This window comes from Coturnix japonica, unplaced genomic scaffold (genome assembly GCF_054131305.1).
Source record: "Coturnix japonica strain WE unplaced genomic scaffold, WE-NBRP24 Scf040, whole genome shotgun sequence".
Lineage (NCBI taxonomy): Eukaryota > Metazoa > Chordata > Aves > Galliformes > Phasianidae > Coturnix > Coturnix japonica.
This window is the reverse complement of record NW_028188943.1, coordinates 1,434,016-1,503,977: the sequence shown is the minus strand read 5'-3', so window position 1 is coordinate 1,503,977 and position 69,962 is coordinate 1,434,016. Positions and strand designations below refer to the sequence as shown.

General features: G+C 43.7%; 5 protein-coding genes across 5 annotated transcripts in view; all 5 read left to right on the top strand.

The window, feature by feature from the left end:
• The first annotated feature begins 16,226 nt into the window (after positions 1–16,226).
• Positions 16,227–25,416, top strand: LOC146752927 (obscurin-like protein 1). The gene is made up of 6 exons (XM_085531036.1): positions 16,227–16,302; positions 17,106–17,132; positions 18,083–18,349; positions 22,020–22,722; positions 23,439–23,593; positions 25,304–25,416. Exons 1-4 carry the CDS (start codon positions 16,227–16,229, stop codon positions 22,445–22,447), a joined length of 798 nt encoding a protein of 265 aa, XP_085387162.1. The 3' UTR covers positions 22,448–22,722; positions 23,439–23,593; positions 25,304–25,416.
• A 3,642-nt stretch (positions 25,417–29,058) lies between these two features.
• On the top strand, positions 29,059–43,173 carry LOC146752926 (uncharacterized). Its single transcript, XM_085531035.1, has 5 exons — positions 29,059–29,323; positions 29,968–30,105; positions 30,875–31,185; positions 39,326–39,521; positions 41,969–43,173. Exons 1-5 carry the CDS (start codon positions 29,125–29,127, stop codon positions 42,985–42,987), a joined length of 1,863 nt encoding a protein of 620 aa, XP_085387161.1. The 5' UTR covers positions 29,059–29,124; the 3' UTR covers positions 42,988–43,173.
• Positions 43,174–43,617: 444 nt separating this feature from the next.
• LOC146752925 (uncharacterized) lies at positions 43,618–45,566 on the top strand. Its single transcript, XM_085531127.1, has 4 exons — positions 43,618–43,750; positions 44,172–44,294; positions 44,695–44,755; positions 45,386–45,566. The coding sequence occupies exons 2-4, from the start codon at positions 44,181–44,183 to the stop codon at positions 45,532–45,534; spliced, it is 324 nt and encodes a 107-aa protein (XP_085387253.1). The 5' UTR covers positions 43,618–43,750; positions 44,172–44,180; the 3' UTR covers positions 45,535–45,566.
• Positions 45,567–46,726: 1,160 nt separating this feature from the next.
• LOC146752924 (kinesin-like protein KIF20B) lies at positions 46,727–51,476 on the top strand. Its single transcript, XM_085531128.1, has 4 exons — positions 46,727–46,877; positions 47,806–47,982; positions 49,732–49,851; positions 51,360–51,476. The coding sequence occupies exons 1-3, from the start codon at positions 46,824–46,826 to the stop codon at positions 49,813–49,815; spliced, it is 315 nt and encodes a 104-aa protein (XP_085387254.1). The 5' UTR covers positions 46,727–46,823; the 3' UTR covers positions 49,816–49,851; positions 51,360–51,476.
• Positions 51,477–68,115: 16,639 nt separating this feature from the next.
• The window catches only part of LOC146752923 (uncharacterized), a 2,934-nt gene continuing 1,087 nt past the window's right edge, over positions 68,116–69,962 (top strand). The window contains exons 1-3 of the mRNA XM_085531101.1: positions 68,116–68,241; positions 68,333–68,434; positions 69,144–69,287. Of these exons, the coding sequence (XP_085387227.1) occupies positions 68,416–68,434; positions 69,144–69,287 (163 nt within the window). The 5' untranslated portion in view covers positions 68,116–68,241; positions 68,333–68,415. The remainder of the gene's footprint in view (positions 68,242–68,332; positions 68,435–69,143; positions 69,288–69,962) is intronic.

Here is a 69,962-nt window from a genome sequence, read left to right as displayed (position 1 = left end):
GTGGGCACAAATTGGGGGGGGTCTTTAACTGGAGGGCAGCGGCTGCACAAAGAGCCCGCGGGGGTCGGAGAGCAGCACTTTGGCTGGGGGGGGGGGTCCACGGGGTCCGGGGGTAATGCTGCCCCACCCCCTCCCCCACCCCCCACTGCCGACCCCCCCCCGCGTTGCCCCCCCGCCCCAACGTCAGCTCCTGCGGCAGCTCCTCGTCGCTCTCCTCCTCCTCTTCCTCGTCTGGGGGGTCAATATGTGTGGGGGGGGGGTCCCATCGGGCAGCGGCAGCTCCGCCGGCTCCGATTGGCTGAGCCGCAGTGCGCGGGAGCGGCTGTTGTGTGCCGGTCGGTGGAGGGGCGGCTCTTCATGGAGCTGCCCCGCAGCCAACAACAGCCTGAATGAGATCCTGGAGTCCCAGACGCTGGAGGATGAGCTGGGAAAGAGCAGAGGCTCCCCACAGAAGGGCAAATCACGTCTGATAACGTGAGTGTGGAGCACAGCCAGCCCCTTCCTCACATGTGTGGGGCTTCCATGTTCCTCTGTGCCCATTGCAGTGTGCCACCCCAATCCTGCTGCCCAGCCAGGAGTGGATGGGATGAGCAGGTTGGGATGCACAGAGCAGTGCTCAGACATTGCTGGGACATTTGTGCACTGCTGTTGAGCTTCCCTTTGTGCAGCAGGGGAGAGGATGGAGGTTTACAGGTGGATGGTTGTTATTTCTATGGCATTGCACAGGTGGTAGAACCATGTCCATTCCCAAACTTATTCCAGGGCATGCGGGAATTTGTGCAGTTGTAGTTCCTGAATTGTGCTATTTAAAACCCTCCTGTAAATGGGGATGTTTTGTAATGCCTACTGGGGCTGCAGGCAGCATTGCCTTCCTCCTTAGGGGGCAGGTTTAATCACAAACCTCCCTATTTCCTATCACAAACGTCCTACAAACCATGTCTGGGCAGTGCTGTCTCGGCCTGGATCTCAGCTCCTGAGACTGTCAGATGTGAAGCAGCAGCAGCTGGGACAGGGCTGGCTCTGTGTGCCCTCTGTGGGTCTGTGGGCACAGAGTGGGGCAGAGGGATGACTGTGAGAGGGAGGAATTGCCCAGCCACTAGAAAGAGGAAATCAGCTGAAAAGGGGAGATTTGAGAAGCACTGAGGCTGTGGCTGCTTTGACAGTAAGAAGAAACCAAGCTGTCACTGTGCAGATGGGAACTCCAGTAGGAGAGCTGTGGTGGCTTTACAGATGGCAGACAGCAGCTGGAGTGTAGAGCCAAGGGTAGGGGGGGGATCTTCCTCTTAGCAATGCCATGCAAAGAATGATGCAGACTCCTGCAGGGTCGGCTTTGCTGTGTGACCCTGGGTGGAAGCAGCTGGAAGGTCTCAGCCCTTCTGCGTTATCCCAGGAGCTGGGGCAGTGCTCGGTCTCATCCCACCTCTGCTAATAGCAAATGCAGAATCCCTTATCTGAGTGCCCTTTTCTCTCATGTAGAGTCACCAACCCTGGGAAGTTCACAAAAAGTTTGGGTGTTGTGTTGAGGGATGTGATTTAACTGGGAAGTATTGGTGATGGTTGGACTGGATGATCATAAGATCATCCAGATCATAAGATCTGAGATCATAAGATCATAAGATCATCCAGGTCTTTTCCAACCTTGAAAATTCTATGGAGTTGTAGCAGATTGTGGGGGTGTAGGTGTGGTATATATATGTACACAGATGGGAATATCCGTATGGAAAAGATAGATCCATGTGTGTTCTGGGCTGCACTGAAAAAGGGGTGGCCAGCAGGAGAGGGAGGTGATTGTCCCCTCCTGCTCAGCTCTTGTGAGGCCATATTTGCAGCACTGTGTCCAGGCCTGGGAAGGATGTGGAGCTGTTGGGGTGGGTCCAGAGGAGGGCCACTGTGATGATCAGAGGGCTGGAGCAGCTCTCCTATGAGGAAAGGTGGAGGGATCTGGGCTTGTTTAGCCTGGAGAATGGAAGGCTGTGGGGAGACCTCATTGTGGCCTTTGAGTACTTGAAGGGAGCGTATAAACAGGAGGGGGAATGGCTGTTTATGAGGGTGGATAATGATAGGACAAGGGGGAATGGTTTAAAACTGAGACTGGGGAGGTATAGGTTGGATCTTAGGTAGATGTTTTTTGCTCAGAGGGCCGTGACGCACTGGAACAGGTTGCCCAAGGAGGCTGTGGATGCCCCATTCAAGGCCTGCAGGCATTCAAGGCCAGGTTGGATGGGCTCTGTCCATGAGCATTGACTGCAGACACTTGGAACTGATCATCACCCTCTGCAGACAGATTTACAGCCTCTGCACAGCTCTATATAAGTCTTATAGAACTACCTCTAGTAGAAGCAATCTCCACACAGAGATCCTTTCCCAGCACCCCTTTGTGACGTCATAATGCCCCTTTGTGACATCATAACACCCCTTTGTGACATCATAAAGCACCTTTCTGACGTCATAATGCCCCTTTCTGACGTCATAATGACCCATTGTGACGTCATAATGCCCTTTGTGATGTCATAATGCCATTTGAGACGTCATAAGGCTCCTTTGTGATGTCATAATGCCCCTTTGTGACATGATAATGCCTCTTTGTGACGTCATAATGCCCTTTGTGACGTCTTAATGCCCCTTTGTGATGTCTTAATGCTCTTTTGTGATGTCACAATACCCCTTTGTGATGTCATAACACCCCTTTGTGATGTCATAATGCCCCTTTCAGATGTCATAATGACCCTTTTTGACGTCATAATTCCCCTTTGTGATGTCATAATGCTTCTTTGTGATGTCATAATGCTTCTTTGTGATGTCATAATGCTACTTTGTGACGTCATAACGCCCTTTGTGACGTCATAATGCCCTTTGAGACGTCATAATGCTCCTTTGTGATGTCATAATGCTCCTTTGTGATTCATAATGCCCTTTGTGATGTCATAATGCCCTTTCTGACGTCATAATGCCCCTTTGTGATGTCATAATGCTTCTTTGTGAGGTATCTGTGGTGCCATTGATAATGAAGTGTGATGAACTGGAAGGCTTTCAGTAGAATTGCAGCCCTAACATAAACAATGACTTGAACTCTGGAATTCTGTGTAAAATCATTAGCTAGCTTGTGGTCCGGGTCTTCAAACCAAAGGCTGTGAGGTGCTGCTCTTGTTGACACAGGCTGTGAAAGATGACTTGAGCTCTAAGAGTAATTTCCCTTCTGCTCTTTATATGAACGTCAAATCCACAATTAGAATATTAAGAAGATAATATAAAAGTTTGTGCTGCTGGACTGAGGACTTCCATTAGCTGTTAGCCATAGTTTGGAACTTGCAAAGCAATCATATTGGAGCCTTGCTGGGCAACCTGCTCCAGTGTCTCACCACACCCACAGTAAAGCATTTCTTCCTAATATCCAATCCTAATCTACCTTCTTCCCATGTAAAGCCATTTCCCCTCATTCTGTTGCTACCTGCCCTTATGAAAAGTCCCTCCCCAGCCTTCCCTGTAGGCCCTCTTCAGATACTGGAAGGCCACTCTAAGGTCTCCTTGGAGTCTTCTCCAGGCTGAAGAGCCCCATCTCTCTCAGCCTGTGCACATAGTAGAGGTGCTTTCAGCCCTCTCTGATCACCTTCATGGCCCTCCTCTGGACCTGCCTGAACATCTCCAAGTCCTTCTTGTGTTGAGGGCTCCAGAACTGCGTGCAGTGCTCCAGATGGGGTTTCAGTGAGAGGAGTGTGGAGGGGCAGCACCACCTCTCTCGACCTGCTGGTCATGCTTCTGTGCTTTAAGCTTATGCTTTAAGGTCCTATATGCTTTAAGGTTTAGATAGTGCAGTCGCCTCACCTCTTCAGGTTTATCTGTGAAGGTCCCTTCCAAGTGAACCGTGCTGATCCAGACAGTTCGGACTGCTCATTAAAATGTTTTAGTAAGTTGGGCTGGTCCTACGAAGCAGTATGACTGCAGTAAGCAGTGTACATGGTGCGCTGTGAGTACTGCACACATTCCTCTTGGCAGCTTGTGGAACAGAAACTGTGCATTGTTTGGATTGTGTAAGTATTCCTGTTGGTCTCTTGTGATGCTTACCTTCCTAGAGCACCTTTCCTCGTTTGGCTCTACATATTTTGGTACCTTACTTGTTCTGTTTGGCTTAGCAGGGAAGGTCTTCTTCTGAAGCATCCTCAGTCTTGGTCTGGGCAGCATACTTAGAAATGACATGGACGTTACATGAGTGGGTGGTCAAAGGGGGGAAGAACTCACCTTTCTGATCTGTTTCCTTTTAGAACATAGTCCTGGAGAGGATTTGCTTTCCTTGTTTCCTAGAGACTTGGATTCTTAGATGGTTTTGACTGCAGCTATTTCTGATGTTAATTCCTTTTTCTCTACTTTAGTAGCCAAGTGCACGTGGAGTGCTTTGGGAATTGTCTGAAGTTGCCAGGTTGCGTGTGATCACATATGTAACGTGGAGTTATGTGTGGTGCCAGTGATAATTAAGTGTGATGAACTTGAAGGCTTTCAGTACAATTTCAGCCCTAATGTAAACAGTGACTTGAACTCTGGAATTCTGTGTAAAATCATTAGCTAGCTTGTGGTCCGGGTCTTGAAACCAAAGGCTGTGAGGTGCTGCTCTTGTTGACGCAGGCTGTGAAAGATGACTTGAGCTCTAAGAGTAATTTCCCTTCTGCTCTTGATATGAACGTCATATCAACAATTAGAATATTAAGAACATAATATAAAAGTTTGTGCTGCTGGCCTGTGGACTTCCATTAGCTGTTAGCCATAGTTTGGAACTTGCAAAGCAATCTTATTTAGACTTTAGTGGTGAAATCTTCTGATGAAATCTTCCTTCTAATTCTGCAAAAGAATCTTGATGGAACATTTCTGTCTGAAAAGGCTCTGGCATATGAAGATGTGCCAGACTGCAGCCATGTGCCAGATGCGTTTGGATCCATGGAATTTTCTGATGTAGCTTCAGTGTTTGAAGAATCTCCACTCGATCTAAATACTCAGAAAACAAAGCAGGTGTGTGAAGATGTACAGCTAGTTTCTTACAGAAAAAATACAGCTCTTAATCTAGAAATCTGCTTCTCATTGTATCTAGTGCTTACTCCATATTTAAGTATCTAGTGGACCTTGACCAAAGGAAGATAGAGCAAAGAAGTATGTTAAGCATAAATTTTGTTGCCTTCTACCTGTAGGCCATGGTTGGTTTGACGTGATCCCTAACTCCAGTGTTTGGTTTGCACAGAAACAGCAAGCAAGGGAACAAGTAAAGGAGTCAGTGAGGATTTTAAAACACAATGGGAAGAGATAAGGCACAGTTAATAAGATTCTGGAGTTAGGCTGGAGGTAGGCAGAGGTTGAAAGGTACCAAAAGAAATTCAATCTTACTGTGTTGGACAAAAAAATCCACTGTGATATTATTCAAATTTTTAACTAAACCAAGTGATAATTCATATTTATGTTTAGATAAGCTGGTGAGGGTTAATCCTCAATGGAGAATTGAGATGAACAAATCAAAAAATGGCGTTTGACAGTCTATAAGAAACGAACTTATTCTAGGAGAGAATCAGAGTTTTCAACTGTTTTGTTCAATAGCCAAATAATGTATGATATTTTTATAAGCATTGTGTCTGACCTTCTCAGCTGTTAGAATTTCTTTGACAGTAACTTCTCCGGCTGTGATCAGAAAACCTTTTGTTCCGTCTCTGGCAGCATTCGAGGCATGATACTCAACTGGGTGATATGGAATTCACACTGTCAACTCCAGTGACAAGAAAAGTGGCATCTAAGAAGCGTGCAAACACAGAGAATGTTGATGCAGAGTCAGCGTTAAGAAATGAGCTGCCCTTTGCATTTCCTGCTCCAAAGGCCTTCTTTTCGAAGAGCCAGACAGAGAAGCAAGTAGAAGGCATATCCTTTCAGGCGCCTACTTCCAAAGGTATGTTGTATCTAACAAATGGAAACCTAGAACATGTGTAGCTTCGGAATTTTTTACTTTAAATATGAATGCAATACTTGTAGGTCCTAAAATTCTGAAAGGTTTCAGTGTGGGGTTTATTTGGTCACAGCACATACAGCTGCCATCCTGTACATCTGACAGTGCACTGCAAGCGGTTTAACCATATATCAGGGCACGGTACACGTCTGTTAATGATAGAAGTTCTCACAGTTTCACAAGGAGCATGCCTTGAGATGCATTCAGATAATGAGATAAGTGCTGTGTTCCTAAAACTAGCATGTGTCTCCACTCTCCATCGAGATCTAGTAGATAATTTCTTTAACAATTATGATGAGGGTTTTGTTTTGTTTTTATTTTTTTCTGGGCTATTATTTTGAGTGAAAGAAAAGGGTATGCTTTTATTTAAGCGAGCTTTTGATTGCATCATGCTTCTAAATTAAATGTAACCTACTGGATTCCTCATGATAGCATACGAGTACTTGCGTGTATCTGTTCTCCCTAATAGAGGGAGAAGAGACTCAGTGAACCTGGACAGTGTTACCCAGGGTTGTGAGAACAGCTAAATGATTGTTGAGAACTGGTCAACTCGTGAGCCTGAGACCTGGCATCCTCCATCCTAGGGTGGAACTTTACTGGAGCACGTGGGTGCCACAGCAACAAAAGGGCTGTGTATAATAGACTGAGAGTTTGCTGAGTTTCTTGGTTGACAGAAAGCACAACTAACTCAGCAGCAAGTGACGTATTTGGGATAGGAGATGACAGCTGGACTTTGAACCTTAAGGACTGCCAAGAAAGAAGCCATCTGCTCTACCCCTGAGCTGCAAACTGCCAAGGAACTCCATACGTTGCCAGGAATGACAGGAGGGTGCCGACCATGGATACACAGCTACGGACTGATGGTAAACTTGAAACAGCTTGAAGTGAGTAAGGGATATCCAGGGTGCACTGGTGCTCAATATTCAAGAAGCCCATCAATCTACACTGGGCCAAAGGATACCAGTTTTAATATCTCATGCAGTGTTTACTGTATTGGAGGCAAAAGGGGGACATTGGCTTTCACCTCAAAGATTCCCGAAATACCAGGCCATCCTGGTAGAGCAGGGTGATATAGAAATAATTGTAACTACTATTGCCAACCCAGTATCTTTCCTTAGCGGAACTCCCCTGGTGGAGAACCAGGATGACATCACAGCTTTGAAACAACTGATGCTGCACATTACATCCAGTCGGTTGGAGCTGAAGGACGAACCCTTAGAAGATGCAGAAGACACCTGGTTTACCAGCAGCTGCAGTTTTGTGAGACAAGGAGGCTGTAAGGCAGGACATGCAGTAACTGCTACTGAGCAGGGAATGGAAGCACAACCATCAGCCGTGGGGACTACCCCTCAGAAGGCTGAAATAACTGCCTTGACGAGAGCCTTAATGATATGGACAGATGCTAACTATGTGTTTGGGGTGTCACACGCTCATACTACCATCTGAAAAGAGCAAGGATTGCTCACACACAAGGAAAAGAGCATGATGTAAATGTACCAAGGGCTATTCTATGTTGTAGGGCACAGTTCTCTATCCAGGCCCAAGTCTGTGTGGGTGTCTCCTCTATCCACAAAGCTGCTCACACTGCAGGACGCACAGGCTGCGAGGAGAGGCCAGAGCAGCTCTCCCACTGTGACATGGAGCAGCAGGATACAAGTAAAGGAAGGCCCCGCAGCTGTACTGGGAAGATTCCGCACAGTCATCAATTTTTCATCTGAAAGGTAAAGAGGAATTCCCTTTTCTGCCCCTATCATCATTGGTCGGGTGAGTAGCAATGATGCCCGGTGTGCTTCCATCAATGGAGCAGAATAGGCGGAAGGCTGGGGTGCAGGCTTTCCTCTGCTGAGGTGAGTGGGGGCTCAGGGTGTTGCTCAGTGGTAGATTTGTTCACACTGAGCTCTAACAGGAAACTTGCTCAACATCGAAGGCCTTGCAAAAGTCTGGCTGAGTGATGTCAGTTGCTTTTCCTTTCCCTACTGATGCTGTCACTCCACTGTAGAAGGCCACCAAAGCGACCAGGCTGCATGTCTCCGTTTCTGCTGTTTCTCCATTTCCTTCTTGTTGCTCCCTGTAACCAGCAGGTTCAGCCATGCTGCTTTCCTGCCTCCTCTGCTGTGTTTCGTGTGGTTGGGATGAAGCTCAGAGCTCCAGCTCTGAGAAAGGTTTTCTGAGAAAGTTACCATCTCTTTTCCATTCCTTTACCCCTAAAAACAGTTTTCCAGTGTCTCTCATGCAAGAATTCTTTGAACAGCCTGCAGCTGACTCTCCTGAAGCTCAGGGTCCTGACTTTGCTTTTTGCCAGGCCTGCATTCCTTGAGATGAGGAACTCTAGGAGGGCATGGTCACTACAGCCCTGACCACCTCCAGTCTTAACCCCTGCTGTGCACCATGTCCAGTAATGCTTCCCTTCTGCTTGGTGTGCTTAATGCTTGGCCCACAAAGTTATTGTCAGTGCACTCCAGCAGGCTCTCAGACAGCTTGCAGCAACTGGGATTGGTGCTGGGTGGTTGCTGGGAGGTGTCTCAGCAGAAAAGCTGGGCTGGGGTGGGCGTGCTGTGTCAGTCCTCATCGCAGCTGGCAGAGAGAGTTAGAGGAGGGTGATAGGTGCTGCCTGCTCTCAATGCTGCTGCACTGAATTTGGGGCACAGCAGCACACTGGTGAGTGAGCTGGGAGGGAGATGGACTGCTGCTGTGCATGGCTAGGCCAGAGCTGGAGGATTGTCAAACACGTGAGTCATGCTGGTGCAGCCATTGCAGCTGCAGCAGGAGTAGAAGACAAAGAGGTTTTGTAGAGGACAGAGGGTGGTGATTCATGGTTTGATGTCCAGGTGGAGGCCGATAACAAGTGGTGTCATCCAGGAGTCTGTCTTGGGACCAGTGCTTTTTTACATGGTTATCAGAGACACCAATGATGCAATGGAGTGCACCCTCTGCTGTTTGCTGAGTGGTGCGGCTGACGCAGTGGAAGGAAGGGATGCCATTCAGAGGGAGCTCAACCGAGAGGTTGGCCTACGTGAATCTAATGAGGTTGAACACAGCAAAGTGCAAGGTTTTGCACTTGGGCTGGAGGAATCCCAGGCATTTCTACAGACTGGGAGGAGCAGTCCTGAAGAGAAGCCCCGCAGAGAAGGACCTGGGGGTCCTGGTGGATGAAAAACAGAACGTGAGCCATCAGCGTGCTCTTGCAGCTCAGAGAGCAAATGGTCCCCTGGGCTCCATCAGAAGAGGGGATGGCCAGCAGGGACAGGGAGGCGATTGATCTTCATGATCCTTGAGGTCCCTTCCAACCTGGGCCATTCTATGATTCTGTGATTACAGTCGCTGTCAGAAATAACGGCAGCTGTACAGAAGCTGGATATATTTTGGGACAGTTCTTGTAACCAGCTGATTTTAAGACCTTGCCCGAGTCAAGAGTCTAAATTGAGTGTCAGAAGAAAGCTGGTAAAGTGGCTATTGCTCATTCTTTTTCATTTGCTGATTCTTTCATTCGGGTTCCTTTTCCAAAGGAGATTCTGGTGATGGAAGCAGTTGAAGAAAGAACAAAAGCAGCTCTTGCCAAGAGTGCTTGAAGTCCCTGTGGAGAGAAGCAAAGAACTTGGGCTTCCTCTGGGATGCTCCCCACCATGTCTCAGGAAGGAGACAACTGCTGTTCCACTTTCTGCTCTGTGTGTGGAAAGGTACATCTGGGTTTCTTCTGCTTGTTTATTCTTTCTTTTTCGGGCTTTGAAGGAGAAGGGGTGGAGCAACGGGAGACTCACTGGTCATTTGTTACCTCAAGAACAGGATGGATTCTGCACTGACTGTGAAAAACCTGGGCTAGTAGCATGGGCATGTTTCAGGCTGGACTTTTCTTTTCCTTCTTGGTTTCCTTTTGGCTACAGGGAGAAAGCTGTCTAAAGGTGTGTTTTCATACCCACTCTCCAAAACCATGTTTCATTGTTGCAGGTGGTTCAGTGTGCTCTTGCAGTGCAGATGCTGTAGTTTGCTGTAGAATCTGAATGGTTTCTGTTCCTAGGGAAGGACTGGGAGGAGGTAGTGAGAAGAGAATTCAATGCCTTAGGTGTATCTTAGTGAGAAATGTTGGCATGAGGTGCTGAAAGTCTTGAGCTGTCAAAGGCCAGTGAGGCTCAGACTCCTTAACCTGCTGGAGCAGGGTGGAAGCAAGGAGTGGGCACTGCCGTCACACAAGCTGCACTTGGTTCTGGTCTGCCAGGTCTGTGCTGGCCTGGATTTCTTCTGAGAAGTTTGTTGGAGCTGCTTGGAGTAGTGAAGGGTGGGGAAGAAGTGCTGCTCAAGAGCTAAGGCTCTGCATGATCATCTTGGATGGTTTTAACCATGATATCTGAAGACATAGTTTCCATCAGAATGATCCCAACATTGTGCGAGTGTCTTAGATGTATGAGAGCACCCGCCTCCTCCAGCTGAGCCATAGGAAAGCTAACTGTGCCCAGTAATTACAGCTTCTGCAGATTGAATATGCTTCCAAGTGTTTTTCTTAGTGATCAATAATGTCCCAGCACTCTGAGATTCCATTTCTGGCACAGTCTGGAGCATCTCTGCAATCCTTGGGTACTGGAGGGCACGTGGTGAGTGCGTGGACAGGGTGGCACAAACGCGTGTGTGTGCTGAGGAGTTGGGTTGCACACAGGTGCACACAAAGGGGTGTTTGTGGAAGGTGTAGGCACGTACGTGTTCCCAGGGGTGGTTGGCACATGTCTGTGAATGCAAAGGAGGGCACACGATGCAGTGCGTGCATGGGGGTGTGCAAAGCAGGCAGGGTGGTGAATGGGTGTGCGTTTTCACGTGGATAGGGGAAGGCTGGGGTTACAGGTTGACCTGTGCTGAGGTGAGTGGGGGCTCACGGTGTTGCTCAGTGGTAGATTTGTTCACACTGAGTGCTAACAGGAAACTCGCACACCCTTTTTGTTTCAGCTGTGCCAGCGCTGTGATCCCTTTCTGCTGGGATGGGGTGTTGGAAGGATGGTCTGCGTGCCAAGCTCCCATCTCTTGCAGGAATCAAGTGTAGAGCAAAAGGGATGTTTGGGCCAGGTGACTGTAAGAAGGCTGGCTGCTTTGGATGGTGGTAGCTGATGGAAACAGGTGCTCTGGGGACCGTTCAGCTTTTAACAGAAGACAGGGGTCCTGCAGCAAGAACGACTAGGTTCTCAAATGGCTTCAGAAGTGCACACCAAGTACATCCCCGCAGACATTTACCGGTAGTCGGCTCTTGCAGAAGAAGATTCAAGCAGCAGAACCTTTTGCTCAGCTACAGCACACAAATGCTACAAAAGCAGGAACAACCTGCAAGCTCTGGGTCTGTTTGTCTTGCACAGGCATGCACTAACTGCGTTTGATGGTACCCCCCATCCTTGATTTCCTTCCCTGCTTCTTGTCTGATGACGCTGCTGAGCCAGGAACAAGCTGCCCAGTGTGGGAGAGCATGGTGCAGAGCTGTGCTGGGACCTCCTCCCCTTCATCTGCTGCAGATCAGTGCCCCACACGTGCCATTGGGATGCTCTGGCACGGGATGTGCCTCCAACCCAAAGCTCCTTCCCACCTCCCAAGGAAAAACAAAGCAACACAAGCATCTCCAGCAAAGCTGCCCAGCAGACAGCAGGGAATGCAAACAGCTTCTGGCTGCTCCCCTGCACTCCTGTCCTAAGTAAGAGACCCTACAAGGACTGGCTGGGAAATCAGTGCATGACACACGTGAGTGTGCACAGGATTGTGCAAAGCAGTGGGGTTCCATGAGTTTGTGTGTGTGTGTATCTCTGCTGTTATGAAAGCATGGGAAAACTGCCTTAATGATTCCAAGAGAATTACTTATCCTCAAATGATTTTTCCTGGCCAAATTTAGAGCCTCTCACAGGTAATCGAGACAAACAGGCTGTTGTTGCACAATCAACAGGCACAATCTAGATGATCAGCTGAGGAAAATAAAGCATCATGGCAAGGGTACTAGATAAGTGAGCAGCTTGAGATCTGCACATTTATGTGATACTCATGGTCTTAGACAATATTTGCTTAGTGAGGTCACATAGAATGAAAGTAAAATAGAAGAAGTGCAATTGGTCTCAGTTCACACAGCTGGCTGGTTTGTCTCAGGCTAATCCTGAACTGCCTCAAGCGACTGCTTTGGTGCTCTACAGAACAGCAAATTCAGAGATCTCTTTCCATTACTAAGTGTTTGAAAGAGCAATTTGCTCTGTTAATTATCCATCATTTCTGTGCAGTCTGTTTTGTCAGACTTGTCTTTAGCTTCCAAGTTGTATGTGAAGAATTGTTTCCGTTGTAATGCACAATGTACTAAAAATTGAGAGATGTAAATGCAAAGAGTTTTTCCAGCTTTGATTTTATGTCTGGAATTTTGGAACCCACTACTTGCAGTTGTTAATCTGTCCAAACTGGTCTGGTTTGGAATGCCCTCATCCTTCTTGAATCGCTGTTAAAGGCGGAGCAATTCCTACAAGTGCCATGGCCCCACTGTTGTTCTAATTCTTGTTTCTTTGTTTTCCACACACTGCTTTTCAAGCCTCCTTTTTCTTTACAGTCAAAGTGAGAACTGCACTGTGAGGTGTCTGAACCTTGTTGTGCCTATACATAAAGAGAACAGCAGCAAAGCCTGACAGGTGACTGTGCTGACAGCTCTCGTAGCCAGTAACACGTAATGTGTTAAATCCCTTGTGACAGCTTTGATTTCATTTTTGCCAGTGAAATCCTTGTAAAAGGAACTGCAGCAGTGTGATGAGCTAAGGTGAAGATGCTGGTTTTAGTAGCGCTCTAAGCTGAGTGGAAGGGCAATTGAATTAGGGTTATATGCTTTCTCTGGGATGATAAGGTTTTTTTTCCTGAGGGAAAGAGCCAGCTTTTCATGGGCTATATGTGGGCTTTGGCAAGGGCAGACAATCCAGTCTGTCAGGAAGCCATTTGAGGTGCTTCAGGTTTGTAAGCTTCTCTTTTTGTTTTTCAGGCGGATATTTGGAGCATGGGTGTACTGCTGTATGCTCTGCTGTGTGGGTTTTCCCTTTGGATGATGACAATATGATGGCACTCTACAGGAGGATACCAGTGGGTATCAGTGGTGCTAGAATACACTGAGAAGGGAAATAGCTGAGCTTGACTAGAGGCCTTGCTTTTCGGATGGCAGAACATGCTGAGCTGTGGGTAGAAAGGCCTGTCTGCTGAATATTGTCCCTGTTTTTGCTGCTTTGTCTACCAGTATTTTGTGGATTTGGTTCTACGCTTGGTTGGCCTATGTGGCATTGTAGCCTGATTCTATACCATGATAACATACAGAATTTAAGGAGAAGTATTTTCTTGCCAATGGGCTAGATATTTTTGTATCTGGTTCTTCAACTGGCTGCTCCCTATACTATCTGTAGTAAAAATATAGACACATCATTTGATTTCCCAGAAAGGAATGTTCCTAAATGCCAGCTCTTCTCATGTCTACAAAGATCAAAGTTCTGCATTTGCTATTAGAATTTCCTCTTCCAGAATCAGGAGGTAATGTAGGACCCCACAGATTGCCTTCAGAATCCAACAGTTAGTTCTGTTTCCTTTCTGAGTGCATAACAACCTGAGCACATGAATTGAATGACGTGGCTTGTTAGTCTGGTACAAACTCTGCTGTACACTGAAACTTGGTCCATTTGTAAGCAGGACTTTGTCCATCTCTGCAGGACAGCAGAAAACCCTTTGTGCTAATCATGATGCCAAGAAGCAGAATGCGGCAAATGGCAAATGATCCAACTGCTTCAGGTGTTCATTTCCTTAAAACTGAGAATAGTTTTGGACTGAGTTTGTAAGCAGAACGGAGCTCTTAAAGCTGTCAGAGATTATTCCTGCACTGTTCAATTCTATCTGCCTAACATACACAGGATCTTAGAACTGCGTTGCTTGAACTGGTGGAACTTGTTGAAGTGAACTGGGATGAGCAAGTTTTAGAACTTAGTCAGAATGCAGTAAAAAATGGATAATCTCATGGGTATTAAGGTACAGGCTTGCTATTTCTGCACTGAATTTGTTTTTATTTTACATGGCTGTGATCTAAACGTTGCTTGAAATGCCGTCACCTAGGCACTGTTGTGTAACTGAATTTCACACATTATAGATCCTGAAATATTCTGTAATCTAAAACTCTGACTTGTTTTAAGTCTGCTGCTTGAGTCTAATCAGGGTCATAGTGTCTGTGTGCAGTGGAGTGTGTGGGGAGATTGTTGCAGCAGATCCTGGGAAGTTGCTGTGTATTTGCAGACAATGGCTGCTGTTGGTCACTGGGTGCCACTGTTGCCCTGAAGAACAGCTGTGCTGTGCATGCAGCACAGCATGCTGTGCACGCCATGGAACTAGGAATCAAGAAGAGATAGAAGCGTCACTTCTGCTCTAGTAAAAGGTCTCATCTGCTGACAGGCTTTTGTACTTGAATTCAGAACTCAGGACCTGTTGCCACAGAGGGACTAGTTGCTGAAGTTGGATGACTCTTTCTGTTTACTCCGTGTAATATGTGGCCATAACACTATTTAAAAAAGAATCTGAAATCATGGCTAATTATTGACTGCTGCACAGCAGAACACTACCACGGTGAGACTGGGCTGTGAGATGACTTGAAAGCTGTTTCCTCACTATAGGTCTTATTCTTGCAGCTGGGACACCTTGATGAAGACTGTGTAACAGCTTTCTGTGTTTCACAACAAGAGAAGAGAGAGTAGATCAGCATTAACGTCAGAGGTAATAAACGTATGGCAGTAATTCTCTGTATTTAAGCCCACTCCTACAGTAAATAACCTTACTGTATTAACAGACTCTAACACTCACTTATTCTCAAACATGAAATATTTCACACCTTTCAGAGGTAAGTTACCACTGCAGAACTTCATAGTCTACCTAATAACTGCATTTCTGAAGTTCACATTTATTCCTTTTTTCTCCTTTAATTGTGTTTTCTCAGCCTTTTTGTTATTTTTTTACCATGCTGAAATCCTTATGAATCTCTGGAAGTCCAGGCAGACTCAAAACAGAAACTGATGGATGAACAGCAGATGTCACATGCTGGCTTAACTCCCTGCTTTGAAATGATTCACTGATAGGTGGAAAATATCAACACATCAGGTAGGACAACCAAGCAAATTTGGGGAATTACAGTTCACAAATACTTCAGGAAATAAATTAATTCCAGTAACTTTAGAAAATAAATGAGAAAAGCTGAACTGCGTGCTTCTAGAGATGCTGTATAAATGTCAATAATGACATTCCAAGCTGTAGAAGAGATTTAAAACATGATGGGTACTCTGGCTTTAACCTGAATCTGAAAGTTGTCTCTTGAAATTGAGTTGTCTTTCTGTTAAATAGAAAGTGGTAGAATTTGAAGGATTGTTAAGATTTCCATATAACCTTAGTAAGACTAGATGCAAAATGTAAGTTTTATCTAGGCAAGATCAATTGTGGAGTCACTGTTACTTCTTTTTTAGGTACAGGGAATAAAGAGAACGATCGACCTACAAGGGGAAAAAGTTCTTCAGTTCAAGTCTGTGATATTATCACAGTCTTAATTCAAAGGACTTCTAATGCCTGATAAGTAATTCAAGCTTATTATACTACACTGAGTCTGTCAAGCATTGTACCCACGGTTCTCATAGTAGTCAAAAAGCTGCTGAAAGTCCAGCTGAATGTCGATGCTCCTTGGAGCTGGGCTGAAACTTGCCCCCAGAAATGGGAGTCCAGCTGAAATGCTGTGCAAACTGAATTAGTAGGAGCTTTGCCATTCACTTCAGTAGAGAGATTCTGGCACCAGCTTTAGATTTCACTTCCAGCAATTGTACAATACACTAACTTTCAAGCAAAAACGAGAATAGTCTGCTTCTTTATCTCAGACATATTGTGTGAATCAGCTGAGGCCTGAAACTACCCTAATGTGATCAGACGTGAAGGTTGCACATCAAGGGGAAAATATGGCAGACATGCAGAAATTTTCTTTGTACTGACAATGTTTCTGAAGAGATCTACATCCTCTTGTTTTCCAGCAGAATTACGACCAGTTGTGGCAACCTATCTCTTGCTTCAGTCTAAGAAGGCTCGTGGCAAGCACATTCCCTTGAGAATTCCATCCCAAACAGGACGTGCCAGTACCACACAGTCAGGAAGCCTGGGGGTAAGTTTTAGAGTTCAGCACAAGGTTCAGGTCAAAATGCCTCTGTGTGCTGAAGCTCTGCCCGGGTAAACAGTCTGGTGGCCTAAACATCGGTGAGGGAGCATGTGTGCAACCAGTCGTGGTCATCAAATCTTGTTCTATGATAAGGCCACCGACTCAGTGTATGAAGGAAAAGGATGTAATCTTTCTAGATTTCAGGGAGGCCTTTGATCCTGTCCCTTTGGCTGCATGTTCCCAACCTTCCATCAGGAAGCCAGGAGTACTGTTCTGGGTCATGAAAAGGCAGCCAGTGGTTTGACTATCACATGTTTATGTGTTTTGATGTTTCACAGTGGGTCTTAAGTAAAAGGAACTAAGGTTTTGGTTGCCTGCAGGACAGATGTTCTTTTGGGTTCAATATGTTTGCATAGTGACTTGCAACCATGGGACTGGTGTTCAAGGACCCTCTTGGTTCCTTCAGTTCCTAGGTTCTTTCTTGCCTAGATTTGACACTTTGTTTCAACAGAAGAGCTGATATTCGCTTTGGGAGCACTAAGCAGCTGTTTATGTGGCTTAGAGGAAGACTGTCTGTCTTCTACCCTGTGGGCATGGAACAGCCACAATTCCCCCTGGAACAACATCAATGACCCACACCACTAATTGGATTCTCCTTTTTAATGTAGTGGTAGTGAGGTGAAAATGTGGCTGTGGAATATTTTTGACTAAGGAACTTCTATATAGATTTTGTTCATCTTTGCATGCCTCATCACCTGATCTGTGTCAGTGAGCAGAAGCTGAAAGCAGGCATGGGATGTTCTGAAGAGCAGAGAAAGAGATAGGGAGGAAGGTGATTAAGACAATCCCCTCTGCTGCTGTGTGTCCCAGAACTGCCCAGTTCTGTGGCAAAGTGTTGTACAAGATGAAGAGGCCAAGAGATTGGGAGTAGAATGAATAGAAAATATGCCTTACTTAGGCCATACTCAGCGTATTAATACTTCTCAGTTAGTTTTAGAATTCTAGAAGTGAAAGGTAAGGAGGTAGAAGCCTGCAAGTTGTGTCCTTTTTTACAGCTGCTCTTTTCTTATGGGAGGATGAAGTGAAGAAGATTGGTCTATTCTACAAGCTGTTCCAACCTTTACTCTTGATTTGCTGTTGCAGCTGCTGTAGCATCCCCAGCATAGACCAGAAAAGACCTTCTTGCCTCCAGAGATCCAAGTTTGTCCTCTGCTGGCCACTTGAGAGCTCAGGGACTATGATGGGTTCTTTTCTGGTGTTTGCTCTTCACTGTCATCACCCAGTTTCTATCTCTTCCTAAAGCAGTTGGTAGGTTGTGTTCAGAGCCTCAGCTCTTCCTGACTCTGCTAAGCATGTCAGAGCTGATGAGGAGGATGTAGAATGGGGTTTGTGTCCCTTGAGACACCCACACTGGAGGAATCTGCAGCTGGCATGCACCCCACCAGCTCCCTTTGGCTGTTACTGCATGGGAGTGGTTGCTAGCAGGTCATGTCAACAGGTTGAATGTGTCACATTTCCAGATCTCTGATTCCATTGGCTGTGTCTCCAGTGACATGAAATACAACTGTGGCTGCTGGGGTTCTTCCATCTGTACAGATTTTTAATGGTAGTCAGGCAAATTAGACTCTGATGCTAAAAAACAGAACAATAAAAGCAGCAACAAGAGACAATCCCAACCAACCGACAATAGCAGCAAAAAACCACCACACATCTCATTAGGTAGAAGATTAGAGACATCGGAAGGTAGTCTTTCAGTCTCTTTAAGGCGCTGTTCTTACATTGCAGAAATAGAATGATAATATAATTCCATGCTGATAATATCTCCAGATTTCTATCTTTTGGATTTCTTTCAGCCTGCCATGATCCCCGAGTGTGTCTGTTCATGGGGTTTTTCATTTGGTTTTGTAGAACACGTTTGTTAACTTGTGCATTCTCATAGTTCTTTTCTTTCCTCTGCATCTTAGAAATCCCAGTGAAGTTCACCAAGAAGCTCGAAGCTGTTAATGCTGAGATTGGAGGCAGTGTCACTTTAAGCTGTGAAGTGAGCCATGCCAAAGGGAAGGTGGTGTGGCGCAGGAATGCAGTTGAGATCAAACCCAGCAAACGTTTCCAGATTGATGAGGAAGGGGTCAGAAGAACCCTGACAATAAGAGGGATCCGGGCTGAGGATGAGGGAGAGTACTTGTGTGAGTCCAGAGATGACAAGAGCAGCATTACCATCACCCCCAAAGGTATGTCTCTGGAAATGAAGGCTGACAGTGTGGAAGGATCCTTGGCTTCCCTCATCATCCATTACAACACTGCAAAGCTGAGTTCATTTGTGTGTTTATGCTGTTCTTTGTGTTAACAACCAAGTACAAAACTTGTCTTTCTCTCTAAATAACTGTGGAACAACTGCTTCTGAAGAGCACAGCTGTTAAGTGGGCAAATCAGCCTTCAAGGCTGGAATTAAGCATCCCAAATGTAAGATGGGATTTATTTTACCCCTTCTTTGCCTCTTTTCTTCTTGCATCTTTGTAGATGCAAGGAGGATCTCCTCTACAGGCAGGAGATGTGAGTGTGAGTTATGATGATCACTTCCTGCGAGTCATAAAATCTGATGCTTCCAATGAAATCATTGACTCTGTTGGTTCTTTGAAGGTGCTCATATATAATATGATAGCAGGCTTTGAGTATATAAAAGGCTCTTAGAAAGTGGAAGCAAACAATCTGTTCTCTGTGCAGAAATAAGGGACTTCAATTGCAATGACAAAGATGCAAGTTCTACAACAGAAAAGCTTTTTAATGGTTGGATGACTGGATAAGTCATTTGGAGGGGCTTTGAAGCCTTCACGGTGGGTTTCAGAAAAGGTTAGTGAAATATCTGGGGCACAAAGAGCTGAGCATGTCCTGGAGCAATGGAGAAGGGCTGGATGATTTTTGCGGGTATTTTCAGCCATAGAATTTTGTGTTCTGGTGGTGTCAGTACATTCCTTCGTACAACATGGATGGGTTGGTTTGTTGCATTGGTTCAGACTTTTGTACTGGGAGCTCAGCAGTGGTTAAAGCTCACACTTCTGTAAAGTAAACAAGCTCCTGCAATTCGTCTCTACTCTGTTTTAGCTGTGGATTAGCTTGACAGTTCCCTTCCATAAGCTTTATGGTTCCCTTCTGTAAGTCTACTTACACAGAATGAGTTGCTTAACTTTAAGTCTTGCTCCAGGATTTTAAGCATATTATTAGCAAAAAATATCACAAATAATTTCACCAACAATTCTCCCCACCCATCTGTAGCTTTCTTTTTTTTCACTGGAAGGTTTTATACTGGCAGATAGGGTGGGCATGTAGAAACAACCCCATTAATTCTGACGAAGCTCTGATTTCTCTGACTGGCCTTTGTTTTGTGATTCTGCATGCATGCCCTGTAGCTAAAGCCCGGATGTCTTCCCCAACACCTTCAGTCTCCCATCCTTACTTAAGTTACTCCATTGTAAATCTCTCTGCTAGTCCAAGAGAGTTTTTATTTTACCCCTTCTGTGAGGCAGCAGCTGGATGGGAAGGATGAGATTAGGACTAGGTTGTTTGGGTGGCTTTTTTTTTTTTGCCTAAGAGCCAACTGGGAATCAAAGATACCAAAAATTAAAGACAAACTGTGTCATACCGAGCAGGGTTTGTCAAATCACTGACATGCACTGTTAGGACAACTTCATCATCAACATATTCCGGGCTGACTGTTGTCACAAAATTCTGCTTCTGTGTCCCAAAATGTGCACTTATCACTTCTATTGGCAGTTGCTCATCTTTTCTCCAAACTGAATGGTTGTAGGAAATAAAACAGACAAGCAAACAAACCAAACAACCCACAGATATTAACTTGCAGCTGATTGTCAGTGCTGATCGTTGGGCCATGTGCAGCACTTCACATCCTTCTGCGTCCAACAGAGATTGGAAAATACATAGACCTTCAGAGACTACTTTAATTTCTAGATGCAGTGAATTACCCTCTAGAGTGTCTTTCTGAATATAGAAGGAACCATGGGTGACTATGATCCTGATTTATATCTAGGTTCAGGCATACTGTTTCAGTTAGGTTAGATGAATAATAGTTCCAGAGAAGATAGGGAAATACAGCAGTTCATTGATACCACGTGTCGGAAGAATGCAGCTCAGTGCTGGGCAGTTTGCTGCTTCATTCCCTCTTACAAGTTGCACCCAAGGCTGGAAAAGACCACTGAGATAGCTGAGCCCAACCCCTGCCCACCCTCACTGGACTTACTAACCACGTCCCCAGTGCCACATACCTGTGGCTCTTGAGCACCTCCAGTGACTGTGGTATATCAGCGTGGTTGCTTCAGTTGTGTGAGTTTTCAGCCACTGGCTGTTGTTCTAGCGAGACAAAAAACCCAAACTGATGGAACAGTGTCTATACAGGAAGCAACTGGCTGTCCTGATGGCTGCCAACAGTTTTGCACAAGGTGTGTCATGCAAGCTTGCATGAGTCTGGTTTAAAAACTTGCTGTTCTGATGGAAGGAGAGGATGTTGGTACAGGATAACTGCGAGATTTGTGCTCTCCCGACATCCAGTTGCAATCACAGCTTATTGTTACTATAGAAAACAGCTTATCTGTAGACAAATTGAGTTAGTTCCATTACGTGGCTGAAGCCCTAAGTGATCCAAGGTGAAGCATGATCCAAACTGGAATTTAGCTAATTGTAGTAGGGAATCCAAGCCTTAATGAGATGAGTTATTTAAAATATGAGTCCTCCATCTAAAACAGCATTGAACTCTTACCCTGGTTTATGATAGAAGTGAGAGTTTAACAGCAGAAATCTGAAGTTATGCTCCATAATTCTCATCACTCAAGAGAATATTTGAATATATGAATTCCTTTGGCTATGTTAGAGCTCATAAAGAGGTCAGCTGATGTTCTTTAAATGCTCGGAGTCTAGCAATGTGGGCAAGTGGACTGCTATTTGCTGTTGAGCTTTAGGCTAAGAAGCCTGATTTTAGAGGACCATGGACTTCCCCTTTCCCTTCCCCTCTCCTCCCCTTCTCCCTGGACTGATTGTGCATGGTTTGAGAATGATTTCAGAGCAAGGTAAATGAGGAATAGCCATGTGAAAACCTGTTGTTTTAGTGCACTATAAAAGACACTTAGTCAAAAGACAAGTGTGTGTTCCAAGCTTAAGATTGCAGGAGATCCTAGAAACAACTCAGCTGCTCAAACCTGTAGTCTGGCTGAATATTTTATTGTCAGTTTTGGTCAGGAGGAGATGCTTGAGTAAGACAAATAAAAGGTCATGGGTAAGTTGGTCCTTCTTGTGATATACTTCTAGGCTTTCATCAGGGAAAAGCTTAATTAGTCCAAATAATTATAGCAGAAACACCACACCAAGAACATGTGAGTGATATTTCAAATTTCTTGACGTGAAGGTAAACTTTACCTGGTTCTTCCATTCCCCAAATGTTTGTTTCATTATGACAAGAAGAACTTTGCAAAAGTAAATTTTTATTTTTTTTTTCAGTCTTCTGTGCAACACAAAAAGGGGTAAAATCTAGGAGGCCACCTGAAATGTTTTTTCCATCTGGAAGGATCCATTTAAGAGCACCCATGGACCTGGTTATGAACAAGTTTTCTTCTTTGCAAAGGCTGTTGCTTAATTAGCAGATACTGTACCTGGGAGAGGAAGAGGGAAGTAACTTGTTTAGGAAGTCCTGATGCTATTCAAGCATTCAAGGCCAGGCTGGATGGGGCTTTGTGCAATCTGGTGTAGAGGGAAGCATCCCTGCCTAGAGCAGGAGGTTTGGAACTGGGTGATCTCAAAGGTCCCTTCCAACCTAAACCTTTCTCTGATTCCTTTGATGATTCTATTTCTCAGCTGCTGGTGTGAGATCTCCAACCTCTCCCCGTTGTCTTTCAGTGTGGCAGATGAAGCTGGTGAAAGGTCTGCAGCCCCTGGAATTCCCTGAGAAGGGAACTGTCACCTTTTCGGTGGAGGTGTCCCATGAGGATGTGGAAGGGACTTGGCAGAAGGACGGCGTGCGGCTGAAGCCTGCACCAAATATCACGATGGGTGTCCAGGGGAAGAAACATTCCTTGACACTTTCTTCTGTGACCCTTGAAGATGCAGGACTCATTTCCTTTAAAGCAGAAGGCATCAATTCATTGGGGAGGCTCACTGTGACATGTATTGGTTGGTGCAAGGTGTCATTATCTGCTCCTGTCCCAGATTACTTGAACAGCAGAACCAGCTTTCCTTCCAGCTGCAAAGAATGTTTTGCACTGGGCCATTGCCACCAGAGTATCCCTCAGATATCAAGAGGATTATTGGAACGTTATTGTCCCTAGCACAAGTAATGATAATGTGCTCAAAACAATAGGTTTTTTTGTTGTTAATTACAAGTTCTAGTAAGCATGGAGAGTAGGCACTGCCTTTCATTATTCCTTATGCCAGATGCTCCTAGAGACCTCATTCCCAACTAAATCCACATCCTTCTTTCTCCTTCTCAGAATTGCCTGTGAAAATCAGCAAACCATTGGCAGACATTAGCGTCACTCAGAAGGACAAGGTCACATTTGAGTGTGAGCTGTCCAGGCCCAAGGTGGACGTCAAGTGGTTCAAGGTATGGCATGTAATGGTATTTTCCTTTCTGACTTCTCTGGAAATGAATGAGAGCCTTTAATTTCACTTCCAAGGGATGCGAGTCTGAGCTTTTGCTTGATAGCTTTTGCATTGCTCTCTTTTCTTTGTGCTCTTTAACTTGCCCAGATCAGCACTCTTTGTTATTATGTCCTGAGTTCATTTATCAAGTTTAAATGGAAGTTTGTTTTGGGTTTCTTGTGAACTCCTGAGGTCATGCTGCACAAAATGTTGTTGGTTGGAGTACAGTCTTGAGCTTCAACTCTAACACAGAAATTCTCAGCCAGGATTTTGTAGCCTTGTTGTGAACTGGGTTTTAGGGTGAAATCTGAGTTTTCTTTGCACCTGACAGTGTGAGAATTTGCTCTGGCCCTTTGTGTACCTCCCCGGTGCTCAGCTGTTCCTTCCCTTACTTGAGGATAACGTCATTTATTCAAGGTGATGTCCAAACGAGCTTGTTAACAGTCCTCTGCAGTGCTTTAAGCTGTCATAGGTCAGCCAGAATTTATGCAAGTTCTATAGCCATTCCTACATGTTGAAAACACTGCACTGTGCTTAAGCTTCAGCATATGTTCCAGTAAGCACAGTTCCATTAATTCTAGGGGAGTGGGTGAATTAAGCATAGATCTGAAGGCTCCCTTTGCTCAGTGCAGAGATGGAAGGACTCATGGAGATCTGACTTGATATTTTCCTTTCTAGGATGGGAAGGAGCTCCGTCAAAGTAAAAGAAGTGGGCATTACTTCCCAGGGAAATAAGGGAAGTCTTATTATTCACTAGTGTGAATATGAAAATCAGGGAACATGCACATGCCAAGCAGCTGAAGACAAGACATCAGCTACCCTAAAGGTTCATGGTATGTTTAAATGAAAGAGCAAATAAATCCTATTGTGGTATTTTGCACCACAGGAAGAAATGCTTCATGGGCAGTTTGGGCACTTCTTGGTTAGTCCTTTTGGATACCTTTCTCTTTCTTCTTTATGCTCAAGACAGATTTTCCCTCCATGTGTTGCATTGGTTAAGCCCCAGTTTGTAGCTCATCATTGGGCTCTGAAGCATCAGACTGGTTACTGAACACACAGGTCTGCTGTGCCCTGGTAGATTCCACCTTCCCAAGGGACGTCTGAAAGGATGCTTTTTTTCTGATTTCCTACTAGATGCTGTCCTCGTGTGGCCACTTGGGTTCAGTGTTAGCATGAACATGAACATCTGTCCTGTCCCATGAATTTGGTGAACTATCATTTTCTCTCTCAGTCTGCAACCAGGTTGGGTTGCTGTTTCAGTACTGGCTGTTTTATGCAGGAACTCTGCTCCTGAGGTTAATCTAAGTTGTATCCAGGCCTTTCAGAAGGAAAGGGAAATAGCAGCACAGAAATATGGTCTGATTCTGACATAAATAAGTGCAGACCTGGACAGTTAAAAAAGATTGTGTGATGTTCAAGGGACTTTGAAGCAAAGATGTCCCCTAGGTAAGATTTGTGGCTGACATTCCCCATACATTGTAGGCACACAAGCTAAGGAGAGACTAGTGATGAGCATGCAGAGAAGCCAATGATTCAGACAGGTTTGTAGTGACACGACATTGTAGAGTTCTGTCTAGTTCTCCTTGGCATAGTTTGGAAAATGAAGATGAGGAGATTGGTGGTAACCAATATGGCTTCCTCAAATTCAAGCCATGCCTGACAAACTTGGTGGCCTTTCATGATGGAGTAACAGCATCAGTGGATAATGGGAGAGCAACTGACATCATCTACATGGACCTGTGCAGAGCATTTGATCCCATCCTGCATGACATCCTGGTCACCAAACTGGAGAAAAATGGTTTTGATGGATGGACCAGTTGCAGGATAGGGAACTGTCTGGATGGTCACACTCAGAGAGCTGCAGTCAATAGCTCAGTGTCCAGGTGGAGGGTGGTGTTGGGACCAGTGTTATTTAACATTTTTGTAGGCAACACGGACAGTGGAATCAAATGAACCCTCAGCAAGTTTGCAGATGACCCCAAGCTGAGCGGTGCTGTTGATGTGCTAGAGGGAAGGGATGCTACCCAGAGGGACCTGGACAGGCTGGAGAGGTGGGCCCTTGGCAGCCTCATGAACTTGAGTGTGGCCAAGTACAAGGCCCTGCACCTGGGTCAGGGCAATCCCAAGCACAGGCACAGGCTTAGAGGAGAATGATTTGAGAGAAGCCTTGACCCTGAGGAGAAGAGTTGGTGTGGAGGGAGGTGTCCCTGCCTATAGCAGGGGGACTGGAACTAAGTGACCTTAAAGATTCAGTCAGTTCTATTGTTTTTCTACCCTTAATTTTGCTTGAAAGGTTTTAGAATAAATGAGATTCTGGTTTCCATGAAAACTGTTTGCAGGGAGCTCCATTGTAGCTAGTAAGTCTATCTTTAAGTTCAAGGGCAATAATGCATTGACTGTGTTGAAGAGAGAAATGACTCAGAAATGGATGATGGTTTAGAATAAAACATAATCCTACTTATTTTCTATGCAAATATGTGTAAGGAAAAGATGCTGCACTCAGTTCTGGAAATATCCTGACAAATATATCTACTGTTTCACAGCTGGAAGTGAATGAATATGGGAGTGCATCTTTTGTCTGAGATTTCACACGATGAGGTTCAGACCCAGTGGTACAAAGATGACAACAAGCTGAAGGCTGATGACAGCATCAGGATGCGGCAAGATGGTAGGGTGTAAGAGGGGGATCTTTCTCCTGAGTGGGGGGTGGGTTGGAGATCAAGCATATAAGACATCTGAAATGAAGTGAAGAGGGTTCAGAAGGGAGTTCCCGTTTTGTTTTGGGACTGAGGTTAGGGTGGAACAAGTGACATGGTGGGATGCTTAGTGTGGGAAGTGTGATGCTATCGCACCATCCCACAGTGCCGGGAGCAGGTAGGAAATGAGTGCAGTTCTTTCCAAAGTGGGGGTGAACAGGGCAGTCAGTTCACCTCTCCAATGAGGTTTTGTCTGACAGTGAGTGTGATCCTTCTGTATCAGGTTCTTTGAAGGTGACGACGGCCACATTTGGTCAGTCCTTGTAGAAGCCATGTTTAGATTACACTTTGGTGGGGATGTGGACGTGGGGGAATGGGTGGTTTCATTGTCATGAGAGAACAGGCAGTGATGCTGTGAAACCAGATGGATGATGCTCAGCCTGGCCATGTGCTTCAGAGCTCTTTGCTCAAGGAAGCAAAGTGTAGTTGTGGGTTTGCTCTCAAGAGCACAGTTTGGTAGGGATGAGTTGGCGGTTGGACTAGATGACCTTAGTGGTCTTTTCCAGCCTTAGTGACTCTGTGGTTCTCTGCTTCAGGAAAGACCTACTCGCTGACTTACACACGTGTCCAAGTCAAGGATGCAGAAGAAATAAAATCTATAGCAGAAAAGGCAGAATCTCATGCCCATCTTACAGTTAAAGGTAATTATGCTTCTGATGGCAATTTTGATTAAATTATGTTATAAACGAGCTAACATCCTTTGCTTTAATGTCAAGGAAGTTAAACACCACCAGGACCTTTCACAGAAATAAAAACTCCTACCTACCTACCTTTCTGCCCACAAAATATCCAGCTTCTCTTTTGGAATTTACTTTTGCTAAGTAAAACAGATTATTTTCTTAGGAGGTTGATTTTCTATTTTTATGCTTCAGATTTGTGTTTGAACGTTGAGGGATAAAAAACATAGCTTAACTTTTTCTTCATTTTCTCTTGCTGTTTCAAAAGAACACAGGGTTTTCGTTTTTTTTTTAATATATAAAATGTTAGGGTACATATATGATGTTAAGTGTGATAAAGAAAAGGGAGACATTTGAGTTAGCACACTACTCAAGAGTTCAGTACCCAGCTTTGCCACTGTTAACATTATAAGGGCAAGAACCACGTAGTGGTATCTACGTGGGGAAGTCTTACAGGCTGGCAGAAACTTGATTATGCAGCAAGAAGGCACCATCCACCAGCTGACCATACCGAAAACCACCACTGATATGACAAGCACCATTCAGTTCTCAATTGGAAAATCAAAATCCACAGCCAATCTGCTTGTCAGAGGTAACATATCCTGGCTTGGTTTACATCATGAAGATGAAGAATTAATTAACGTACAGTCTTCCTTCACTGGGGTCTTTGAAATATTTTGTGTGTGTCTGGAGGGTCTGCTCCATTTCCAGTTCAAAGTCGTTGGACACTAAATGAGACAGCTGCATCTCAGTAAAAGATGTGTTTGAATAGCTGTGATGTGCTTACTATTCAGATCTACAGAGCTGAGGTTTTGTCCTTGGCTATACCAAAGAAGTCAGATCAGGTGAAATTAATTGTATTTCTGAACTAGACAAGGTTAAGTTTGGTAGCACCTAAATTTGATGCAGTTTGTCATTGATTTCACCTGAAAGAAACTTCCAGGCTTTTTATCTGCTGTTGTCCCCAGCGTAAGAGTCTCCATTCACATCCTAAAGTACTTGTTATATTTTCAACTCACTCTTATTTGAATAAAAGCCTCAACTGGGAGCAATTTAATAAGCACAGAACAAGAGCTGGACCTTGCATTTGGTAGATAATATACAGTATTACTTTATTGAAATGTAGTCAATGGCATTCCCTATAGACAATCATTTGTTTTATCTTTGGAGTGGTTCAAAAAACCATTGTGAACATGACATTAATTGGAATGGAATACACGCAAGAGACTTTCCTCTTCTTCCAATTGTCCTCATCCTTTCTTCTCTTCCACCCCTGCTTTGCAGATTACCATATAGAAATCACCAGGAAGTTGGAGGACAAGACAGCTTTGGAACGTCATTCTGTCATCCTGTCCTGTGACTTCAGGCCTTCTCCAAAGGTTGTGAAATGGTTCAAGGGCCGCACACCCATCGAGCCCTCTGAGAAGTACAAGATCAAGAGGGATAAGCATTCAGTAGAGCTCAGAATTCTGAAGCTGAAGCCCGATGATGCTGGTGTGTACAAGTGCAAGGCAGGAATTGCAGAGACTGAGGCCACGCTGACAGCTGAAGGTATGAGCAGGGAGGGTGACCTCTTCCATGTCCTATTTCACCTCAGATTTCTCTTCTTGAGGTTGACTTCTGCTGTTCTCTCCTGCTAACTTTATAAATGTATTATCTTCACATAGATGATTACACAAAGATCATCTAGTCCAACCATTCTACCACATCCCAGTATGATTTATAGTAACAGTGGTAACAGTTCACCTTGTTTCCCCACAGCCCGCAATGTAGAAGTAACGAAGCACCTGCAGGATGTAGAAATTGAAGAAGAGAGCTCTGCTGTCTTCTCCTGCGAGCTGTCCCATAATGACGAGGACGTGGAATGGTTCCTGAATGGCAACCTCCTTTACACCAACAATTACAATGACATCAAGAACGCTGGCAATTGCTGCACACTGACAATGAAGCAGGTTAAGCCTGAGGATGCTGGCACAGTGACAGTGAAGTCAGACAAGGTGTCAGAAAGCGCACCTGAAGGTGATAGGTGGGTCTGATCACACCCCTCCTGGATGTAAGAGATGCTAAGGAGCTCCAGTTCATTCTATTGTGCAGCAATCCTGCTTCTAAAGCTCACCTCTCTGGGGCTCAGATAGCCAGCAAAGTCATGATGGGCTTTCGTCCAGTGATTTATGGAATTAAGGATTTATGACTGCAGGGAGAGATCATTCAGTGTGTGTTTTGCCTCTGGGATGACTAATGACCAGGCTGTGAGCAACCTGATCTAGCTGTGAACGTCCCTTTTTATTGCAGGGGAGCTGGGCTAGATGGCCTTTAAGGGTCTCTTCCAATTCTAAGGATACTGTGATTCTAATCTGCTCTCCCCAGCAATTAAGCTCTTTTACTCTATGCGCTCAGAGTTTGAAGGATTTCCTCTTTCTCCTTTCTTTTGCATTTGGTGGAAGTTTTTTCCCCAGTATAAACATCTGATGTGTGAAATAGAAGACAGATAAGAGGAGTCAATAATACAGGAAAATCAAAAGTGTTCCTCTTAATCCTGTGGCCTGGTGTATGAGCTCTGCTCCATGTGAGGGCAATGCCAGCTCTCCAGCTTTAGAAGAGCTGCATCCCAATTACTTCATATGATATCAGTCCCACCCACAGCAATGCAGGCTGTCCCTCCTGTTCCCTGTATTCTCCTACTGATTAGTTCAGAATTCCATAAAGCGTATTCAGTCAACAGACATGAAACTGCTTTAGGTTCTATCTTGGTGTCGTCAGTAGTGGTGAAGATTTATTTATCCCTCTTTAAAAATCTGAAAGCAACTGGAAATGTCTGATCTTCTGTATAATGGTGTTCTGTTTTGCCTGTTTAATTGCAGAGAAGCCTGCTGTCTTCATGAAGTCCTTGGATGATGTTTTTGTTGAGGAGCGGGGTGTGATTAAATTGGAATGCGAAGTCTCTATAAAGAGAAGGTCAAACCAGTGTGGAAAAAGGACGGTGTTGTGCTCCCTTCTGGCAACAAGTATGAGCTGGTACAGTCTGGGAAGACCCTATGTCCCCTTATCCATGACCTCGAGATGTCAGATGCAGGTTTCTATACCTGTGATATTGGCACTGATGTTGCCAAATCAAAGGTCGGCGTTCAGGGTAAGTACTGTGGAAAGTAAAGGAGTGCTGAAAGCACATTCAGTGTGGTCACTATGTCTTACACCTATTCCCCCATGAGCCTTAATAGTTTCTACAATAGAAGTGTATTACTGCAATTTAGCACAGTGATGTCTGGAAAATTCCCATTGCTTTTGATGTAAATGTATCTCATTTTGCCATGAAAATCACCAAACACGTCAAGAATGTCCTGGAAATGTTTCCTTTCAAACCATCCCTAAAATGGAGAAATGGTTTGAACACCAATAGGGGTAGGATGGTAACAAATGAGCTAATAGAAACAGTTAATTTCTTGTCATAGGCAAAACCCTTTTTCTCACGCAGCATCCTAGAGTTGTCCTCTCTGTTAGGTTGTTCCCTCTGTTGCTCATTGAATCTTCATTCTGCTCCATGGACTGAGCTGCTCGCCTTGTAGTTCTTCCAGAGCAAAGCTGAGAGATTTACGTCTCTTTTTTTTTATAGCTTTCTGGTAATTCTGAGTGGAGAATGTCTTAGAGAATACATCAGTAAGGAACACAGCCATGTTCTGCAAATCCTGCGTTAAAACACCAGTACTGCTACTCACATATGTCACAAATGCCTTTTCTCCATATAAACCTCATACTAACCTATCTCTTACCTTCCAGAGCTGAATAGTGGCATTACCAAACGGCTGAAAAACACTGAAATCCAGGAGGGAGAAGATTGTACTTTTGAATGCATTCCGTCCCATGAAAGCATTGATGAGTTCAACTGGACACTGACTGGAAGCAGAGTGGAAAGTGGTGGGCGATTTAAAGCTTCTAACGTGAGTCAGAAATAGACTCTCCTTATCAAAAGTGTGACTCCTACTGACGCTGGGGAAGTCGTTTTTACTGCCCTTGGTCTAACCTCCAAAGCCTCTCTGTGTGTGAAAGGTAATGAGATGGGAGAGATTCTGGGGCCTGATTCCTTCAACTGTCTTCTGATAAGATTGTCGTGAGAGCTAACTCATAATATGGTTAAAGTGAATAGCAGCCTTCTACTTGAACCTCGAAGCACTGAGAATTTCTCTTAAAAATAAGTAAAAGGAGGAAACATTTTACACAAATGTGAGAACTACCCAAAGCACTGGGGTAGTGTTGGCAATGGTCATCTCACTACAGCTTGTTCCATTAACAGTAAATCAGGAATGATCTGTTGAGGGAACTGTGGGAGCAAATATCCTCTAAGTATAAGCTGAAGGGATGGCCTTCACATCATCTAGCTGTACAACAAATTCCTATCTAGAACATGTGCATCTGAGAGCATCATCCGAGGATCCCAGTGTGATGAGTGGAGAGAAGAGAGAGGCAGTTTTCAGACATGGTTCATCATCCTCAATTGGGTAGATTTAAGAGAAAATAAATGCTGCCTGGAATTCTATTGTCTGTACTTTGCAGATTACTGCTGGCTGTAGGATGGCGTCTGTTGCAAGTGCCTCTCTAACTTATCTCCAGCATGTAGATGCATGTATTTTGAGAGAGGCATCCTACCCTAAGTGTATGTTACTCAAAAAGCAATGTTTTCTTCCAGGAAAACCTACTGAGGTTTCAAAACAGCTGGAGGATAAGACAGCAGCAGCAGGGCAGGACATCAGCCTGAGCTGTGAGCTGTCAAAACCGGATTTGAACATCAGGTGGTACAAGGATGGCAAAGCAATCAGAAAAAGCCAGAAGTACGACTTGCAGCAGGAGGGAACTGGGGCCATTCTGATCATCCATGACTCTACTGCCAAGGACAGTGGGGAGTACCCCTGTGAGACAGAGGACTCCATAACAAAAGCCAGGGTCACTGTGCAAGGTGAGTTGAAAAGCACACTGGGGATGGCATGTAGAGAAGTCGAGGTAAATATCTGCAGCCTGTGGGTGATGTTTTTCTCTTCTGTTTCCTTGAGCAGGATCAATTCTTAGTTTTCAGAAAATACGATGGATTAAAATCTTTTCCTTAAAATAATCTGGAAACTGAATGATTCTCCAGTGTGATGTGGATCTGGGCAGCCTGGTCTGGTGGTTGGTGACCCCTTGGAGGGGGTTTGAAACTAGATGATCTTTGAGGTCCTTTTCTACTCAGGCCACTCTATGATTCTGTGATCATTCTATGATTCTATGATCTTGGGTGTTAGTGAGCCAAGAAAAGATGGCAATCTGAATTAGTCTCTATTGAATATGTGTAATCAAAACTATATGCAGTTGATCAGATGAGATCCTACCAGCGCATGTATAATGGTATTGAACTTTCCAGATATCTACTGGAATTATCAAACCTATGTAAATGGGTGGACTCTGTGGTCTTCTTAGACTCTTTGCATCTCTATGTGATATTCTGAAATGAGGGCAAAGGAGATTCAGGACACCTCTGTATGCTTGGGACTTGTTGTGGTAACAAATCCCTTTGTCCTACACCCTCATCCTTTTGTTTTTCCTTCCAGAAAAACCTAATTACTTTATCAAGGAACTTTCAGATGTGAAAATTGAAGAAAGTGGAAGTGCACTTTTTACATGTCAGAGCGAGAAAGCCGCATCCTTCGTCATATGGAGGAAAGGCATTGCTGAGCTCAGGCCTGGCAGGAAATACAAGAGGGCACAGAAAGGACGAGACCTGCAGCTGTGCATAAAAAATCTGGAGAAAAGTGACAGTGACGTGTACACCTGTGACATTGGTGATGCCCAGTCCAGAGCCAAGCTGGTTGTACAAGGTATGTGTGAGAGCCATATGACTGCGCATCCTGTTTCTCCACTACCAAGACATTATCCTGGTAGAATCTGTACATTTATGGCAGGTCTTTGGGGCTGCAGCTGTCTGGCCTGAATAGCGGTTCACAAGCCATGCACAGAGCAAGCTGCACGGAAAGGGAAAGAACTACCGACTAGAGCAGTGCCATTGAGAACTTTATGTATCATTTAAAAACCAAAAATGCTGATGTACGGTGAGGCTGGTGACCCAGAAATCAGTGTGAACTTTCTATCTCTGACCTTTCTGAGTTAAAAATAGTCCTCCAGAGTTCTAGGCAAAAATTCCCTTATGTTGCATTCTGGGTAGTTGTCACGGTTTAAACAAAAATCTACCTGTGTCCGTGACAGGGGGGCCACAGGCAAGCGAGGTGCTAGAAGGAGCTGAACCTCTGTCCCAACTACTTCAGAAGCAGCCCAAACCCCCTCGTACATGGCTAAGATCTCCTTCTCAGTTGGAGTGTAGCACTCCTCAGACCCTTTATATGCTCGACTCCAAAGTCCCGGGGGTTGGCCTTGGGTTTCTCCTAAAGCTCTTTGCCACAAACTCCAAGTGGGACCTTTCTCTCCAGCAGCAGTGTAGAGGATGTTCTTTACATCCTGTCCTGTCCGTACTGGCCCCAAGGCCACGGAATGGGCTATCTCTTGTTTTCTCTGCTCAAAAGCCTGCTGCTGCTCAGGACCCCATGAGAAATTATTCTTCTTCTGTGTTACCTGATAGAGGGGGCTCACTATGTGGCTGTAGTTTGGGACATGCATTCTCCAGAAGCCCACTACTCCCAGAAAAGATTGGGTCTCTGTCTTGTTGGTGGGAGGAGACATAGCAGTGATTTTTTCAATCACATCTGCTGGGATGTGTCGATGCCCATCTTGCCATTTTACACCTAAGAACTGGATTTCCTGGGCAGGCCCCTTCACCTTGATGCGCTTAATGGCAAAACCAGCTTGCAAAAGAATTAGGATTATCTGTTTTCTTTTCTTGAAAATCTCTGCTGCTGTATGGCCCCACACGACAATATCATCAATATACTGCAAGTGTTCGGGAGCATTACCCTGTTCCAAGACAGCTTGGATCAACCCATGGCAAATTGTTGGGCTGTGCTTCTACCCTTGAGTTAAACGGTTCCAGGTATACTGAACAGCTCTACAGGAAAAAGCAAACTATGGCCTTCATTTTGCAGCCAATGGGATGGAAAAGAAGGCATTAGCAATGTCAATGGTGGCATACCACCTAGCTTCTTTTGACTCCAGTTCATACTGGAGTTCTAGCATGTCTGGTACAGCAGCACTCAATGGAGGTGCTGCTCCTCCTGGCAGCACAAGAGGTCTCCATTCCCCTGATTAAGAAAGTGGGCAGGAGAGGTAGAAAACCGGCATGGCTCAGCAAGGACCTGCTAAGAGAACTGAGGGTGAAGAAAGGGGTGTACAAGCTCTGGAAACAAGGCTGTGTCACCCGGGAAGAATACAGGGATGCCTTCCGAACTTGCAGATGTGGGATCAGGAAAGCCAAGGCGCAGGCAGAACTGAACTTGGCGAGGGATGTGAAAAACAATAAGAAAACCTTCTACAGGTACATTGGCCAGAAGAGACAGGCCAAAATGGGCGTACATACTCTGGTAAATTTAAAAGGAGAAATGGCTTCAACAGATGAAGAGAAAGCTGAGGTGCTGAATGAGTTCTTCACCTCGGTCTTCACTGGTGGCCAGGATTCTAGTCTTTTTCACGTCCCTAAGTCTTGCACCCCCATCCCTCCATGTGGGGACCAAGGAGGTAAATCCCTCCCCACTGTAAGGGTAGAGCAAGTCCGAGAGTGCCTCCTTAGACTAAATGAGTATAAGTCTATAGGGCCAGATGGCGTGCATCCCAGGGTCCTGAAGGAGCTGGCTGAGGTGGTTGCTGAGCCGCTCTCCATCATATTTGAGAAGTCGTGGCTGTCAGGTGAGGTCCCGGATGATTGGAGGAAGGGTCATGTCACTCCCATTTACAAGAAGGGGAGCAGGGACGACCCGGGTAACTACAGGCCGGTGAGTCTCACCTCTGTGCCTGGGAAGATGATGGAACAGATCCTCCTGGACAACATGCTTGATCACATAAAGAACAAGCATGTGATCCGAGACAGCCAGCACGGCTTCACCAGGGGAAGGTCATGCTTAACTAATCTTGTGGCCTTCTGTGATGGAGTGACGGCGTTGGTGGATGAAGGGAAGGCGACCGATGTCATTTACCTGGACCTGAGCAAGGCCTTTGACATGGTCCCCCATCACATCCTCATCTCCAAATTGGAGGGAGGTGGATTTGATGGGTGGACAACTAGATGGATAAGCAATTGGTTGAAAGGCCGCAGACAGAGGGTGGTGGTCAATGGCTCTATGTCCAGGTGGAGGCCGGTAACGAGCGGCGTCCCTCAAGGGTCTGTCTTGGGACCGGTGCTCTTTAACATCTTTATTAATGACATCGATGAGGGAATGGAGTGCACCCTCAGCAAGTTTGCTGATGACACCAAGCTGAGTGGTGCAGTTGATACGGTGGAGGGAACGGATGCCATTCAGATGGACCTTGACAGGCTGGAAAGCTGGGCTCGGGTGAACCTAATGAGGTTCAACACGGCGAAGTGCAAGGTTTTGCACTTGGGCCGGAAGAACCCCAGGCACCTGTACAGGCTGGGAGGAGTTGTCCTTGAGAGCAGCTCGGCTGAAAAAGACCTAGGGGTCCTGATAGATGAGAAACTTAACATGAGCCAGCAGTGCGCTCTGGCAGCCTGGAAAGCAAATGGGATCCTGGGCTCCATCAGGAGAGGGGTGGTCAGCAGGGATAGGGAGGTGATCGTCCCTCTCTACTCTGCTCTTGTGAGGCCCCATCTGGAGTACTGTGTCCAGGTGTGGAGCCCTCAGTACAAAAAAGATATGGAGATTTTGGAAAGGGTCCAGAGGAGGGCCACAAAGATGATCAGGGGGCTGGAGCACCTCCCCTATAAGGACAGGCTGAGGGAGTTGGGTTTGTTCAGCCTGGAGAAGAGAAGGTTGCGGGGTGACCTCATTGCAGCCTTTCAGTACCTGAAGGGAACTTACTCCCAGGAGGGGAGTAAACTCTTCGAAAGGGCTGATAATAGCAGGACTAGGGGAAATGGTTTTAAGTTGAAGGAGGGAAGATTTAGGTTGGATGTTAGGGGTAAGTTCTTTACTAGAAGGGTGGTTAGGTCCTGGAACAGGCTGCCCAGTGAGGTTGTAGATGCCCCGTCCTTGGAGGTGTTCAAGACCAGGTTGGACAGGGCCCTGGGCAACCTGATCTAGTAAATGTTTGGTGGCCCTGCTAGGCAGGGGGGTTGGAACTACATGATCCTTGAGGTCCCTTCCAACCCGGGTAATTCTGTGATTCTGTGATTCTGTGAGGTGTGATTTCATTTAGGCCACGGTAATCCACCGTCAACCTCCATTCTTCACTGACTTTATGCACTGGCCATATGGGGCTGTTAAAAGGCGAGTGAGTTTTGCTAATCGCTCCCTGATTCTCTAATTGGCGAATTAGCTTGTGAATGGGGAGCAATGAATCCCTATTGGTGCGGTACTGCCGTCTGTGAACCACTCTGGTGGCAATTGGTACCTCTTGGTCTTTTACCTGGAGCAACCTCACAGCAGAAGGATCATCTGACAGACCAGGTAAAGCTGACAGCAGATAAACACCATTTGTGTTAACAGCAGCTATCCCAAAGGCCCATTGATACCCCTTGGGATCCTTAAAATATCCCATCCTAGGGTAATCGATTCCCAGTATACATGGAGCCTCTGGACCAGTCACAATAGGGTGTTTTTGCCAGTTTTTACCAGTGAGGCTTATTTCGGCCTCCAACATAGTCAATTCTTGTGAACCCCCAGTCACTCCATGGATATATATTGGTTGTGTCCCTTGGTGACTTGAGGGCATTAGGGTGCATTGTGCACCAGTGTCCACCAAGGCTTTATATTTCTGTGGTTGAGATGTGCCAGGCCACTTAATCCACACAGTCCAGTATACTCTATTGTCCCTTTCCCCCCCCTGGCTGGGGGCAGGGCCCCTCTATTGTTTACCTCGGTGGCTTGCAGCAACTGGAACTCTCCCCTTCTTGGAAGAGTTCACCTTGGTAGTTGTTTCACCTTGTAATTCTTCCACTCATGCCTGAAGTGCAGAAGTGGATGAATTACACCACTTCTTCATGTCCTCCCCATGACTACAGAGGAAAAGCAACAAGGCAAGATGTGTAGTCTCATCGTTGATTCGAGGTGACTTATCATTGTCATTTGCTTGAATACGAGGACGTCTCTTTTTAATGGTTGAGATTTTCGATGGTACAGGTCGAGAGGAACTCATGTTGTTTAGCTTTCTCAATAGGCGATCGTGGAAATCCTGGTTTCCATCATCTTGTACCACCGTGGATTCATCTACATCAGGCACATTAGCCAATTTGTCAATAATATCATTTTGTGTTCCCTCGATTTTGTTTAATCTTTCCACAATTTTGACAGTGGCTGAAGTATACAGATTAACTTCTGTAGCGCTTATAAATAATTCAGGTTCCTGAAGTCTGCCAATTAGTTCATTCACAAAGGGTTTCCTTTCCCCTTTGCCATATACTAATGCAAGTGCACTGGCATGCTTTTCTGGAGCTGCTTTTGTAAAGTCACGCCACATTTGTCGTGGAACGCGGACTGCTTCAGGATCATGTAATTGGTTCTTCTGTAAGTTGCAGATTCAGTAAAATTATTCATGCTTTATATGATGTTATGATGTGGAATACTGATAGCAAAATTACAAAATTATTAAACCATGACACCCTGGTATTTTTCTTTTTTTTTTCTTAAATATTTTCCTTTTTTTTTTCTTAAATATTTTCCTTTTTACTATTTAAATGTTATGGGCACATCTTATAGAAACAGAAGGCTGTTTACAAAGAAGTGCATGCTGTGTTGCTGTATGATGAGCAAGATACATCTATTCTTCATCTAGCAGGAATAGTTGCTGAGCCTTAAGAACAGTTTCAGAAAACTTTGGGAATTTGGGCGTTTTCCTTGTTTCTGCAACACAAAATGAAAATTTACGCTGTATACAAAGAAAAGGGGAGTCTGAACTTGTACGTTAAATTTGAAGGAGATCAATCTGGGGTAATATTTAAAAAAAAAAAAAAAAAAAGGGAGCGTGGTCATGTGGTCATCAAATACTATAACATATATTAGCTGTTACTAGAATGCCACTTATCTTCCCCCCATACGAATCACTCTCATGTTGTATGTGAATTTGTGAGGTGGGTTTTGAAGCTGAAATTAAAAACTTCTTGTATGGCTGTCTTCATAGTGGCTATCCAGACTATCTGTAGAAATAACAGCTACTATGTAGTCAGCTATTCACCAGTTTTAACTGATTATAAATTACGTTTCAGGGTGGAGAACATAGCATAGTGCCTGACACCTGTGTTGATCCTGAGGGCATTCTTGATTCTGTGCATTATGATGTCATGGATATTAAAGAGCAAGCTGAGGCAGCACATAGTTCCATTGTATCCCTGGGGGACCCGAAGGAAGATACTGGCTGGTTTGAAAAGCAGCTGGAGAAAACTAACTTTGAACTGATGGAGACCAAAGAAGAGCTACCAGAGAAAAACACCAAACTACTTAAAACTGAAGAAGAGCTGATGCAGAAGAACAAAGGTGAGTTATGCGATGTGAAAGGTAGAAGACAGAAATAGTTCATTAATCTAAAAGAGAAATAACCAGTTTGAGTAGGAATTAGAGGAGATGTTCTACCTTTGGAACCATAGCCTGTAGATAAGTGATAGTTTGTTCCTTGTGTATATTCAGGTTCAGCAATTCCACGGTTTTTGGTTATTTCTTTTCTTTTTTTCCCCCCTCTCCTTTAAACTGCAACTAGCAGCTTTACGCTTTCGTAAGTATGGGGTTAAATGTCTATATCTTGATTTTTACTTTTATATTGTAATCTCTACTCTTCTTTATGTCTTGTTGATGCAATGTTTTCGTTCCAAGAAATATAGAAAACTTTTGAATCACTCCCAATAAGTGAAGACCACATGCAAATTAATTAATCTGTTCAAAAGCTACCTAAACATTAGAATATCTGGAAAAATTGATTACTTAATAAACTATCTATTGGCTACTTATGTAATACAACCTTTTCTGTGTGTTACAGACTTTGAAATGCAGATGATTAAATTGGATGAGTCTGTTGAGCAACTTAAAGAAGCAACTGAGGTAACTTTATCAAGAAGATGTTGTGTAAAATTGTTTTAATACCAACTTGTGGTAGCTTAAAATGCTATGAATGCTCAGGATATCTCCACGTTCTATGCAGTCCATAAAACTTTATCCTGACTAATGTACTGCGAGCTACTGAATATGTGAAGACTAGCTTGATTAAGTATGTGTGCATTCCACTTCTGGTGGTTTTTGTTCATTTTTTGATGTTTGGTAGCCTGAAGTAGCTCTGAAAACATTTATAGTTAATTCTGTCACTCAGATCTCTAACCTTGTAAGCTTAGCAACTTGACCCTTCTTAGTCTTTGACTGTCTGCATCACTGCAACTTAGTATTTCCATGGCATTAAAGCTGACTGTGATGAGTAGTCATGTCCTCACCTATTACTTCTTCCAAGAACAAGGCTCCAACTCTATCTGTGAGATTGTGTGGCCTGAACACTTCTGAAGCTTTTCTTTTCATAAGTTACTAAAGATGAATAATCAGTCCTTGGCAGTGCCAGCATGGCTTAACAATCGTCATCTTGTAAGTAAGGAAGCTTCACTTGTGGTCAAGGACACAATCTAAAATATGCGTGACAGAGCTGACTAAGCTTTAAGGTTGGATTATATCTGTCACGATGAAAGTGATTTTAGCAGCTTAGCAGAAGTGTGATGTGATGAACTTGTATGAGAGCTGACCATTTGCTCTTTGACCATGTTTGTAATTTTGTTGACTTCTTGGAAACAGGAAATTCTTTGATAAACTGGTAAACTCTTGATTGTGTGCAAGTCTTTTACTTTGTAACCTGCTAGGCTCTTGCTTTCCCTTGTATACTCTACCGAGTATTGCACTTGTCATTATCTGAAGGTGTACTTGTTCTGTCTGCTATTGAGATTTGTAACTGATGTCTATAGAGTCACCGGGTAAATATTTTAGCTGTATGGTTTTGTGTAAATATTTGCCTACAGAAGATTACTGAGACTTAAGTGCTCCTTTTGTTAAGCTTCAATGTAACTGATCTTATATCAATACAGGAAAAGACTACCTACCATTTAACTACCATTAAAGCAGAACCGGCAGAAGAGAACACTAATAAAGGAACTGAAAGCAGCCAATTTTCAGTGCTTTCAGTTAAAGCACTGAAACAAGAGAAAACTGAGTTGGAAGTGGGAAGAAAGCGCAGTACTGATGAAGATAAGCCTACTGTGGAAGAGCCACCTCCAAAGAAAGGTACAGTTTCTTCCATCGTTGAACAGGGTGTCTTCCAAAACAATAAATTGCTTCCTATTCCGGATCGGAAGCAAAAGGCTGTGAAGCGCGTACCTTATGGTATAAGGAGAAAAGCCACTGTGTTAAACTGTAAATAGAAGTAACTGTTATGTAAATATCCCTTTTTCAGAAGGTCCTATGCTGTTCATTTTTGAATGCTTAAGAATAAAAGTTTTTTGCACTATTTTTTTCCTTTTTGCTGCTTTTTCCTCATCTGTTGATGCACTTGCAGATTTGGTAATAGTTTTAAAGCAGTTTCTTTAGGATTGTTTCAACTGCTGTTGCTGATCTTCTGAGTAGCATCAGCTGCTCAAGTGCTTTTTTTTGTTTGTTTGTTTAGTTTTTCCTGAAGCAACTATCAAAATTGTTGACGACCTGCTAATTGCTCGCTCATGGGCAATATTTGAGCAAAATGGTTTGGATAAGCTCTGATGCATTTAACTTCACTTCTGGGCACAGCTGAGCATCAGTGTTCCTAGAATTACGGAAGGCATATACAATGTAGAAGGGAAAATCTAAAACTTAGCTGTATTCCCTTCCTTTCTTGTATTCCTCTTGCAAAATATGTGCAAGGGAGAAAGTCAAGGCCTTCTTTGGATGAGATGCTGTTCTTGGATGATTTGTCCCTGCTGCCTTTATTTGGCATAAATATTGAATCCTAATGTGACCACTGAATGGCATCACATATAAGCATCTTACCAGAGACTGAGGGAGGGATGTGGACTCCTCCATACTCCAAATAGTAGTGGGTTTGTTCTAGTCATATGACCAAAGCTCTCATTTAAAAATTAATGACAGCAATGCTCCACATAGGAATTAAAATGGGTAGCTGATAGTCACAATGTCAGCATGAAGTTTTCTGTTAAGAAGTACTGAGTATTCAATCATGTTAAAATTTTATTCTATTTGTGAGTATTAATAGCGTCCAATTTCAAAAACTGCTTAATAGATATTCTTTAGCTACGTTAAATATACACAGTAGAACAATGAGCACAGGTATGTTGTGCTGGTTCTTTTGTAGAATTAGTTATATAAGTAGCACGAGCAAAAGTGTTTTAGGAGATGCTAGGTTATCTCAGCTTCAAGTTCAGGGTATTTACACCATTCTCTGAGCTTTTAGGTCTTGTTTCCTATGCTCTGTAATAATGCTTTTTCCCTACTTCCTCTGTAAGGAGCTTCTAGACTGAACATTACACATCTTCTCCCTAGTCTTATTTTATCTTGCTTTAGTGCTTGCTTGTTGTTTTCAGCATAAAGTGTTTAGATTACTTATAAATCATATTCCCCTCACTAGTGTTGCTGGGAGCAGCAGTCAAAACCCAAAACCTGGTTTGGGGTGGAATATGCCACTGCTGTTTCTTCAGTATGACTTTTAAATCAGTTGAGGGCTGTATATAAAACTCCTTAGATGAGTTAAGAGGCTGTTTCCATGCAGTACATGTGAATCTGTATGTAATGCAGGCTGCACGTGGGCGCTATAAAATTCTGCATTTCTGTAGTTGTAGTAATAAAAGGACTGTACAAGAATCACCATGGAATATATTGTTGTGGTGACCCAATCCCTAGTAAGTCTTGACTTATATTTATTTTTTTTAATACTTAAAGTATGCATATTATGGAATGGGCATAACTGGATTCTAAAGCAATGATGAAATACAGCAGAAGTCGCTTTTGATAGAAAGAAAATGCATGTGATTTTAGCTAATTGCTCACCAGTTAAAGAAAAAAACAGCCCCAAGCTAATGGAATATTTATGGAAACTTGAATCTGCAAATTTGTACAACTTTATGAGTGAACTTTATATGCAAAAGAGTAAGTGTGGACAGAAGTAGGAATCCTCATATTTTGTTTAGAGATCAACTGAATAAGAGAGACAGATATCAACACTTAAGTGATCAACTTGTCCAGGGTTTTATCTTTCTTTTGAAAGTAAGAGGACTGTGAGTTGGAATGAAATTTCTTAGAGAACTGTTTATCTACCATTTAGATGTAGATGGAGTGATTTCTGGCTGCCTTATAGGGATTGCTGAAGCAGGGAAGATAGAAAGAATATAGCTGTGAATTATCTATCTCGTTCCCATGTTTCTTAAATCTAATTAGATTTTCTACTGGTGTGGAGTGGAAGGTTTGAGTAGTGCCATGGTAAAAGTGTTCTTCCAGACTGAAAACCTTTTGCTGTTAATTCTGTATAGAAATCTGAGGCACCTGATTACGTGTCCAGAGGACTTTAATTCCTTCACTAGTATCAAATACTATGTGATGTGAGGGTATGGCTTGCATATTTGTGACAGTTTTTCACTTAGAAGTTGCTACTTGGTGTTGTGAACTGCTGTGTAATAATGATTTTAATCAATCTGAGCTACATTCCTTTTCCCTTTTTTTTGTTTCTTTGTTTGTTTGTTTTACAGTAGTTGTAAATGAGAGAAAGAAAAAGAACACTGTAGAGCAAAAGACAATTGAACACATGAAACAAAAGTGCTCCGCGTACCGAAAGGAAGTACTAGCACTGAGGGAAAGAACTGAAATCTTGGAACGTCATTTAACTGTGCTTGAAGAACAATGCAGAAGAGAAAAAAATAAAAAAGAAGACTTCAGTAAGCAGGTAACAAGCCTGCGTATTGAGCTTTCTTTTTCTGAAGAAACAGCTGATGTCCTCCGTGAACAAATTCTGCAGGGTCAAGCTGACTATCGGGAAATTGCTTCTGAACTGGATGAACAGAAATCTATAAATATGACACTAGAAGACAAAAATGCCCAACTAACTAACAACATAGAAGTTGCCAAAGAATATATAATTGATAAAGTGTCACAAGTAAAAGAAATGCGGACCAAATTAGATGAATTATACAAATGTCACTTAGAGTTTCACGCCATCGGTACTGACTTTGTCAGTGTAAAGGATTCCTCAGACTCTGAAAAAGATGAGACAGGGACATCTCAAATTAGTTCTGCATGCACTCAGTCACAGACTTCTTCCATCTCAGATCTTGTGCAGGACCTCTCCTTTAACTATAGTCTTGAAAGGATTTGGGAAGTATGCAGAAGTATTGTTGATGTTTCCTCACAAAAAAGTCAGCACATCAAAGCACTGCTTCAAGACAATGAAAACCTAAAGGCAGGACTGAATAATGCTGAAAATCATAATTATCAACTTGTAATGAAGCTATGTGAGATTACAACTCACACTAGTCAGGAAGATGATCTTGTGAATCAGTTACATGAGCAAATAGAAAAGAAAACTCGGGAGTTTGAAGAAAAGACTGCAGAAGATCAGAGAGTGATTGCACAATTTCAGGAGGAAGTTGCCAACTGTGAGGTAAAAATAAGAGAGCTTGAATATCGCCTGGAGGCTTCCAAGACAATGGAAGACAAAGTGTCAAAACTCAATGAATTACTTAAAGAAAAGAATCTATTATTGTTAATCTAGAGACAGTTACAGTAACTCTGCAGGAGAAGTCTGCAAATGCAGACAAAAAGTTTGAAGAGTTAAGTAGCAAAGAAGCAAATCTGATTCAAGAAGTTATGCAGCTGAAAAACAGCTTGGAGCAGATGAAACACTCTCTTCGGGAAAAGGAAAAGAGTGAAATGGAGAAAGTGCAACGTATAGAATCGTAAGTAACCACTGAGTTAACTTAGAGCCCTTTGAGAATGAACTAGAGTTAAAAATAGTTAATGGGAACATCCCTTTGACTTAATGCATCTGCATGCTTATCAGTGGCCAAACTACTACTTTAGGATGCTTTGGTATGCTACTTGAGTTCCAAGGGAAAACAGGAGTGTGCAAGGAAATGAAGAATAATATGGGGATTTCTGGTGGTTTTGTTGTATATCCCTCAGAATAGCATCTGAATAGTTTATTGCTTCAGCATCTGATTATGAGAAGCAAGCTGAAATTCAAAAGTAATTGTTTAAATCTTGTCACTGGTCTGGATAGATTTAAGAGTCTATTTACAAATAGAAACCAACAGGCAGGGCATGGATGAAGCTGTAATTGCTGTTTCCATGAGATGTGTAACAGTAATGTTCTTTGTCTCTTTATTTTTAACATAAGGCTAGAAAATATTCTTTCTGAGAGTTCTGCCCTTGTACTGAATTTGAAAAAAGATTTGCAGAGGAAAGAAGAAGAGTATGCAGATCTAAAAGACAAACATTCTGATGCCGAGAAACAAATTCAGCAAGTACAAAGCGAGGTTTGTAACTCCAAAGCCTAAAACCTAAGTCTTGTGAAAAAACGCTGATAACTGGGAAGAAGAATGCTATTTACTTGAAGAGAAATAGACTAATTTCCAGAGGCTCTTTAATATTAGCATGTATATTTTTTTTCTTCAATTTCAGCTTCAGTGATGTTAATAGTTAAAATTTAATTATTAAACAAGAAGATATCTTAAAACCCATTTTGCAGGATCTTAGTCTGAAAGTTTATTGGGTGTGCTTGGGGTGGAAAATTGAAGCTTAAAAATGAATTCATGTCTTCCTTGGTAACCTTACACTTGCTGTCATTTTCCTACTCAGCAGTTGTTTGTGAATTCCTCTTTATTTAACAAAGAAGTATTTGGCCAGGTTGGATTACAGAAGTCTTTTAATGAACCGTGAGCTGTGCTTACATTACAGGTGTCCACGATGCGTTCTGTGGAGGAATCCCTCAGGATCAAGACGTATGAACTTGAAAGGGTTATTAACTATTTTAAGGATGAGCTGGATTATAAAGACTTCTATATCCAACAACTTAAGCAGGTATTTTACTTGCTCTTATTTTTTATTAAATGAATGATGCAGGTTTTCCAAGCAACAGGAAAAAGGTCAAAAAAAAAAATAAAAAATTGGAGCAAAATGAAAGTGGCCAACTGAAATTAGTGGTAGACCATGAAAGATATTCAAATAATTAGTCACTACAGAGCACTGGCAGATTGCTTTAAATACAATAATCTGCATAGTAAATACATATGTAATACATGCATATAACCTGATCTTGTTGAGTGACATCACGATATGTTAATTGAAATGTCTTACCATAAACTCTTTTTATCAGCTTGAGTCCTTATTTATGCTATATGAAAAACTTATTAATTCTAGGCTGTCTTAAAGATTCTGCTTGTTTTTACTGTGTATGCTTTTCTTTCAACATGAAATATAGGAGCTGGTGGAAACTGAGAGGATGGAAGATATCTCCAAAGACTATGACCAACTATGTGACGGTCAGCCATTATTTGTGTGTGTGTGTGTGTGTGTGGAATATCCGTGTAAACGTTGTCACATTGCTAATGACTTTGAGTCTTCTGTGTTTCGATTTTAAAACATGTCTGCATATATTTGTATGTAAATATTTCAATGGAGATGCTCTATTTCTTTTAAAAGAGCTTTTGGTCATGGGAGAATCTTGATTTGAGAATAATGGGAGCTAGTAGGGAGTTCATCTGTAAATTTTCAAACCTTCAGATCTGTGTGCAAGGGATAGAATAATTTGAGTTATGCGGATGGCATTAGAAGAACAAGAGGAAATGCAGCTTGAACAAGATGAAATGCTTCAAGCTCAGTTAGAAGAGAACCAAAAATTAGCTTCAGGTAATCTTTCCAGGGAAAGGGAGCAGGGATGCAAAAGGGGTTTAGACGTACTGTGATAGCCACTTCCATTTTCATGTGACTGTTACTTAGGCATTAACGTTCCATAGTAAACAACAAATCTCTTGTAGTTAAAGGCTTCTGTTATTTCTTTATGTCTGTAGCAGATAAAACCGAAGCTGCTTTAGTAAAAAGTCATTGGTGTGGTATTTCAAATATATATTTGAAATGATATGCTATCTAACCTCATTTTGTGTATTGAGTAGAACTGATTGCATGGAAACACAAATACAGTGAACTGGAATACCAGAGCAATGGTGACTGGCAGCAAAAGAACAACGAAAGTGATGAGGCAAATTTGAATGAAAACAATACAGAATTAATAAAGCTGCAAAAAGAGCTGGAGGTAACTTAACTTCAAAGTTGTAACTTGATAAAGTAAACTGTTATATTGATTACAGAAACTTCCTGTAAAAGCTGCAGTGCAACATGCAATAGGGACCAGGTACAGCTTTTTTGTGGTACGTTAAGAATGGCATCACTGATGCCCCCATAGTATAGGAAGTGTAGCCTTCCCTACATTATGCTGCCATGAGCAGTGCTTCTTTTGCTGGCCTCTGAACAGTTAGTTGTCTTATCCCATCTGATGTTATTTTTTGTTGTTGTTGTTTGTTTGTTTTTTTAAATAAAAGTAATGGGCTGGCAGTGGGAGTTTTCTAAGTGAGTATACAATAGGTTACATCCACTCTGTTATTGGAATGGTTCTGAACTTCTTTCCTCCTTCACCTTGAGTAAGCTTATTCATGATATTTTTTTTAATGCACAGAGCCGATTCACTTTTTCAAGAAGAGGGGAAAGTTGAACATTCATTGCTTCATTCTATACCACGTCAATGTGCTATAAGCAGAGTATACTTATACAATTGTTGTTTGCAAGAAAGGAATACTAACTCAAAGCAAATTGTAACTTACGGTGTATTTGTCAAAACTGTTTTCTGTTAGTTGCTTGTGCAACTAATATAAGCTATCAAAATCATCATCTAACTTTATCACCAGGAAGCCTTTTTTGTTGGGCTGCAGGTCTACTAATTTTCCTTGGTTAAAAGACTTTTATTTTTTCCAAGCAGTTTCTCAGGTGCTCTGTCCTATATATGAGAATGTCTGCCAGTAGGTTTGATAGGAAAGGAGACTACTCCTACAGTGTAAACTGTGTTGCTTTTCTTTGTCTTTCAACCCTAAAGGAGCTGCAAGTTTTTCTACAACTGCTGCAAGGCAGCGTAAAGTGTTAGAAGTTTTTAAGTTAAAAGAGTTTTTCTTATACTGACTTTTGGTGTAAGTTCTGTAAAGCTTGTGTGAACATTTATAAAGAAAAAGAGATGTTTTATGGAGGCTCTCCAGTCTGAATAAGAAATACTGGAAATGATTATTTTTTAATGGAAAAGAACTAATGATTATCCAATACCTGCCTTTGGGAATATTCTGTAGTAAAAACTGCTAATGTTTCTGTTATCTTGCAGAAACAAGTCTATTTAATGATGACCTGGCTTTTAAGACTTTTATTCATTAATGACTCACTATTTCATTTTTGGTTTCTTTGAAATAGGAAAATGAGACTAAGTATCAAACTGATAGAAAAAAGTGGCTGGAGGAGAAAGAAGAGCTCCTAAATCAGATAAAAGAAGCTGAGAATCTTCGCAACAAAGAAATGAAACAATTTGCTGAGGACCGACAACATTATGGAAAGCAACAAGCAGAAATCGTAAGTGATGAGGTCCTGGCAGAGTTGTCTGGTGCCTGTAGTTTGGAGACAACTACATACCAAGTATTAACAGTAAGGGTGCATAAGAGCAGCTTGTCCAAGTCCCCTTGCTTTCTTATGTGGCAGAGCCCATATGAGAACTGCTTGATTTGGAAAAGGAAGGAATGGGGGGGGCACAAAAAGAAAGATCTTTCATAAGTGCATAATGAAATGTCACGTATGTGGGACATCAATAAGAAAATTACAGTTGAAAAATAGATCACTATTTAATGAGGCTAAGAAAGTATTTTGTACAATAGCTTTTGTTTGTTCTCTTTTCTGCAAAGCAGAAGGCCTTTACGCCTTTATAAGGAAGAAAAGGCAATTGAGTTTCTAAAGAAACCCCACAAACTTCTCTCCAGATACTGAATAAAAATACTTGGTCAAACGGCCACAGTTTTGCTCCTTTATCACTTTCCAAATAGTGACTGATAACAAAGTCACTTGAGTTACTTGAGCTGTTTGCTGGGCTCTTGTCATGTAACTTCTTAAACATGTGAATCTGTACATTCTGCAAAGCTTTTTTTACATCTGGAAGTAGTTAGTCCCGACTTTCTGAACCTGCAAGCAGCATAGAAGGATGTGAGGAGCTTAGTATTATTATCACTTTGTGACTTTATTTTCCTAAAGCTCATTAGTAATCATTAAATGAGCAAATTGAAGTTCTTAAATAATACTAATATTTTTTCACAAGGAGAGTAATGTAGGTTGTCTAATAGAAGCATGGTTTTGCTTCTGTAGGTTTGTAGTGCAACTAGTTCTAGAGCTCCTGTGGATCTTGAAGAGATCATACATTTACTAAGACTGTAAAACGGTGCTAACTACCGAAGTGTTAGAACAGTTCAGTGTGTAGTAGGTGATGTTCACTGTTCATCTGTTCTTCATTTAGGAAAGACTTGTTGCCCAGCTGGAGGAAAAGGACCGTAATCTTCAAAAGTGGCGTGAGGAGAGAGATCAGTTAGTAGAAGCTTTGGAAAAACAGCTCAAAACTTTGGCTTCTAATGTCATACAAAAAGAGACAGAAATAGCAGAACTGAGACAATCTGCCTTAAAGGATTCAAGCAAGGTCAGCTCTCCTTTCCTCCTACCTGATTAGCTACCCATAAATTCTGTAAAACTCCTGTACCTGCTCTTTGTATTCTGGGTGTGGTTCTGTTCTTGAACACTGTCGTATTGACATCATGTGCAACTAACCAAAAAAAGCACCAGCTTTTATTTTTGTTCTTCAGAAACAGAATTTCTGTTAATTACTAAAATTTCAATTTTTTCAGTAGTTCAGATAAGCAGATGTCAGTTTGATGCTTATGATCCTACAATTAGACTGGACATCTGTAGCTTTTTCTGATAATTCACAGCATTTCCGGATCCCAAGCTAGGCTCAATACTCAGACAGTAGTTCTGTCTCAGGTTTCTTACTTTCTTTGCTTTCTCTGAGGTAGTATCTACAATGGCATGAAAAGACAGAAGGGGACGTGGAGAGAGATTAAGGGAAGCATCAAAAAGCAGAGGGGGGATGATCTCTGGAAGTTGCATTTCTTATTTCAACATCCAGCTTTTAATCAGGATAGCCAATCTAAGCCGTAGCATAGAATTTCAGAAGCTAAACAGAAGACTAAATGAGTTGTGCTCTTTTGAGAATGTTTGGATTCACTTTCTCTGAGAAGAAAGATGTTCTCATAGCAAAACTTCCCCTACAACTGCCGACTTTCTCACAGTACCGAGGATTTGGGAACAAATAAAAGCTCGGGTTATTATATCTTAAGAGAGATGAAGGCTGAAGCACATAAGTAAAATAGAAGAATCAAAATATATTGTATTACAACTTCCCAGGCAATTCTGTGACTACTGCACTTGTAACAGTGACCGTACAAATCCGTGAAATGTTACTGTTCTTGAATAGTTAAGTGTTCTAGCCTGCAATTCTAAAACTGATGCTACTAAGTAATTGCAATACTGCTTGTGTGTGTTAATTCCTTTTGCCAATCCCACAACTCAGCAGTTTTTACTGTTTATTAGGATAATGCAACTGTGATAGAAGAGTTAAGAAAAGAACTGGCTGACAAAGATGACTTTATAAAGGAATTAAAACAACGCATTAACCACAGTAGCCCTCAGTGTTTGCCAGAAATACCTTTACTTGAAGAAAGACAAAGTAGAAGGAATGACTCTGTAAATGAAAAGGTATGATTATATTTATAGAAAGTCAGTACTTAACATCTTGTTAACCCCTTTTTGTTCTTCTGTTTTCCTAGGAGATACTGGAGCTAGAATCATTTTTCTTAGCATATAGTCCTTTAACTACATATTCAGTGATGAGTACTTGTTGGTTCTTTTTGTCTTCCACTCAAGCATGAGCTCTCATCTTCTCAAAACTATTTTATTTACTAGAACACCATCTCTCTGTGTACATTATGGAACTTTTCCATGCAGTTTTCCATGTATTCGTATGTGGATGCTGAAGGTTTAGCAGAGGTTCAGCCTTTGGTGTTCTAACATAGCAGCTGTGAGCGTGCAGAGTATGGGGGGAATGGATGACAAAACGACCAGCGTTACAGATTTTGTCCCTAAATAATGTCTCGCTTTCTCTCTTTTGGAGGCAGAATACTGCCTGAGACTGTTAGTGAGACCCAGTAGGGTGTATCTGAAGATCACACAATGAATAGATGTTACTACCTTCCCACACTTGTGCTGTGTTTCAGCTTACGTGTTCATGTGGCGTCTGAGCTTGAGGTTTTACACTGTAACTTTAGAAAACTCGAGATATTTTGGAGGTCTAATGCATAGCCTAATCTTTACTCCTTTTAAATATTTACAGCCTAGGAAACAACAAAGCAAAACTAAAACTGGAGAAAGTATTCCATTAAGATGCAAAGCTGAAGACAATTATTTGTCACGTTGATGTACTAGGAGCCTCACTTCATTAAATGAATCTGAGGTTAGTATGAAACTTCAGATCTGAAAATGTTGTGATTGTATTGCTTTTGATAAGGAATGAGTAGGAAAAGATCTCATGTTCTCTAAACAATTCCCAAGTTTTAATTTATTTATCCCTTTCAAGGTGATCAGATCACCTGTTTTTATAGCCTTTGATAGGAATAAAAGCTGTTGAAACAATTGTGTGATGAATTTTTGTCAGGTGCTGTTGAAAACTCTCCTCTTGTTAATGCTTATGAAGTGGCTCATGATTAGATAAGTTACTTGGAAAAAATTCATGGAGCCACTGAAACGGGCACAGCAAATTGAACTTATTTTCTTCCTCTGCAGGATTTCTGGATATTGTTTTGTTAGCAGATGATGTTAATCATTCCTATATAAGTTTTTAATTGCTAACTTTCATAAAATGGCAGTTACATATATTTTAAAAACAAAGTATTTATTAACCAACTTGATTCTTGGAAATACAGTGGGTGGTGATACTCCATTCAGATTCTTAGCAGAGCCTGATAAAGTGGCTCTGACTACTTTTTGTCTTTCTACAATCTTTGGTAACTTTTTGAGAGGAAGAAGACTCCCCTCAGGGGGTTGGAACAGTGTAAGTAGTAAAAGCTGCTAGTCTGTGTTTGGGACACTGGAGTTTGCTAGTTACTAGCAGCAGTAGAAGCAGCCATCTACCATTTTCTGATGTCCCCAGCAGCCTGTCTTCCAGGTGTTCAACCAGCATCTGAACTCATTTTTGATATGCTAGCTGAATTCCTGCCATAGAGAAGGAGGAGTCCAGGTGATCTCAGTTCTGACTTTGTTGTTCCTGTTGAGAAAAACAGGATTGGGTGGATTGTGGACAGTAAGTGCTGCTGGGGAAATGCATACTGACATTTCCCTGTCACTTAGCTGTGCATTTGCTGCCATTTGACCATGAGCAGGTACATGATAGCCTTCAGCTTAAGTACGGTGTCATTGCTTGAATGTCTGTATTCTCTCCAGGGAAAAGATAGCAATGGAGTTCTTTAATGACTTGTACTGGGCTTGCACCTTGCCAGCTGGACCTTACTTATGTAAATAACATCTCTAGTGTAGAAGAGGAAGGGCAAATTCCCTAAGATTAAGCTGAAAGTTAATCGAACACTTGAATCAAATGCTCCTGTTCCTGCCCAGTTCTGACGCAGCAGAGTTGAGATGAAGAAAATCGTGTCAGTTCTACCACCATTCTCTATTAAAAAAAAGTGTAGTTGTCTGTGCCCTTGAGAAAAAATGACTTGTAAAGTATCAGGCTCAGTTTAACATGGAGAACTTTTTTTGTGATCATAGATTGGAAATAATTTTAAATGTAACAAGTTCTAGGAAAGAAGGGTAAAACTCTGCTGTAACTGAAATAGACTTCTTCTGTTACAGGTGTTCTTACAGCAGGAAAATCGAATGCTTACATATCCTTTTCCAGATGCTTTATAGCTTTTAAATCTCATGGCTACCTTAACACTTGCACTTAAAATTCTTCTGTGCTATCAGGAGCATTTGGGAACTGTCCTCGACTCTTCTGGAGTGTCCGCAGAAAATGGCAAAACTAGTCGGTTCCCAAAACCGGAGCTGGAAATCCCACTGACACCTCTGCAACCTGATAAGATGGAGATAAAGCAGCACGGCAGCATGATACCTTTAGGAGTGAAAATGCCTAAGGCAAAAAAGAAAAGAAGTGATGACATGGATGAGGTATGACCTAGACCCAACAGAAAACAAAATATCTGATGCCTTTTTACCATTCTCATTTAAGCATTAAAAAAATGCTATTTCTACCTCAGTAAAGTAGTTGAAGAATTTAATCAATGAACTGCTTTAATGAACAAAACTAATAGCCAAGCTCAGTGATAATGGTTTAAGAGAAGGGAATTTCTCTTAACTCCATTGTGTATTTTCTTTGAAACCTGTAGACATAAATCAGCTTTTTAGACATCATGAGATGTCTAATACTGATATCTTAATGTCCTGTTTTTATAATTGAATGCTTATTTATTATTTGATTTACAGTGGAATAGTTACCACTAGCATATACTTCCCTACTATTAGCAAAAGTGTTTAAAGTGTTCACTTTTGTGACATCAATTGTTCTTTCCAAAAGAATCATGGCTGAAACTTGTCTTATTTTCCCAGGATTTTGTGAAAAGTGAGAACACGAAAAATACAAAATCTGTCATGGCTTTTAATTCACCCTCTGCAAGTGACGAGAAAATGGTTGGTTTTTGTTCTAGTTTTGAAGCTAGCTTGGGACTTCCTGTAATTGTGTGGTCACACCAAAGAAGCAGTGTCTTATCCTTATGTGTATACCTGAATGGGAATCTTAAATGCTTATGAGCTCTTCCTATTAAATTCCATAAGCTAGCCAAAGGGCAAGTCAGTCTGTCCCCAGAGCGTGTAATGGCTCTACTGTGTAATGATTTGGAGGGAAGGATATTGCACACTGAATAGTTGGGAAGAGAAGCTTTAGTGTATTATCGTGTGCTTTTGTAAGTGAAGCCCTTGTATTAAACTAAGGTTCATATCATTAATATGCATGGCAGTTATTAAAAACAGATGTTCACATGTGATAGCAGTATCCTTGGCATGGTCAGAGTATGAGTAGTAGATTTTTCCCATCTGTTGTCTTCTGTTTTGTATGTTTGTTTATTTTATGTAATTAGAACAGCTTATGTAAGAAACAACTCCACCGCTTGGGAGCTACTTTTAAAGAAACTACTGCCTTATTAAGAAACTTTAAGAAACGTATGCCTTGAAATAGCTGAGATTTTGACAACTCCCTAAAGGGTATAAAATTGTCTACATTACTTGCCGTTGTGGTATCATCAGCATAATGAACAGAGGTGTCAGTAGTAAAGCTCAAAATGTCAACTTAAAATAACGTTGAACTAAAATGAAGTTTAAACAATGCTCTTGTTTCACATGTTCACATCTCTGTTGAACAGAAATCCGGAAAAGACTACTTCCTGAGAAAGCGAGTACATGCTTCAAGACTGACTAAAAAGAAGGATGAAACACTGCAAAAAGTTGGAGATTTTATTCAAAGCTCTCCTTCTATTATACACTCTAAAGGTTGGTGTAGAATAAGTTTTATTCCATGTTTTCTAGACATTGTAGAATGGCTTGTTTCTGATGTAGGCTATTAATGTATGTGTTCTTAGAGAACTTGTCTGCCATGTTAAGTTGTCCTTTAATTTATGAAGTAAATGCATTTATTCGTCTCTTCAGAGATTCATTATTACATTTGTGAAAACCTACAAGTATACAGAGAAAGTTGGTTCTGTCTTGTGCTTCTGTCAGCACGAAAGTTAGGCCTGTTGTTTAACTCCTGCTGAAGTTTCTGACTTCCAGCGACTTCTGAGCCATGATTGTCTTTCATACTCCATTTTAATGCGTGCTTTAAGCTGCCGTACCTGAAGCTATAAACTGTTTCAGCTATAGAAGCAATAAAGAACCTCGATGAACAAATACAATTTCTGAGTATTTTCACTTAAATTTTACGTGTCATTTATTAACCAAGTTTGTTACGAAGCTTTTTATGCATTCAGTGATTTAAAGACTCACAAAACCAGTAAGTTGATTGGTTTACGTATCAAAACAAATTTCTTCTAGCCAAGAAGCTGATGTCATCAGTAAGTTCTCCTAAATCAAACGAACCTGAAAGTCTCGAAGAAGGAGAGACCAAGCCAAAACGATCCAAAAGGAAGCTGTATTCCACTGTCGTTTCTGGCCCTCTAGATATACCTGCTTCTTCGGTAAGCGATTATACTGTAGTCTTGGCTTAAAATAAACTACTAAGGAGTCCAAACAGACTGGAGGTTTCATCTATTTGCAGGAGGAGGTTGAAAGTACTGAGGTATTTCTTTATTCTACCAAGTCATTCTTGTTGGTCTTCCTGCTGTTCTGTTTTATTTTGTCCTCAAAGATCTCTGTGTTTGGCTGGCTTACAGTTTACTAAGTAGGTGATGTAGCAATCACGGAGATGTCTTCTAATTTGGAATCATAGATAATTTCAGTGTGTTGGAGTGGGATTATTCTACTACACACTTTTCTAGAGCACAACTTAGACAGCTTTTTAGGTATGCTTAAACTATGATCTCCTGTCTCAGCCAACTTGCAAAGGATCTGATGTGCCAGTTTCATGACTCTGTCGGCAGCTATTGTGCTAGGAACATTCTTGCTCTGTTGGAACTGCATCTTTTAATTATATTAGAGTCCTTTTTCTGTTCAGCATAGTGATCATTTGCCCATACTGTAATATCCCTCTGAATTTTTTGATGATTTGACGAATGATAGGGGCAGAAACCAAAATGTTATTTTTTTTTGTTAGAGGATGAAGAAGATGAGACAATTTCTTTTCTCACTGTAGTTCTGAGAACATGGAACTGAACCGAGAACTGAAATTCTGGGCAAGTCATAGCTACAGGGATTGAGGCTAAAAATGTTTTCTGAACGCTTCATGTTTCACAAAACAAGTATTATAATACTCTTTTGAAAACAAGTATTTCAAAATGAAAGCTGCCTTCAGGCTTTCCTCAGATGTGTGTGCTTTTTTAAGATAAACAGGATTTTGTACATTCTCCATATTTGTTCCTTGTGATTAAGCTGCATTAAAATGATCTCGGTATCCCATAGTTTTCTGAATAAAATATAATAAGCAAATGCCATTCTGAAATCCATTTAGGGGAAGAAATATGTTTGCGTGGGTCAAGAAGAGCTTGTCAGTCTTGTGTGAAAAGATGAGTAACTTTTGAAATGTTTTCTTCAGGAATCTGAGGAACAAAAGAAGGAAAGTGATCATCTGATCATCAAGCGACGGCTGAGATCCAGAACAGCTAAAAAACCTTGAAGAAGCGTGTTTGTTCCCCTTTCTCAGGACATACTTTTATTGTATTATTAAAACTGGTTGTTAATAAACATAACAGTTACTCCGTTGTGTTCTTAAATTTGTATATAGGTGTTTGTTGCAGAACGGTGGGAGAAAAGCAGACGACCACACCTGTCATTGACATATGATCAGCGAATCTCATTTATTCCTTGGCTGCGTGTACCTTTATAATACGGATAATTAGCTCATACATATTGCAAAAGTGGAGCTCATCATTGGTTCCCAATTACATACCATCCCCGAGTATCTTAACAGCTTGTTGTTATCAACTGAAAGCTACTCCCTTGCTGAGTTCCCAGAACCATGGCTAGTTTCTCACCATCCCAGGGCATCTTGTTATTCTCACTGCCCTTGCAAGTGGCATGACTGTTAGATTAACTGCACTGTGTTTACGACCCTCCTCAGCTAACTAACTGTAAAAAACCACTCTCTACACATGAGAAGCATCATTTCTGTCCATGATTAGAAATTAGGTCCTAGTAATTGATTTAATTGCTCTGCTATTCTTACGGGATCCCCAGTTAAGGAATCAATTTCCTCCTTGAATCTCCTGACTTGTCTGCTAGTAAAAATGGCAGCTTAGCATGCCCTATTTTCCTTTGACCTAAGGAGACTTCCCTAAGAGGATAATGTGAAGTATTTGTAAGGTTAGTTTTAGAGAAAGGAGAACTCTCCAGGTCCTGTTTACACTGTTCCAGTTCCCTCAGTAACTGAGAGTGCATCCTCCCTCTAGGGCCCTGCATGGGATCAGCAGCTCAGCCAGTCCCCTTCTCTGGAGGGGTTGCTGCTGCTTGCATTGCTCTAGAAATTGTGGGGGTTGAGGGGGGGGAGAGGGAATGTATCTAAGGGATCCCATTTATGATCTTTCTGCTTTTTTTTTCTTTTGAACTTTGACTCCTTGTGAGGAACTGTTACTTCTTGCACCCATTCAATGTCATAAGCCAATTATTTTTCAGAGAAAGGAGTATTACTGTTTACATATAAATTCAAAGTCTGACAAGCCCAATCTTTGTCAGACCCCTATTTTGGTCAAAATAATGATTTTCCCTATAGTGGCTCTCTAGGCTTTTTGTATACAGTATTTAAACATCTTTTTCGTTATCCCCAGTTTTGGGATTATTTTTCCAATTCTGAAGCTTCTCCCCAAGGGGCTTATCTTCAGGCACAATTCTGGGGATGCTTTTCCCTTGTACTTGGGAGCTCCTATTCCCCTTATCTCCAGAATGATGCTGCGAACTACTCAGCTCACACGATTCTTGGATTTAGGGCCCATTCCCTCTGGAGTACCTCGCTCTGATTCTCGGATTATTAGGGGTGTGCTGCTGGCACTTCATCAAGTGCACAGGGTACCATACAGCAACAGCGCGCTCCCAGACTCACCTGAGTCCCAAGACTCACCTGAGACTCAAGAGACCCCGCAAAGCAAGAATTAAATTCCCTTGCCTCTGTCTGTGCACGAAATTACCGGGACTGCAGGAGTCAACACCTGTGCCTTAGCTTTCATAGAGCCCATCCTTTATGTAACAGTTTCCTATCAGCCATCCCAAGAAGTCACCTCACCACCCAGGTTGGACCGCTGAAATCAGTGGGGTGCACCTCTCCTGTCCAGGAACCCCAAAGAGGCGATAATAATCCCAGGCCAGCAATTGTAGTATTAATATGATGATTTTATTCAAAGTCTTTGTTAAACAAAGAGGGAAGATTATGGTATGCCCTATAATCTTGAAATACCTCTTGGTCACCCCCATTTACAAGATGATCAATTAAAATCTTATACAATTAATGAATGGGTGCAAGGAACTACAAGAAGGATCTGATTGCACAGCAGTCCCCATTGGAGATAGCAATCCATAGGATACAGGCAGGGGATGGGGTCCTAATAAAAACTTGGAAAGAGGCTACACTAACACCACAAGGGGAAGGTCCCTATGTTGTTTTATTTACTGCAGAAACAGCTATTCGAACCGCAGAGAGAGGATGGACTCATGCCAGCCGTGTTAAAGGACCCATCAGTGACGAGAAGTGGGAGGTAGCTCCCGGGAGTGACGACTTGAAACTCACACTGCGACAAGCCCAATGGGTATTCCAGGTAAAGGCTTCCCCTGAAGAACACTACTGCTGCTGAGAAGAACTAAAAAAACCCCTCGTAGCTGGTTGCAACCCAGTTGATGAGTGAGGCAGAGGAGTGAACTGTGGGGAAAGATGGGCCTTAGGGGTATCCATTGGTACTTGGGGATTCTCACAGTGATCACATTTTGTATAGCAGCACAATGCCACACACACCAAGCTTCCTTACATCCCTGTGTGACCTGGTACCTATACAGCCCAGTCTAAACCAAAAGGGTTACTATTTTTGCCTAAGCTCAAACCCAGGGAGGGGATACTGTAACCACCCAGGCTCATATTACTGTGCCTATTAGGGATGTGAAACTATTGCCTCAGATTGGGCACCTGGGGCTGGGCAGGATAAATATCTACAAGCAGGGCATGGACCCTATGGGTGCATACCTCCTAACCGAAACCCACAGTTGGGAAGATGGGCTGTGTGGGATTAAAGACAGAGAGTGTCATGGTTTAATAATTTTGTAATTTTTGCTATCAGTATTCCACATCATAACATCATATTAAGCATGAATAATTTTACTGAATCTGCAACTTACAGAAGAAGACTACATCTCCCAGGGAACAACACGATGGGTCACGGGACCTGGACTCTATATTAACTCTGTCGCAGAACAGACTGACGTCTTTCGAGTTCTGGCGTTCAGGGCAGTGTGTGGGAGCCTTCAGCCGTTCGCCTAGATTTACAGTAGGCCTCTCGGTTACGGGACTCATTCTCTCTCCTATTTTGCTTGATTCGTTAGCTCAATTTTCAATTATATTGTATTATATTGTGTTATCCTGTATTTCGATATAGTATTTAGTAAATAAGTGTGCCTCCTTAGATTGTTGCCGCTGTTTTCTTTTCCTAATTAACTTTTTTCCTTTCGGCCTAGGGCCCCTCCGGGGCCCACGGCCCCCTGTCACGGACGCAGGTGGATTTTTAGTTCAAACCGTGACAGATTTTGGTGGAGAATGCGGGCAAATTGAGTTGCTGTTTTTCTGTGTTTTCTTCTGTTGCTCTTTTAGCTTTTAACAGAGCTATGAGTTTTTTTCCCTGTTAAGGAGCTATCTCGTGTTTGCGGTTCTGCACCTGCGAGCTTGACCTTGAAAGTCCAGGCGGACTGCCAATACTTCGGTATATTTTATAAACACTGCTGAGCTTTGTTTTCTTTTACTTTTTTCTCTCTATTGGAGGAAAAAAAAAATGTTTTCTCTACTAAATTTGTTTTACCAGGGACTGTGTGCCATTGGTTCCTTTTTTGAGACGCTCCGAACATATTGGGTCATGTTTAAGCTAGCCACTTTTTCTTATGGAGCTATAAAATTGTATAATGGATTGAAAGCATGGTTAGCAATGCTCACTTCGTATCTGTATACAGCTCCAGAGGGAGCAACTAATGCAACTAATTATACAGAAATAGTGATTTTTAAGCGTGCTCCTCTTTTTTTCTATGAATCCTTTATGCAATTTTTGAATGATCAGTGGGCCACACTCTTAATCTCCCTGATCTTACTGTTGATTATTGTAATAATCTCACTCAGTATCTGGATTTATAACATCCGGAGGAAGTCTTCCCTAGAACCAGAGAATACTGAGTGGCAGGGAGTGTGCAGAGGCTTTGAAGAGATTCTCAAAGGACAGACATCTTCAGTGTTATGGAGCTTCACTCCTGAACACTTGAAGAATCCTGAGAGTTTGATTGCATATTTGAGGCAGGAATGTTGTGGCTCAGGCAGATCTCAGGAGGCACAAATGATTTTGGGCCTAGCTAATGCTTATCGGGCCTTAGTCAATACCATTCCTGAGAGGGAAGTTTTTGAAGCTGAGAGAGAGAGTCTCAGGGCCGAGAAGGAGAGTCTTAGAGCTGAGGCAGAAAAACTTTGGACTGAGAAGGTAGAGAGAGAAAAAGCTTTTGAAGCTGAGAGAAAAGATCTCCTGTACCAACGAGACTCAATCTGGTACGAGAAAGAGAGTCTTAGAGCTGACGCAGAAAAACTTTGGGATGAGAAGGTAGAGAGAGAAAAAGTTTTCGAAGCTGAGAGAAAAGATCTCCTGTACCAACGAGACTCAATCTGGTACGAGAAAGAGAATCTTAGAGCTGACGCAGAAAAACTTTGGGATGAGAAAAGCTCCCTGCAATCCCAACTCAACACTCTCCAGTCCGAGCACGGCGCCCTCCGGTCCGAGCACGACACTCTCCAGTCCGAGCACGGCGCCCTCCGGTCCAAGCATGACACTCTCCAGACTGAGCGCGATGCCCTCCGGTCCGAGCACGACACTCTCCAGTCCGAGCACAGCGCCCTCCGGTCCGAGCACGACACTCTCCAGTCCGAGCACAGCGCCCTCCGGTCCGAGCACGACACTCTCCAGTCCGAGCACAGCGCCCTCCGGTCCGAGTACAACACTCTCCAGACTGAGCGCGATGCCCTCCGGACCGAGCACAATGCCCTCCAGACCGAGCACAACACTCTCCAGTCCAAGTATGACGCCGTCCAGTCTGAGTGCGGCACCCTCCAGGCCAAGCATGATGCCTTCCAATCCAACTGCGACACCCTCCAGTCCAAGCACAACACTCTTCAGTCTGTGCATAATGCCCTCCAGTCTGAGCATAACGCTCTTCAGACTGAGCACAATGCCCTCCGGACCGAGCACAACACTCTTCAGTCCGAGCATAATGCCCTCCAGTCCGAGCATAACGCTCTTCAGACCGAGCACAATGCCCTCCAGACCAAGCTCAACACTCTCCAGACTGAGCACACTGCCCTCCAGGCCGAGCATAACATCCTCCGGTTCGGGTACAACACTCTCCAGTCCAACTACAACAGCCTCCAGACTGAGCTTGGTGCAGTCCAGTTTGAGCGGAACGCTCTCCGAGACCAGCTATGTGCCCTCCAGGGTGAGTTGAATGTATTTAACCAACTACCAGGGGCACATGTAGTCCAATTTGGCCAGCCACTGGGGGCGCATGTAGTCCAATCTGACCAGCCACCGGGGGCACATGTAGTCCAATTGGACCAACCATCGGGGACACCAGATACAATGTTGGTTGCCCCTGTAAGAGGGCGAAAGACAAAACAAGTTTCAACTCAGTTAGAGAAAATGCAGAAGGAGTTAGAAGAGCGGAGGGAGTTAGGAGAGCAGGACTCAGGAGACTCAGGGGACTCGGGAGAGCAGGGGGAGTCAGAAGACCAGAAGAAGTTGGAGGAGCAGAGGATGTTAGAGGGGTATAAGAAGATGATAGAGGAGCAGAAGAAGTTAGAGGAGCAGAAGAAGTTAGAGGAGCAGAGAAAGTTAGGAGAGAGGAAAAAGAAGGAGGGTTACCTGGAGGAAATAACACAAGCATCAGGGTCAGGGTCAGAGTCAGAAGAGGAGCCAAAAGCTACTTTTTCTTTACGAGAATTTCTCAAGTCCAAACTTGTAGATGGGGCAGCCTCATCAACACAGTTGCCACCATCAACACCTGGGACTCTTGATAGAGCAAAAGGTGAGCAAAGTATTACGACCATTATTGATCGATCTTTTAAACTGAGTGAAATTCGAGATCTAAGAAAGGATTACACACGTCAGCCAAAAGAAAATATGGTCACTTGGTTACTTCGCTGCTGGGACAATGGTGCCAACAGTGCATGGCTCGATGGCAGTGAAGCTCGCCAACTGGGTAGCATTTCCAGGGACCCACGTGTGGACAGAGGTATTGGCACATGCCAAAATCGGTCCTACACCCTCTGGAAGCGGATGTTGATAGCGGTAAGAGATAGATTCCCCTTTAAACGGGACTTGGAGCCTGAGAGAAAGAAATGGACTGATATTGAGAAAGGTATCCAATTTTTGAGAGAAAATGCTCTGGTGGAAATGCTATACAGCCGCGAGTTCAATCGTAACGATCCAGACCAATTACATGATCCTGAAGCAGTCCGCGTTCCACGACAGATGTGGCGTGACTTTACAAAAGCAGCTCCTGAAAAGCATGCCAGTGCACTTGCATTAGTATATGGCAAAGGGGACAGGAAACCCTTTGTGAATGAACTAATTGGCAGACTTCAGGAACTTGAATTATTTATAAGCGCCACAGAAGTTAATCTGTATACTTCAGCCATTATCAAAATTGTGGAAAGATTAAACGAAGTGGAGGGAACACAAAATGATATTATTGACAAATTGGCTAATGTGCCTGATGTAGATGAATCCACGGTGGTACAAGATGATGGAAACCAGGATTTCCACAATCGCCTATTGAGGAAGCTAAACAACATGAGTTCCTCTCGACCTGTATCATCGAAAATCTCAACCATTAAAAAGAGACGTCCTCGTATTCAAGCAAATGACGATGATAAGTCACCTCGAATCAACAATGAGACTACACGTCTTGCCTTGTTGCTTTTCCTCTGTAGTCATGGGGAGGACATGAAGAAGTGGTGTAATTCATCCACCTCTGCACTTCAGGCACGAGTGAAAGAATTACAAGGTGAAACAACTACCAAGGTGAACTCTTCCAAGAAGGGGAGAGTTCCAGTTGCTGCAAGCCACCGAGGTAAACAATAGAGGGGCCCTGCCCCCAGCCAGGGGGGGGAAAGGGACAATAGAGTATACTGGACTGTGTGGATTAAGTGGCCTGGCACATCTCAACCACAGAAATATAAAGCCTTGGTGGACACTGGTGCACAATGCACCCTAATGCCCTCAAGTCACCAAGGGACACAACCAATATATATCCATGGAGTGACTGGGGGTTCCCAAGAATTGACTATGTTGGAGGCCGAAATAAGCCTCACTGGTAAAAACTGGCGAAGGCACCCTATTGTGACTGGTCCAGAGGCTCCATGTATACTGGGAATCGATTACCTTAGGATGGGATATTTCAAGGATCCCAAGGGGTATCGATGGGCCTTTGGGATAGCTGCTGTAAACACAAATGGTGTTAAGCAGCTGTCAACTTTACCTGGTCTGTCAGATGATCCTTCTGCTGTGGGGTTGCTCCAGGTAAAAGACCAAGAGGTACCAATTGCCACCAGAGTGGTTCACAGACGGCAGTACCGCACCAATAGGGACTCATTGCTCCCCATTCACAAGCTAATTCGCCAATTAGAAAATCAGGGAGTGATTAGCAAAACGCACTCGCCTTTTAACAGCCCCATATGGCCAGTGCGTAAAACCAGTGGGGAATGGAGGCTGACGGTAGATTACCGTGGCCTGAATGAAGTCACACCTCCATTAAGTGCTGCTGTACCAGACATGCTAGAACTCCAGTATGAACTGGAGTCAAAAGAAGCTAGGTGGTATGCCACCATTGATATTGCTAATGCCTTCTTTTCCATCCCATTGGCTGCAAAATGTAGGCCACAGTTTGCTTTTACCTGGAGAGGTATTCAGTATACCTGGAACCGTTTACCCCAGGGGTGGAAGCACAGCCCAACAATTTGCCATGGATTAATCCAAGCTGTTTTGGAACAGGGTAATGCTCCTGAACACTTGCAGTATATTGATGACATTGTAGTGTGGGGCCATACAGCAGCAGAGGTTTCCAAGAAAGGGAAACAGATAATCCAAATTCTTTTGAAAGCTGGTTTTGCCATTAAGCGCAGCAAGGTGAAGGGGCCTGCCCAGGAAATCCAGTTCTTAGGTATAAAATGGCAAGATGGGCGTCGTCACATCCCAGCAGATGTGATTGACAAAATCACTGCTATGTCTCCGCCCACAAATAAAACAGAGACCCAATCTTTTCTGGGAGTAGTGGGCTTCTGGAGAATGCATGTCCCAAACTACAGCCACATAGTGAGCCCTCTCTATCAGGTAACACGGAAGAAGAATAATTTCTCATGGGGTCCTGAGCAGCAGCAGGCTTTTGAGCAGATTAAACAAGAAATAGCCCGTGCCGTGGCCTTGGGGCCGGTACGGACGTGACAGGATGTGAAGAACATCCTCTACACTGCTGCTGGAGAGAAAGGTCCCACCTGGAGTTTGTGGCAAAGAGCCTCAGGAGAGACCCGAGGCCGACCCCTAGGATTCTGGAGTCGAGCATATAAAGGGTCTGAGGAGCGCTACACTCCGACTGAGAAGGAGATCTTAGCCGTGTATGAGGGGGTTCGGGCTGCTTCTGAAGTAGTTGGGACAGAGGTTCAGCTTCTTCTAGCACCTCGCTTGCCAGTAATAAACTGGATGTTTAAAGGACAGGTTCCCTCCACCCATCATGCTACTGATGCCACTTGGAGTAAGTGGATTTCATTAATTACTCAACGAGCTCGAATGGGAAAACTCAGCCGTCCTGGAATTCTAGAAGTGATCATGGACTGGCCTGAGAGTAAAAAAATTGAAACACCACCTACAGAAGAGGTATCACGTGCTAAAGAGGCACCACCATACAATGAGCTACCAGAAAACGAAAAGAAATTTGCCCTATTCACAGACGGATCATGTCGTATTGTAGGGAAGCATCGCAAATGGAAAGCTGCTGTATGGAGCCCCACACGACAAGTTGCAGAGGCCACTGAAGGTAAAGGAGAATCAAGTCAATTTGCAGAGGTAAAGGCTGTTCAGCTGGCTTTAGATGTGGCTGAACGGGAGAGGTGGCCAATGCTTCATCTTTATACTGATTCATGGATGGTGGCAAATGCCTTATGGGGGTGGTTGCAACAGTGGGAAGATGATAATTGGCAACGAAAGGGTAAACCTGTTTGGGCTGCTGAACTGTGGAAAGACATTGCTGCCCGAATAAGGAACATTGTTGTAAAGGTGCGCCATGTAGATGCTCATGTGCCTAAAAGTAAGGCTACTGAAGAACATAAAAATAACCATCAGGTTGATCGAGCTGCCAAAATTGAGGTGGCTCAAATAGACTTGGACTGGCAGAACAAGGGTGAATTATTCCTAGCTCGGTGGGCCCATGAGACTTCAGGTCATCAAGGAAGGGATGCAACATATAAGTGGGCCAGAGACCGAGGGGTGGACTTAACTATGGACGCTATTGCTCAAGTTATTCATGATTGTGAAACATGCGCCATAATTAAACAAGCCAAGAGGATGAAACCTCTCTGGGAGGAAGGGCGATGGCAAAAGTATAAATATGGAGAGGCATGGCAGGTTGATTATATCACCTTGCCACGATCTCGCAATGGTAAGCGTTATGTACTCACCATGGTGGAGGCAACCACTGGGTGGCTCGAAACATACGCAGTACCCCATGCTACCGCCCGAAACACCATATTAGGGTTGGAAAAGCAAATCCTGTGGCGGCATGGCACTCCAGAAAGAATTGAATCAGATAATGGGACCCATTTTAAAAATTCTCTTGTAACCACTTGGGCCAAAAATCATGGCATTGAGTGGATTTACCATATTCCCTATCATGCACCAGCTTCTGGTAAGATTGAACGATTCAATGGGTTGTTGAAAACTATGTTGAAAGCAATGGGTGGCGGATCATATAAAAACTGGGAGAACCATTTAGCAGAAGCCACCTGGTTGGTCAACACTCGAGGATCTAGTAATCGTAATGGTCCTAACCAATCCAGCTCCCTACGTACCGTGGAGGGAGATAAGGTTCCTGTAGTACACATAAAGAGCGTGTTGGGAAAGACGGTTTGGGTCCTTCCAGCGTCTGGAAAGGGCAAACCTCTCCGGGGTACTGTCTTTGCCCAGGGACCTGGGTGCACATGGTGGGTGATGGACAAAAATGGGAATGTTCAATGTGTACCACAAGGGAATTTGATGTTGGGGGAGTGCAGCCAATGATTTTCCTGTAGATATATAGGTAGAGTCTCAGAAAATATTTCAATTAGGTACAGAATAGTTCAATTAGGTATAGGACTTAAGATAGAGTGGATTAATGTTAAGGAAACACTTTTTCTCTATATACCTTAATTAGGCATTCTGTAAGCAAGTTTTCCATCTGGACTCTATATCCTGCACTGGCCATGCATGTGTAGAGCACACATGGAAAGAAGTATAAGTCAAAAGGAAATCTGCTGTGGTGGCTGGGAAAGGATGAGTGCATCTTGATGTGGGGGACGCCCTACTAGCGCTGCTTTTCCCCTCTACCGCTGACATGTTTTCCTTTTTCTGGCAGTTTTGCCATTTTCTCAAAATTAATAAATAGTAGGTTAGGTTATAGAGTTTTGCTCTCAACTTAGGGATTTGTATGGAATAAATTGTTGAGAAAAATAAGGTTGCTGATTATTCACAATTATACATATGAGTGTGTATGTATGTATAAACATAATGTAATGATGTAGAATAAGGGGTGGAATGTCATGGTTTAATAATTTTGTAATTTTTGCTATCAGTATTCCACATCATAACATCATATTAAGCATGAATAATTTTACTGAATCTGCAACTTACAGAAGAAGACTACATCTCCCAGGGAACAACACGATAGGTCACGGGACCTGGACTCTATATTAACTCTGTCGCAGAACAGACTGACGTCTTTCGAGTTCTGGCGTTCAGGGGAGTGTGTGGGAGCCTTCAGCCGTTCGCCTAGATTCACAGTAGGCCTCTCGGTTACGGGACTCATTCTCTCTCCTATTTTGCTTGATTCGTTAGCTCAATTTTCAATTATATTGTATTATATTGTGTTATCCTGTATTTCGATATAGTATTTAGTAAATAAGTGTGCCTCCTTAGATCGTTGCCGCTGTTTTCTTTTCCTAATTAACTTTTTTCCTTTCGGCCTAGGGCCCCTCCGGGGCCCACGGCCCCTGTCACGGACGCAGGTGGATTTTTAGTTCAAACCGTGACAGAGAGAGAGAGAGAGAAACATCTGCCAGCAACTATGGATAAATGTAACGAATCCAGATAACCCAGTGTGGCTGTTAGGGAAAATATGGGGTGTAAGTGACTTGCGGAATCAAACTCTATAACACATAGATGGGTTATAAAGCAGGTATGTTTATTCCAGCGCTGGGTGCAAGCGGGATAGCTCCACCAAACTTGCACACGGACTTGTAAAATCGTGACACAGAAATAGGTACATCTCATACGTAGTCAATGATTTCTCAGAATTCTGATACATATTCAATAGTTGTTTAGCATGCAGACCCCCTCTTGTTCTTATCAGGGGGATGCAACTCCTCTTCTGGTATTTACAACATCTATTCTCCTCCTTGCCTGATGTCTTCCGTGAGGTCTCACTCCTTATCTGCATCCTTCCTGCTCTCCCAGGCCCCTTGTTTCCTTTAAACAAAGAGGGAAGGAAGGGAGGGGTGCTGTGGGGGGGGAATGGGAGGGGTGGAGGAGGGTTGATGTCAGACTGTGAAATCAATTTTTTTAATCTTAATTCTGCTTCAGAAACAACATCTGATCCCCACGCTCTCTGCTTGGTATTTTGTCTTTTGATGCAAACACGTAAGCCCCATTGGTGCCTGGTTCAGCAGTTCAGCTTCCTTTGCGCCCTTTGCCTGGTTGTAGGGAAGGTGGCAGGCTCTGATTCAATGAGGGTGTTGTATGGACACAGTATTTATCGCCATGTATCCAAAGGTGCAACAGTTTCTGGAAACCCAGGTGGGATCCTATAGGTGATGGTTCTCTCGCCACCAAGTATCCAGTTGCCAGCAGTGGGTGAGTTCACTGGGACTTTGGGGATGGGAGGTGCCAACTAGCAAGCCTTCAATATCTGCTACTAAAATCAGACTTGGAAGCACGTTACACGTGGGAAATACACTTGGTGCAGGAAAGGGGATTTCCTTAGCCATCAAAAAATGATGAAACTGCAGATCTATCAACAAAAATGTAAGCACGTGACACTTGACTTGGCGGGTCTGTGGGAAGGTCAGCTTCTCCGTGTTTGTATTTCAGCCATCATCCTCCACACTGGAGAGGATTTATCCGCTTGGCTTGCTTAATTGCAGCACGTTTCACACGCGTGGATAACCTGTGCATATTGCGTCACTACCCCTGTGGCCTGAGGTGGTGCACCAGGCTGGAAATAAATAATGCCTTCTTGGGGTTGTTGAAGCTCTGCAAAAGTTTGCCAAGCAAAATTGTGGATGCTCCATCCCTGGAGGTGTTCAAGGCCAGGCTGGATGGAGCTCTGGGCAGCAAGACTCTGTGGGTGGCATCTCTGCCCGAGGCAGTGGGGCTGGGGTTCTGAGTTCTTCACTGTCCCTTGCAAGCCAAGCCATTCTATGATTCTGCATTTCTATGATGTAAGCACCAGCCCCACAGCCCTGGTGCAGTGCATCACAAGAGCAGCAGCCTGCGGGGAGCCACCACCCGGAATCACAGAGATGTGAGGTCACAATGCCCCATCCTATGACTGTGCTGAGCTGCGTCATGAGCTCACGAGGACTGGCTGCAGGCTTGGCTCAGTGCGACACTCACTGTGGCTGCAGCGGTGGTGTTGGAAGCGTGGTGCAAGTGTGGGGGCGGCCATGGACCCTGCCCGCCTTGTCCTCTTCCTCCTATTGGTGGCCATGAGTTTCCAGGAGAGCTGTGCTGCTCCGTGGCGAGCACGGGGAGCAGGTGAGTGGGTAGAGATGGGACCCAAACTGAGCAGCGCTGGGAGCAAGAAGTCAGGCTGTGTCCCCACGGCCCTGTAGTACACTTGCCTGGGGCCTGCCTTCCATGGGGGTGTTGCTGGGTAGGGGGTGATGGGCAGCACTGCAGGAGACGGGCAAGAGCCCGTGGCTGCGCTGCTCCCCAGGGCTGGCTCCAGCCATGCCAGGCTGTAGCTCTGCTAATTGCTGGCTGCAGCACAGCCTTCGTCCTTGGAGAAGCCCGGGGAGAGTTCAGAAGAGGCGTGCTGGGCATGCATGAGCATTTCTGCTTCAGGCTCATGGCACTCCCCAGTTTCCAAGCCAGAGCCCCAGTCCACAGCCCAGGGGAAGAGACAGGTGTGCTTTCCTCCAGTGCCTCAGTGTGACCTTGCTGTCCATCAGAGGCCTCCCAGTAAGAAAGCCCTGGGGGGCTGCATCTTCTTCCATGTAATCTGTGAGAGATACGCTGCCAGGTGCCAGCCTACGGGTCATCCCGTCCACCCTGCAACTTTGGAAATCATGACCTGAGTTATTCTCCCATGCCCCACATCCAGTTACTGAGGGAGAAGGAGATCACACCATATAGTGCATATAAGTGGGAACTTCTCTCATCTGTTTTTGATTCTAGATGATGAGCTTCGTGCTCCCTTTCCGGATGCTCCTTTGGATCCGGACTTCATGCCTGTGCCTGGGGGACAACCCAGGGGTAAGTTATGAGTGTCTGTTTCCTTGGAGGCTGAAACGTTCATGCTCTCAGGCTTCATTTCCCCTGTATGCTCTGCTCTGCTACTCAGTTGATGCTGTAGTGTGTGACTGAAACTTTTCATGGGTCTTTGGTTGCAGAAGTGCCCCCAGTGTGGGCCTTGCCCGGTCATCGGTTTCCTCCTGTGCTGGAGCCCAGCTGGAATCCCAGCAGTGAGTACTCTGTCTTCACTGACTTGGCTGACTCGCCGCTGATCTTCAGATCTTCATGCACATGATATTTAACTTCATACATTCTGTTAAGGTCCGGAAAGAGAAGAGGATGAATCCACACGAGGAAAATACTCTCAGGGCTCATCCCGTCTCCTGAAGCGACTGCTGAAGGAAATGGAGAAGGCAGAGCGTGGTGGGTATACTTCAGTCTGTTCACTGTGGGACCTGGGAAGCTGAGGTGTGATATACAGGTGTGGGCAGGCTGTAGCCTGCACAGCAGGAAGGGATGGGTCAGAGCCATGCTGCAGCCGTGTTCCGTGTATCACCTTGCAGGTGCTGTCAAGCACCAGAGCTGGTCTGCTGCCAGATGGTCTGCATCCAGCAGAGACCCAGAGGCAGCTGCTCCCCCAGCACAACCATTACTTGTCAGAGCTGCTTTGTGCAGTCGTTGGCACCCAGATGGCAGCAAGTGGCAAAGTGGCAAGCGCTGTGCTTCTGTTCATCCAAAGCCCTCCGTGCAGCTGAGCAAGTTCAAGGCAGGAGGAGCATCCCGAGCAGGGTTGGCTGCCTTTGCTAATGCTGGAAATGAGGTGGAGATGCTAATTCTGAGGGCTTGGACTGTGTGTTAGAGCTTGGATTTCAGCCTGCAGCTACCTGGCTGTGATGGGCTGGTGACAGCACAGTATGTGAGGGCCTTGCACAGGAGCTGATTTCTCAAGAGGTGTGAGGGAGTCAGCATTGTCCAATAGCTGGGAGGGCCCAAATGCCCTTGGGTAACAGAGGGGCTCACAGTGTACTTGGGGGGGGGGGCTGGACTTTACCTGAGCTTGGGATTGGAGAAGCTCAGTTTTTGATGAGGGCACGTGACATCCCAATCCTACTGCCCTGCTTTCTTTCTAAAGGAACGGACCAACAAAGTGAGAGGGATGCACTCCAGGAAGGTGGATATCCCACACTGCCAGTCCCGGATGCGCTGCAGGAAGGCGGATATCCCACACTGCCCGTCCCGGACAGAGGAATGCAGGCAGCACCAACCGGCATGCCAGGTAATTTCTGTCCCATGATCATACGGTGTCACGAACCAGAGTAACTGCGTGCCTGCAGGCTCTTGCTGCCAGCTCTTGCACACCAGGTCAGCAGCCAGACCTGAGCGTGTGAGCATAGAGCACATGTAAAAGAAGCCAGGGGTGGCTCTCTGAAAATGGCTGGCCTTCGTGGGGTGTGGAAAGTTGTGCCAGCAATGTGCCAGGGAAGGTACTTGCAGACCTCTGTGACCCTGCTCAGCTCCCACCGCTCCCAGATCGCAGAGTTTGCCCTTTTGGAACGAAGCCACCTGAGGGTGATGAGCGATGAGCAGGGTCTTGCGTGGTAGGAGCCTGCAGGAGTGTTTCTCCCCTGTGCTGGCTCTGGCTGTGCCCTGTGCTGGCTGAAGCCTGACCTTCAGCCTGGGGGGCGTCCCACAGGGGGAGCTCAGGACACACATGCCGGGAAAAGCGTGAGGGATTCTGTTCTGTAGCTCTCCCCACGGACCAAGCCCAGACCCCAGAGTACAGCCACAGCTCTCGGCCCAGAGGAGGACACGGGTAGTGCCTGTGCAGCCTCTCCATACCCAACGAGAGGTGGAAGCAATCCTTCTTGTCCTCCAGTGCTTCGGCACCAGAGACGGAGGCACCCACTGACAAAATGACCTCTTGGGTCCATGAAGCACACTGAGAGATTAT

Bases quoted from the DNA above. Each gene is read 5' to 3' on its own strand.
- LOC146752927 (XM_085531036.1), top strand. From the start codon at position 16,227: ATGTGTGCAACCAGTCGTGGTCATCAAATCTTGTTCTATGATAAGGCC. The intron at 16,303-17,105 runs GTAATCTTTCTA...AATACTTCTCAG, and splicing joins AGTGTATGAAGGAAAAGGAT to TTAGTTTTAGAATTCTAGAA. The intron at 17,133-18,082 runs GTAAGGAGGTAG...TCTGCATCTTAG, and splicing joins TAGAATTCTAGAAGTGAAAG to AAATCCCAGTGAAGTTCACC.
- LOC146752924 (XM_085531128.1), top strand. From the start codon at position 46,824: ATGAAACAATTTGCTGAGGACCGACAACATTATGGAAAGCAACAAGCA. The intron at 46,878-47,805 runs GTAAGTGATGAG...TTCTTCATTTAG, and splicing joins GAAAGCAACAAGCAGAAATC to GAAAGACTTGTTGCCCAGCT. The intron at 47,983-49,731 runs GTCAGCTCTCCT...AAATATTTACAG, and splicing joins CCTTAAAGGATTCAAGCAAG to CCTAGGAAACAACAAAGCAA.
- LOC146752925 (XM_085531127.1), top strand. From the start codon at position 44,181: ATGCGTTCTGTGGAGGAATCCCTCAGGATCAAGACGTATGAACTTGAA. The intron at 44,295-44,694 runs GTATTTTACTTG...CATGAAATATAG, and splicing joins ATATCCAACAACTTAAGCAG to GAGCTGGTGGAAACTGAGAG. The intron at 44,756-45,385 runs GTCAGCCATTAT...TGTATTGAGTAG, and splicing joins CTATGACCAACTATGTGACG to AACTGATTGCATGGAAACAC.
- LOC146752926 (XM_085531035.1), top strand. From the start codon at position 29,125: ATGCGAAGTCTCTATAAAGAGAAGGTCAAACCAGTGTGGAAAAAGGAC. The intron at 30,106-30,874 runs GTGGGCGATTTA...GTTTTCTTCCAG, and splicing joins TGGAAGCAGAGTGGAAAGTG to GAAAACCTACTGAGGTTTCA. The intron at 31,186-39,325 runs GTAAATATCTGC...ATATCAATACAG, and splicing joins TGGCATGTAGAGAAGTCGAG to GAAAAGACTACCTACCATTT.